The sequence below is a fragment of the Arachis stenosperma genome, chromosome 3 (genome assembly GCF_014773155.1).
Source record: "Arachis stenosperma cultivar V10309 chromosome 3, arast.V10309.gnm1.PFL2, whole genome shotgun sequence".
Lineage (NCBI taxonomy): Eukaryota > Viridiplantae > Streptophyta > Magnoliopsida > Fabales > Fabaceae > Arachis > Arachis stenosperma.
Window position 1 is genome coordinate 150,074,169 of NC_080379.1, and position 69,521 is coordinate 150,143,689.

Below are 69,521 nucleotides of genomic sequence, written 5' to 3' on the forward strand. Positions count from 1 at the left end.
TAGCCATTCTCTTCTTGGTTGTTAGGTTAGCCCAGAAGTGCAGTCGAAAACAAAAACAGATTCGACTGAACTCAAGAAAAAGGACATGTGGGCTACTAAGCCGAGCCCATACCAGTGAAAATAAATCCACCCCAAGAACCCTATGTATCGGGTCTTCACCCACTTATCTTATTAAAATCATTCTTGATCCACTTCTGTAACACCAAATCCAGGGCGGATAGTACTACTTGCCTCCTGGATATCCAAATCGCTCCAACCGTTTGAATCTAGTTGACAACCCGGTCTACCTCGAGTAAGGTTGCTTGCAATTGCATAGCTGGTGGAATTGCGAGTAGAGTAGGATTTGGATGTAAGACTACCCTTTAATAATACATGAATAATGTATGATATATGGAATTTAGAGTTGGAAAAAGAATAATAAAGATTTTACTGTTGTTCATGTTATATTAATATATTATATATTTTATAAATTTTCTATTTTTCATGTTATGATTGTGCTATTTTTAATTTTAGTATGAATTTAATTTTGTAATGATTATTATATTTATAAAATATTGAAAGACTAAATATTGTATTTAACTGAAAATAAAGTCACTCTTTTAGTTTTTTTTTTTTTTTTGGCGGATAGGATGAAATAAGATGAATAAAGTCCGGCAGATATGAGATTGGAGTGAAAAAATTTAGGCCAATTCTATGGTGTTTATCACTCGATGCTTAAATTTTGCCTAACTTTTCTTTTGTAATAAATTTTAAATTTTTAAAAATTTTTTATTTTTTATATTTTTTAAATTAAATATTAATTTTTAACTTTTTTAATAAATAAGCATCGCTTTTTAATCACTATAGCATTCACAAAAAATTTAACACCTAGCAAGAGAATAAGATAAAGAGAAAGTTATAGAATTTAAAATTTTACTCAAACTTACCTGTCCTACTCTAATTGTTACCACCCTATGCACAATGAAAGAGGGGCAGAGAAGAACAAAATGTGATTTTGTGGCTGAGACGAACCCGCGAAATACCCTCACCAATGAAATTCTCCCGAATTCTTCACGGCTCATCTTCTCCTTGCCACGTGTCCTCTTTCTATCCTCTCCTTCCATTCATCTCCTAAACACTTCCTTCTTCCACTGTTTTGTTTGTCTTCTGCTTCTGCCACTCTTCCAACTTCATTCTTCTGTCACAGCAAACTTCTCATGCTCCATGAAAGCTAGGGTTCACCCTTGATCCTTACTCTTTCTTTCTTTGTTCAAATTCTACCTTCATTCACTCACCGATCCATGGCTCTCTCTACTTTGCCCCTACCTGAGCTCAAGTTTCTTGCACCGCAAATTACTCCCAAGCGTCGAGTTACTCTCTCTAGATTCTCTTCTTGCTCTTCCGTTTCGAGGACCTCACGATATAATATTGCTCTTCGCATGCGAATTCGCGCTGTCATCGAAGAAGGTGCTTTGGCGGGAAGAGAGGCCAGTGATGCGAAGTGGAGTGGGAATGGAGCTGCTTCAAGCGTTGGTAGCGACTACGGTAGTAGCAATGGGTACTACATGAATGGCGGCGTCGGCGTGGTGGAGAATGGGAATGGAGCTGCCAGTGAAAGGTTGGTCAAGTATGTGAATGGCAATGGTGCTGTGGCGGCGGAAGCGGAGGTGACAGTGGTGTTGGAAGATTCCGGTGAAATGGAATCGAAGCGGAAGGAGGATGGGAGGAAGAAGAGGTTGGAGGAGATTGGCAAGGAAGATGCTTGGTTCAAACAAACCGGGAATGAACCGGTTGAGGTACGATTATATTTGTACTGTGTTCATTGGTTTCTTCTTATATATAGAAAACTAGAAAAGAGAATGTTGAAGTGTTTTTGCACACGTGAGATGAACATGTGAATTTTTATGGCAGGTAGCAGTTGCGCCTGGAGGTCGTTGGAGCAGGTTCAAGACTTACTCAACAATACAGAGAACGTTGGAAATTTGGGGGTTTGTTTTCACCTTCATCTTCAAGGCTTGGCTCAATAATCAGAAATTCACTTATAAAGGTTGGTCTTCTCAGCTTTTAAATTTGAATGTAGATTATGCACTAGTTGTTCTAAGCCATTGGAAACACGGGGTGTTAGTCTTATTGAGCTTGAAGCAACCTTTTCAATGTGTTAATCGTGGGAAGATGTATTTTTTTTCTCCCTCAGCAACGGTGGCTACATTTATCCGTGTAATTTAAAATTAGGTACATAATTAAGCATTCTTCCTTACTGGTTGGATTTCTGGTATTATCAACTAAGCATTTGAGTAATTGAATATTGCAATCATAAACCATCTACAAGGGATGTTAATGTATGTTTATTACGGAAGTTGACTATGAGCTGTGGAAAGTGGAAACAAATGGGAATCACTTAAGAAGGAAGTGTTGCTCATTTTGGTTATGAATGTATTGTTTTTGTCAATTTTGTCCGTTCTTCGAACCTGATCCTATTCCTATCAACCAGAAATGAACTTATTGATATATGAACTATCTAGTACTTTTTATTAAATTTTGAAGAATTCGAAAGATGCCACACGACCTTTATTTATTTGATTCAAGAACATGAATTGCAGGTGGAATGACTGAGGAAAAGAAAACCTTAAGGCGGAAAGACCTTGCCAAGTGGCTTAAGGAAAGCATTCTGAGATTAGGTCCTACATTCATCAAAATCGGCCAGCAATTCTCCACGAGGGTGGATATTCTTCCCCAAGAATATGTTGACCAGTTGTCAGAACTTCAGGTCTAATAGTTTTGAACAGCTTTTGTCATATTATGCCTTTCATAGAGATATTTTGAATTTTCTTGGTCGTATTGCCTTTCTTATCTAGTTTGTTATTAATGGTGTGAATAGCTTCATAGACAGCAAAAAAACTACTAAAGAAGTATTTCTTCGGTTCCTAAGTTTCCTTCATTGCCCCCCCCCCCCCCCCCCCCCTTCTCCTTTTTTTTTTAAATTCAGGATCAAGTTCCTCCATTCCCCTCAGAGACTGCAATAGCTATTGTTGAAGAGGAGCTTGGAGCTCCTATAAAGAGCATCTTTGATCAGTTTGACTATGAACCGATAGCTGCTGCAAGTCTTGGTAATCAATGTTTTAACTTTGCATGGAATTACTTGCACTTAGGTTGCATTTCATAGACAATATTTGCTTAGAAGTCAGAAGAAATTAAATAGGTTATTTTTCTCCCAATTCAGGTCAGGTTCATCGTGCAAGGTTAAAGGGACAGGAGGTTGTTGTTAAAGTGCAAAGGCCTGGTCTCAAGGATCTTTTTGATATTGATCTTAAAAATCTGAGGGTCAGTACTGTAATAATTTCATACAGAAGTTACACCGTCGTTGCTGTTCAAATCTTATATAACTTCTGAAGACCTCTTTACTTTCTCCTTAATATATCTCCTAACATAAGTAAACCACCTAGTCCATCATTTTACTCTCATTTTTATTTATATTTTTGAAAAAAACCTAAATTATTTTGCTTTTTCTAGCATGATGAACTTTTTAATAATAGGACTTATAGAATATGGTGGTTTTTGCCACACTGTTTAAATCACTGATACACAGGCTCTTTTTACACTATAGGTTATAGCTGAGTATCTTCAAAAAGTTGATCCTAAATCAGATGGTGCAAAGAGGGACTGGGTTGCTATTTATGACGAGTGTGCATCCGTTTTATATCAGGTGATAATATGATTAAATCCTGGAAAGTTGCTTCATGAATAAGTTAATTGAGATCAACTGAAGAATCTACATGCTATTTTTTAATTCTTTTGCAGTGAATTTAGTCGATAATATTGCATAAGAACACTGTGATAAAGAGACTGATTAGCTTCAGTATGATTGCATGTGTCTTGATGCTGTTAATGCAACATGAATTAACAATTTTCAGGAGATTGATTACACGAAGGAAGCTGCTAATGCAGAACTGTTTGCAAATAACTTTAAGAACATGGATTATGTGAAAGTCCCTACAATCATTTGGGATTATACCACACCACAGGTTTAACCTTGATTTTACATAGAAATATATCAATTGCATAACTTACATTTTACTTTTGATACTTTATTTATCTATCTATTTTTACTCTTTTTTTTTTCAACACAGATGCTTACAATGGAGTATGTTCCAGGGATTAAAATAAACAAAATACAAGCATTAGATCAGCTGGGTGTTGACCGAAAAAGGTTAATAGAATTGTTATCTTTTTACTTTCTATTTTTCTCAACAACCTATGATGGCATCTAGAATTCTAATTAAAATATAAGGATCACTTATCTTATACAGGTTAGGGCGATATGCTGTTGAGTCTTACTTGGAGCAGATTCTATCTCATGGTTTCTTCCATGCTGACCCTGTAAGTTTTGTATTCCGAGTTGCTAATCTCTGTCTTTCTGTCTCTCTCTCTCTCTCTCTCACACACACACACACACACACAAAAATCATTTTTGGTTTTTGGATTATCTAGTGGTAAGTTTTGTGATGAAGCCAACATGTCATGATTACTATATATTTGAACATGCTCTTCAATACAAAAGGAAAATAACATGCTCTTATACTGCAATACTAAAGATTCTCTCACCTGAGAGTACAAGACTTCAGCCTCCCTAGGGTTTGATGCCATGGGCGGAAAAGTATTCTTGTTCTTGTGATGATGAATATGTACTGCCAAGCATCCAAAACTATACCAGCGACTCACTAAAACTCACTAACTTGCCATGTTCTTCTCTTTAACTGTGGAATAAACTATGTGTTAAATGAGGAAGTTAGATTTGATACTTCTTCTCGTGTGTTACTAATATTTAACTTGGCCATGCAGCATCCTGGAAATATTGCAGTGGATGATGTTAATGGCGGAAGGTTGATCTTCTATGATTTTGGAATGATGGGAAGGTATGTTAGTGTCTTTTCTGTTGATTTAAATTGTGATGTGGTTTTACAACTTACAAGTCAAACATTTTAAGCTTGGTGAGATGATTGGCTTTGCAATTATGTTTTCTGTTGAACATATACAGTATCAGTCCAAATATCCGGGAAGGATTACTGGAAGCTTTCTACGGGGTTTATGAGAAGGATCCAGACAAGGTAAAGTAACATTTCTGTGGTGGTCTCCCATAACATTTCTCAAGTTACTTACTGAGTGATTGTGCATTATGTAGGTCCTTCAAGCAATGATTCAAATGGGTGTCCTTGTCCCAACTGGAGATATGACTGCTGTGAGAAGAACAGCACAGTTCTTCCTCAATAGGTAGTTTATTGGATATATTTAGTAGCAATACATCAAAAGTAGAAGTGTCCTGACTCATACCACTTAAAACCTTTTTATAGTGCCTAAATATGTAATCTGATCTTTTGATCTTTGGAAAGACATTTCTTGCACATTGATCCATGTTTCTTGCAAATAAGGGTTGGCTCAACTGGTAGGATCAAAGGAATCGGGTTTGATTCTCTTTTGGTCCTTGGTTGTAGACCATCTGTAATTAATACACTGAGATGTCATTGGGGCTCTTGGCATGCACTGGCCTAGAAGTAGAAATGATGCAACCCTTGGATCCCACTTTTCTTTTCTCCACCAAAAGGAAAGGAAGTATACTAATGTTTAGCTGTATGTTTTTTACTAGTTAAGTTTTTTAGCCTTATATCTTTTTTTACTACATATAATATTTAGGTAGAATAACTAGTTTTAGTGATGAACTTGTTTGCAATCTATTGCAAATTTGACCTTGCATTCTTCAATTTTAATTTTCTACAGTTTTGAAGAGCGTCTAGCTGCACAAAGGAGAGAGAGAGAGATGGCAACAGCTGAACTTGGATTCAAAAAGCCGTTAAGCAAGGAGGAAAAAGTAATGAAGAAGAAAGAGCGTCTGGCTGCCATTGGTAAATCATCTGATCTAATTTTATTACTCTTTAGGTGTGGATGCACACATGCAACAATTATTTTTGAGAAGCTGGTTATGCGTTAAAGATGAGAAGTAGGTGATTTCTATAATTCTATTGATGTATGTATACATGGTCTGGGTTTGAGCTATTGGCTAAAAAGTACTAGCTGGTCATTATTTGTAAGGCTAAAAAAGGTGGCATAATTACTTATGCTGGGCCTATAACACATGACTGGCTCAAAGTGGGCTGAGGAAAAGCCTATTTGATAAAAAATTCATAAATTATTGTGTATTTTCTTTATTCAATCATAACAAACTAAATATAAATGTTTAATCAAGTCATCATTGCATTCCCACTCATTCCAATTTCCATGTTATCAAAATGTATACTTCTGCAGTTCAGTAACATTATGCAACCCATGGATTTATCATTTACTCATAGCTGTCAAACTTTGAACAGGTGAAGATTTATTATCCATTGCAGCAGACCAGCCCTTCCGCTTTCCTGCTACATTCACATTTGTTGTTAGAGCCTTCTCAGGTAAATTCTAATAACTGTTTTGCTTTGCATGTCCGTCGCTTGTGATTGCGAGGTAACAAGTCATCATTGTTTCTACAGTTTTGGATGGTATTGGAAAGGGCCTTGACCCACGTTTTGATATTACCGAGATTGCCAAACCGTGAGTATTATCATCAACTTCATATAAATTGTTTTTTCCTTTTAAAATTTAAAAGTTTTAAGTTACATGTTTTGAATACCCAAGTACCTTACCTGACTAGCCTTCCTGCTCTTGTAGTTATGCCATGGAGTTGCTAAGATTCCGTGAGGCAGGAGTTGAAGTTGTCCTAAAGGTAGTCATCATAAACCTGCTCTCCAGTGTGTTTGAATTTAGTCTATTATGATTTCTTTTCTCATATTCTTCTTATGTACAGGATTTCAGAAAGAGATGGGGAAGACAATCTCAAGCATTTTACAACTTATTTAGACAGGCTGACAGGGTTGAAAGACTCGCTGAAATTATCCAAAAATTGGTCTCTACTGGATTCTTGTTGATATGATTTTTGTACTGGATTTGCAATTTTTGTTTGTTCTGGATTTTTTGGTACAGAGATCATAGCTTAAATGCACTTCAATTTTTCCACAGGAGCAAGGTGATCTAAAGCTTCGAGTTCGAGCTTTAGAATCTGAGAGGGCATTCCAACGTGTGGCCGCTGTACAGAAGACAATAGGCAATGTAAGAGAAGCTGACCCATGTCTTTGTTGAATTATAAGTTTACTTGGATTCTGTTTGCTAACCTGTAAAAATCGTTCATATATTTGTCATTTCTTTTTGGAGTTCAGCATATACTATGGGTGTGATTTTTTAATTTGACACAAGTATTAAGTGGGGAATCATGCTTCTTGTTACCTTTGTGTGTATAACAGGCGGTAGCTGCTGGGAGCCTAGTAAATCTTGCAACAATTCTGTATCTCAATGCAATTAGGGTAAGTTTTTCATTCCCACATGTTTCTACGGCAATTATCAAGTTGACTTGATAATTCCTTTCACATTATTTTTTTAGGTGCCTGCCATGATGGCATATGGCTTTTGTGCAATCTTTGCTTTCCAAGTTCTCTTTGGCATTGTGAAGATTAAGAAGTTAGATGAACGGGAACGGTTGATTACAGGGACTGCTTAAACAACTCCCAGGTGAGTGTTGCTTTATTTTTTCAAAACTTTGTTCAAGATTTAACATGTCCTGTTAAAACAATAAGCATGAATGTCAATTAGGTGGTCAGGTTATTAGGCAACATCCTATTGCTCTCCTTTTTCTTTATATTTTTTCCCATTGTGTTATATACCTGGTAGTACACATATTAACAACGCCACTGCATGCAGGTAACATTATTCACATTTTACTCCTAAAACCCACAACCGGGGGCTTAGTAGTTGGGAATTAGAGCATTAAATGGATGGATTAGGAGGTCTGAGCAATAACCAACATCTTCAAACAATTATGCTCGACGCTTCTTCTGTCAATTGATTACTTCGCTTGAAGGATTGGGACTCTTTGTTAGCTAATCGGCTAGCCACATTTTTGTCATTAATATGACACTCCCACTTCCATTAATATTTTTTTGGTGACTCCCACTTCCATTAATATGACACTCCCACTTCCATCCCCTTCAATAATATATTCTCAATGACAGTGTGTCACTGAGGTTCTTTCATATATATATTCGTACAGTAAAATTTATAGATATTAGTGTAGGGCTTATTGTAAATTTGTAATAACCATAATGTATGATGCACACGATGCAGCCTCCAACAGAGTTTGACTGTGAGAACTGAGAAGCTTTGCTTGTAACACTGAGTACATAAATTTTGTTTAACAAAGATACAAATACATGTGATCCATATATTTAGGTTTCAGTTGCCGATTCAAATAGTTTATTCAATCCGAGTGATTGGTAGAGTTTATCATCAAGAAGTCAGCATCGTGTATCAAAATATTTCTTAGATTTTACACAATGGGCTTGTTTTCATGTCTGAAAATTGCTTTCTTGTCTAGTTTTTACGATTTCAAACCAACACAAAGTGGACCGCACTGAATCCACACATTATAGTATCAAGAAAAGAGTGAATTAGTAAAAGTGGACGAGAAAGGATTTAGGGTGGACAAAAATATGCACCAAGATTTTTTTTTTTTTTTTTTTGGTCTTGTGCACCAAGATTTGTAAATATTAAAATAAGAAGAATGTTATAGGATCATTAGAATTTATTATTTTTTGTTATTAATTAGTCATCAATGTTTAAAAATGTGGATTAAAGTATGTTGTTGGATTACTAAACTAAAAGAATTGGAATGACTAAAAATAATGATAAAAAATAATAAATTCTAAATCTTCTAGTATTTCTATTAAAATATTATGTTAGGTGTATATTAAAATCAATCACTAATATTAGTTATCAGAGTAGAATACATATTAAAATATAAAATATATATTAAAATATGGTGATTGATTTTTATGACTAATTTTAGTATGCAAATAATATTTTTAATATTAAAGTATAGGGTACCAACATATTATCCGCCAACTTCTGCCAACTCTTATTTATATTTGTGTTTCTTGGAAGTGTGTTGGTAGATGTGTCTAATAATTAATATATTTTAAATACATATATAAAGAGACACATCTAGAAAATATATCTATAAAGACACTTCTATTAAACACAGTTATAAAAAAGACATTTTTATTAGACACATCCACGAACACACTTCCATAAAACACAATTATAAATAAGAGTTGGCAGATGTTGGCAGATATGCTGTTGGTAACGTAGGGGAACCGTATTAAAATACATCTCAATTTATTTTTGATAGATAAAAATATATACTAAAAATTTGTAAATATTAAATCTTTATGAACATCATGATATTTTTGTCTATTAAAAATAATTTTTGAAATAAGTTTGATATTGTATTTAAAAAGATTGGTTTTGTTTCCTTAGAATAAATAAAAAGAAATGTAAACATTAATATAGAAGTCCTTAAAGTTGAAAATTAATTTAACAAACAGATGCTTTGTTAACAAGAACCAAGAGGTCTAAAATAATTTTTAAAAAGTACAACATCAAAATTAACTAAGACAGAATCCTCCTGCCCAAAACAGCATCAACACTCGTTCAATTTAGGGCGGATGCTACCGTGCTGAAGTAAGATTCTTTCAGCACGTATTTAAAGTGACTTGGCATAAAGGGAAGTAGGACGCGTGTGTTGATTGTATTGCACGCATAGACACAACCTGAGGCACTACAGTATTGGCAGGAAGGTATTATTCTGGGAGGGCGTAATTACTTCAGCGTAATCAGCAGCTAATGTTGATTAATTATTTGGGTTTGGACTTTTTTGTTGAACAGGGGAATTTTTGGTTGCTATCGTGAGTTGGGGTTTACTGTACTGACCACATGTTATTGGTTCAATAAGTTCAGTATCTTGTTTATATTAAAATGAAGTTGGAGACAGTTAAAGATTAAAATTAGGCCTATCAAGGAATGGATATGTTGGTGTTATTATTTTTTTTCCTTTTTGTTGTCATGCATCAGATAAAATATAATATAGACAATGCATAAAAAGAGAAAATGGAAAAGCGACAGTAATAAGAATGAGAAGGAAATGAAAAAAAAATTACATGTGCTCTTATAAAAGTTGTGGTAATTAAAATTAGTGAGTGTATTAATTTCTTAATTTAAAAAACAAGTGTTTTTGTTAAATTGTGTATGGAAAAAAGGTCATTTTATTTTTAATTCAGTAATGTTAGAATAGGACATTAAATGTTTGGTTAAAAATGTTTTGTCAAAGTAAACAAAAGACTTGTTTGGATGAATTTTTATAAAATATTTTTTTTTTTCAAATGATATCTTTTAAAAAAATTTAGAGAAAAATCCAAAATAGCCCCTGACAATTACCTCGAAAGACAACGAGGCCCTTGACAAAAAAAAATTCAAATCGGCCCCTGACAATTATTTCGCAAGGACAACGAGACCCCTGTGCCAAAAAAGACAACGAGGCCCTTGACAAAAAAAACTCAAACCGTTCTCTGACAATTATCTCGCAAGGACAACGAGGCCCCTATGCAAAAAAAAATTAATATTGTTTTTTTGGGCACATGGGCTAATCAGTCCCAAAAAAATATCAGGGATCGGGTTGGGTGTTTTTTTTTCTTGGGGGCCTCGTTGTCCTTTCGAGATGATTGTCAGGGGTCGGGTGGGGTATTCACTCAAAATTTTACTAACTTGTGCCCTATTAAGCATACTATAAAAGAAAATATTTTATAAAAATTATTATAAAAATTAATTTTTTTTTATGTTTTCAATGCAATAAATACATCAAAAGTATTAAAAAAAATTTATTATTATATTTTTAAAATATGTCTTTAAGGCACAAGTTAGTTAAATCTTTTTTTAAAATATTTTATAAAAAAATAAGGCAATTTTATATTTAGTTATCTCATGTAAAATTATTTTTTTATCTATCAATTATGTTTAAGTACAATAATATAAAATTATTTATTATGTTAAAAATATTTTTGTTTAAGTGAAAAAATAAAATATATATAAATTGTAATTTCTAAATTTCTTTTTAATATTTTTATTTTTATTATTAAAATTTTTCGTAATAGTGAAGAAGAGAGGGAGACACATTACACTAAGGCCCAAGTCTAAATAAAAGACCCAATCCAAATATTAGGCCTTCACTCGACACCGACCTCCTCACAAGAAGTCGGACCCAACACAGACTTGTCCTAAGGAAGTCGGAATCGAAGATTAGCTGGCAGATAATCCTTATTCAAATAAGTAACTGCCCCTAAAATCTCTCAACTCACTTCCAGGGGTCATATCTCAACTTCCCTAAGATAAAGGGACGGTTATCCATATAAAAATGTGGAACTACTCTAACAGTGGTTATTGGTTCACCACTATAAATACACTGACACCCCTCATGTATCTCTAAGTTCCAATACTCTCTAAACCTGCCAAAACTCTTTGCTAACTTAGGCATCGGAGTATCCTTGCAGGTACCACCCTCCATTCGTTCACACACACAAGTCAGACGATAGCTCCCAGACGCAAACCTAGTCGGAGATCCTCTCTTCCAGACGTTTGGGCCAACCTTATCAGTCCAGCCTATTAATCTCCGGTTATCCATCGTAACAATGACCAAAAGACAATAAGTAAAAACGAACGAGAAATTTGAATTAAAAAAGAATTTATGATATTATCACAATTTAAGATTTAGAATTTAAAATTTATCATTACAGATTAGAATTTATTGTTTAATATTGAGGGTTTATGTTAAGGTTTAGGGTATAATTATATAAATAAAATAAAATATAAATTTTTAATTTAAAATTTAAAATTAAATTTACTTAGTTTGTGAAAATATTTAACTCACACGGAGGAATAAGTTTAAAAATATGGTATTTAAGAAAAAATTCTTTCCCCAATATTTTTAAAGGTTCAATGGTTTTGAATATAATTTTATAAAAAATAAAAAATTCAAAAATTTTTAAAAAATATGGTGAATACACTTTTTTTTTTGAGTGGTCTTCCTTAAAATATAATTGTTTTTTGAAGTAATCTTAAATCAATGAAATTATTATAAATTTTAAATTTTTTATTTAATCAATTGTTTGCTTTATATATAATCAATTGTTTGCTTTAAAGAATAAGTGACTAGTGTTATTTTTAAATTAATAATTTCAAATTAAAAAAATTACACAAACATAATGGTATTAATCTTAAAATTAAAAATTTTAAATAAAAAAAATTTACGTAGTAGCAATTTATTTTTTTCTGTCATGATCATCATTATTTTTTTTTTTTTTGGTTTCCCACGGTATCCTCCAACCCGGCAGGTCAAGGACTAATCCGTCGCGGTATTGAGCTCCATTTAAGGGTTTGCCGCTGGCCAATGGATTGTTGCATGCACAAGGCATCATTATTATTATTACTATTTCGGTAAGATAAAGGGGCAGAGCCCGAAGCCCTTTTTATTGTTGTTATTATTTTGAAATGGAGCAGCAAAAATTTTAGCCCATAACCACAATCCAGCTCATTCCAACCATGGTATACCAAAACTTCAGAACAATAAAGTCCAACTAACTGATTAGAAGATTAGGTAGCCCATAATTAGCCTCGACAATTTCTGTCCCTTCTGCAATTGTCACACAACTTACCCGAGTCAATGGGAACCAAAACTACACGCGTATCCTCTTGGAGCATCCACGACATTTCTTCAGGTGAGGAAAAAGTTTTACTTCCTCACAGTAGCATGACCCTTTTGAGAAATCCCCGAATCCTGACTAAGGCCAAGCGTTAAACCGTTAAACAACAACAAAAATAATATGGCACAAAATGGCACTTTGCAGGTGTCAATGTCAGTCACTGGTCATTTCTTTTGGTCATGGGTCACTGGTCATTTCTTAACATAACACCTCTCAAATTTTTGCAATACTGAATTGGGCTAGGCCCAATGGAGGGAAGGGCACGTTTCGCTTGCACCTGGTGAGCCCATCCCCTAACGACAGCAACGACCTCCGACTGAAGTTGCCGGGAAGAACCATCCGCCGGCCGCTAGTGCTCCTTGTTGCAGCTCCTCACTCTCATCCCATGGCCGAGCTGATAAATTTGACCCATTCTCCTGTTTGTGATTTCCATGAGGTAAAATTTCGGACTTTTTTTTGCATTATTATATTAAATTTCCTCTGCCTTGTTTGCTGAATTAATTTCTGAGTTAATCCCTACCCTCTGCACCAGCAGTAATGAGCGCAGCTGGTTCTGCTTGCAACAAGACACAGTTGCCTTCAGTTCAGTTCAGTTCTCTTGTTTTTACTCATTGCTCCAAAAGAACAAGTTCAACTTCAAAGATGAGAGATGATCCTCTATCCTGTTGCTTTTACTGTTGCACCATTCATGAATCGTTTCTCGAATTTCTCAACCCTTTCCTTCTGGAACTCCAATATAAGACAAGCTGTGAACCAAGGCCATGCACAAAAAGCCCTTCTTCTTTTCCGCCAAATGAAGCAAACTGGGGTTACACCCAATGGTTCTACCTTTCCCTTCGTTGCAAAAGCCTGTGCCAGAATCTCCCGTCTCAGGAACTCCAAAATGATCCATGCCCATGTTGCCAAATCTTGCTTTCAGTCCAATGTTTTTGTGCAAACCGCGATGGTTGATATGTACATTAAATGTGGTCATTTGGAAGATGCACACCATGTGTTTGTTGGAATGCCCACTAGGGATATTGCTTCTTGGAATGCAATGCTTGCAGGTTTTTCTCAGAGGAATCTTGTTGACAGGTTTTTCTGTCTACTGCGTGAGATGAGGCATACTGGGATTCATCCTGATTCCGTCACTGTCTTGCTCCTGATTCAATCTGTTTTGGATTTGAAAAACCCAAATTTTGTGAATGCAGTGCATTGTTTTGCGATTCGAATTGGAGTTCATATTGATGTTTCTGTCGCTAACACTTTGATTGCTGTGTATGCTAAATGTGGTGACTTGTGTTCATCAGAGATAGTATTTGATGAAATTGACAGTAGTATTAGGTCTGTTGTCTCATGGAATTCTATGATTGCAGCATATGCAAATTTTGAAAAGTATGACAAGGCTGTTGATTGTTATAAAGGGATGCTTGATTGTGGACTTTTGCCGGACATTAGTACAATCCTCAATTTGCTTTCATCATGTGTGCAACCCAAAGCACTATTTCAAGGTCTGCTGATTCATTCTCATGGAATTCAGTTAGGTTGTGATGCTGATGTGTGTGTGGTGAATACTCTTATTTCTATGTATTCCAAGTGTGGGGATGTCCATTCTGCAAGATTATTGTTTGATGGCATGTCTGTCAGAACTTGTGTTTCATGGACTGTAATGATTAGTGGGTATGCGGAGAAAGGATATATGGATGTGGCATTAAACTTGTTTAATACAATGGAAGCATCAGGCGAAAATCCAGATTTGGTTACTGTGCTTGCTTTGATTTCAGGTTGTGGTCAAACAGGATCTCTTGAACTTGGGAAATGGATTGATAATTACTCTATTAACAAAGGGTTGAAAGAAAATATTGTAGTTTGTAATGCACTAATTGACATGTATGCAAAGTGTGGAAGTTTTAGCAATGCTAAGGAGCTTTTCTATTCTATGGCTAACAAAACTATCGTCACCTGGACAATCATGATTACAGCTTGTGCTTTGAGTGGAGATGTTAAGGATGCTTTGGACCTGTTTCTTGTGATGGTGCAGATGAGAATGAAACCAAACCACATAACATTTCTTGCTGTTCTCCAAGCTTGTGCTCATGGAGGTTTACTTGAAAGAGGATTGGAGTGCTTCAGCATGATGACACAAAAGTATGGTATAAGGCCTGGTATAGACCACTATTCATGTATGGTTGATCTTCTTGGTCGTAAAGGACAACTGAGAGAAGCTTTAGAAATTATTGAATGTATGCCATTTGAACCTGATGCTGGTATATGGAGTGCATTGCTGTCTGCATGCAAACTGCATGCTAAGATGGAGATGGCCAAATATGTTTCAGAGAGGCTATTTCAGTTGGAGCCCCATGTGGCAGTTCCATATGTGGAGTTGGCTAACATATATGCATCAGCTGGGATGTGGGATGGAGTTGCAGCTATAAGAAGAAAGATGAAATATCTTCAAGTGAGAAAATGTCCTGGACAAAGCATTATCCAAGTGAGTGGCAAAACTCATATCTTTACAGTTGAATATAGACATCACCCTGAAGCCTTGTATATATATGATATACTAGATGGCTTGACTTCTCATTCTAGACAAGCCCAACTAACAAATTCAGAGGTAATTTCGAACATGGATATTATTGATTTATGATGTACATTTTGTTGAGTATATATTCTCTCTCATGGAAATAAAATTCTTAATTAAATGAATGTAGTGATTATTCATTTCTCACTTAATTTTTTTTTTAATAAATACTTTTCCTGGTCTGATCACTGAATCACATTCAAATCAATCCAATCTAACATGAAATAATATTTCACTGTTATATTTTTGCACTATGAAGCCAATAAGTAGGAATGGCTAATAGATGATTGGCCCTAGGCATTGTGTGGCCAAACTCAGTCATGTTCAATTCACTTGGCAATAAATTGTTTTTAACTTCCAATCAAAGCAATGCACAAGCTGTGCCAACACTAACCAAACCACAGTTCGGGCTAACTGCAGTCCAGGACATCCTCTTCTGCCAGACCCAAACGGTATCAGTTGGAAGTCTGAAGTCTCTCCCTCTAACATCAGTCTATCTTCCCTCAGATCTTTCTGGCCAGAATTCCTCCGGCTCAGTCCAAATTCTAGGGTCTCATAATTGTCCATGCATTTATTATGACCCTGGAATTTTTTGGTATGAAGAAATTTTCAACATTGCAATCTTTCATAGATGGTGTGGTACCAGTAATGGTGACACTGGATGGATTCTCAAGGTTTCCTTGATGAACATGTCTAAATACTTCAACTTTTCCAATTCTGATTCCTCCACCACCCTATTTATACTCACCATATATTCCAACTCCATTTAAACTTTCTTCATCACCCCTGGATTCTTTATTACTGAAAGTGCTCGCTCAATTGCTGTGGCTGAAGTGTTCATTGAACCAACCAGCACATCCTATGTAGGAATTAAAGAAAATTAAAATGCGGTAGAGAAACGTGCATAGAAGAAATATCTGTTCTTACAATAATAAGCAACAGGAAAAATGATCTTTTATTTCTCATTTGCGATTCTCTGTCACTTTTATTCTCCCCATTTTGTTGGGTCTTACCAATGAATCTTATTCAAAGAGTCCTAGTAAAGCAATTACATTTTTTTTTTGGCCTAACCCCGTTCATTGTGAAGACGATAAGAAGGAATGGCAAATAGATGATTGGCCCTAGGCATTGAGAGGCCAAACTCCTCACTCATGTCTAATTCACTTGGCAACAAGTTATTCGGTAACTTCCAATCAAAGCAATGCACAAGCTGGGCCACCACTAACCGAACAACAGTTAGGGCTAGCTGTAATCCAGGGCATCCTCTTCTGCCAGATCCAAATGGTATAAATCGGAAGTCTCTCCCTCTAAAATCAACGTCTATTTGCTCAAACCTTTCTGGCCAAAATTCTTCTGGCTTAATCCAAGCACTTGGATCTCTCATAATTGCCCATGCATTTATTATCACCCTGGATTTCTTGGGTATGAAGAAATCTCCAACATTGCAATCTTCCATGGATTGGTGTGGTATTAGTAATGGTCCCACTGGATGGATCCTAATGGTTTCCTTGATGACCATGTCCAAATACTCCAATTTGTCCAAGTCTGATTCCTCCACTACCCTCTTTATTCCCACCACAGATTCCAACTCCATTTGAAGATTCTTCATCACCCTTGGATGCTTTATTAGCTCTGAAAGTGCCCACTCTATTGCTGCAGCTGAAGTATCTGTTGAAGCCAGCATCATATCCTGTGTGAAATATAAAGGATAATCATAACTTGGAAACATGCATAAATGAGAACTACAATATATCTATTAGTAGTAATAAATAATAATCAGTGTGAGGAGCTTTTATGTCAATTAGGATTGCCCAAATTTGTATGGCAAGTGAAGTACTAAGAGTGTCCACTAAAGATAAGATCACTCTAAAAATTTCTTATATAAGAAAAAATTTTTCAAACATTTTTGAAAAATTACTGAAATGATCATGTTGGTGACAAAATTATCCATTCTTTTTGTAGATTTGTCAAAGAAATCAAGCCATTTAGATATATATATAAATTAACTTTCTATCTTCTATGAATTTTTGTTTTCAGTCAACAATTTTGGTACTTCACTATTTGTATGATTTGGAAATGCTGAATTATATATGTCATTTACCAGCAATATGGCTTTGATATCCGGGCGATCAACACGATAATCAGATTCTTCAGTGCCAAGAAATCCCAACATGACATCCACAAAGTCCTTGACCTTGTCTTCTTTCCTATCTGATTGCATGTGCTCATTAATAACTTTCTCAAAAAAGTTATCAAATATTTTCCCCGTTGCCTTCATGCCCTTAGTTAATCCTTGAAGGTTAAGTGCACCAACATACGGAATATAGTCACCTATGTTTGGAACGGCGGCTAAACGCAATGACTCTTGCATCACAGCTTTGAACCCTTTTTTATCCATGTCCTGATCCATGTATTTCTTTCCCAGAACCATTCTACAACTCATGTTAGCACTCAGTGTTGCAACCTTGGCACTAACATCAACGGCAACACCATCATTGGCTGCATCTCTCAGAAGCTTGATAAACGAGTCAATCTCCTCTTGCCTCATGCTTCTGAAAGAGTTGATCTTTGTTTGGCTTAGTAGTTCCAAGGTGCACATCTTACGCATGTTGCGCCAATAAGGACCGTATTCACCAAAGACAATGTCCCTCTGCCCCCAAAAGATGTACTTTGCAGCTTCACTGGGTGGTCTACTTGCAAAGACATGGTCATGGATCTTAAGGAACAATTCAGCAGCTTGCGGTGAAGAAACAACTATGGTGGGCACAAAACCTAGGCGCAAGTGCATGATAGATCCATATTTTTGTGCTAGCCGGTGAAGATCACGATGAGGATGTCCCCCCAAGAGGTGAAGGCTTCCCAAGATTGGCAACCCTCTTGGACCAGGAGGTAATCTCTTAGCCTTGTTGTTGCATCCCCATAGCCACAGACAAATAAGTGAAAAAAAAATTATTGCTATGAAAAACATCTAAGCAATTTTGAATTGTTGAATGTTGATATTTTAATTTGACACGGAGAGTGTCTCTCGACTTGCAATATATAGGTGAAGTTCAGATATCTGTAGACAAGATTTAAAGGTTAAAACCATGTGCAAAACGATTTGTTTGTGTAATAAGTTAAAGATTTAAGTTTTTAGTTAAAATATGTTCTAAGAACACATATTAAGAATATAAAAATAAAAAGTTTTAAATTTTTATGTATTCGATATATTAAAAATGTAAAAGTTTAGTTAAATATCTTCTTATGATAATAAATGTGAGAAAACAATAAATAGGTCCCTAACCGTTTATCTTTATCTCAAAGACAAAAAAGTTTTCGACTAATAGAAAATACAAAAATGTTCCTCATTTTCTTAAATGCGAGACATCTAAGTCTCTGGGGGGGACTTATTTGTCCTTAACTCCTTATATATTTTGGACGGAAGGACTTAGATGTCTCACATTTTAGAAAGTGAGGGATGTTTTTGTAGTTTTAATTAGTCAAGGATTTATATGTTTTCGAATTAAAAAGTCAGGTATCTATTTATCTTTTTTTCTAAATGTGTTTTTAAGGTATTGTGTTAATTAAATAACAATACTATTTGCACATCAAAATAAATCACTGTATATTTGTATATAAATACATGTGTAGTTTAAATTATTTTTAGTGTGTATTTTATATCTTAATGTATATTTTATATTATAACTGATTTTGGTATACATCTAATATGGTTAATTAAACAGATCTAAATTCTCTATTTATTATATTTTATTTCAATGGCTCAGATTTAGAAGTTAAAATTTAAGGCTTATGAGTTAGAATCTAAGATTCAGAGTTCATAATTTATGATTTAGAGTTTATGATTTAAAATTTAAGAAAATTTATGATTTAGGTTTTTAGAGAGCGCTGTACCCTTTACTTTCTTGAGAGCTCATTAACATTCTTTGTTTTTAAGACACGTTTTTAAAAGACCCTTAATTTAATTAGTAATAAAGTCTGCAAGCAATAATGCTGTAAAAGCAGCTTTTGACTTTAACAAAATAAAACAAAATAAAAAAGAAGAGTTGGTAGAAGAATTCGTAAAAGCCACAAAATCAATCTTGAAAAGGTTAAATTTCGATACAGTAAAGTGAGAGGAATTCGACACAAATATCCCTCCCAATAAAAAACCACAAATATTGCACAACATAGTCTGATTTAGACTCATCAACACCATTTTAGCTGAATATGTAATCAATAAATTCATTTTCTTTGTGTTCTTTTTTTTTTCTCCTTTGTTTTGCTTCTCTTTCCTTTTTTTGTAATCATCATCTTCATTTTTTTTCTTACTATTTTTTCGTCCATTCTTTATTTAGAAAACAAAAGCTGTCTCTTATAATAGGCTCATCAAGACCTCGCTGAATATGTAATCAATAAACTCGTTTTCTTCTTCTCTTTTTTTTTTTGCCCCTTTGTTTTGCTTCTGCCTTCTCTTTTTTCTTTTTTTCTTTTTTTTTTTTGTTTTTATCATTGTCATCATTCTTTTTTCTTACTGTTTTCTATTCATTCTTTATTTAGCTGGATAACATAAGTATGTTTTTTTTATCATAAAAAGAAGAAAAAAAATAGAGAATGCAGATGAAGATAGAGACAATTGACAAAAGTCAATAGCTGGAACCATTAAGTGAGCAATGGCAGAAAAGCGAGGAATGGAACTAGGTATCTCTTATATTCACTTACCTAACTGCTATATTGGCATACATAAGTCATGTGCATCTAACTGATTAACTAACTAAGCTAACTGTCAGCTTGTAAATGCAACTCACATACAAGTGAAATGACATTCTAATGCAAGCAATCACTGACAACAATAAAGAAAAAAAAATAGAGAAGAGAATAAATGAAGGAGAGAACTAGAAGATAGAAGAAAGAGAACATACATGATTTTCGTTTTTATTAAAACCGTGGTGATGGCTAAAAAACTGTACGGAAGTGATAATTGTTTTCTATTACTACAAAGATTGTTTTTTATTCTTCACTTTTTCTATGTATGTTTGGTCTATGTAGGATATGCTAGATGGCTTTGACTTCTCATTCTACACAAGTAACTAGCTCAGAGGTAAATTTCGAACATGAATATTATTGATATATGGTGTTTATTTTTCTGTGTTTGGTATTAGATTTTGCTAGTATATATATATATATCATAGAGATAGAATTCAAAGGAAGGAAAGTGGTAATTTATTTTCCAACAAAGCTTTTCTTCCTTTTTTTCGCCAGGTCTCTCCTATCAGCGAATCACATTCTAGTTGATCTAATGAAATATTATATAAACTTTACCATTACATTGTTTTCCTAACCACTTTCATTGTTGAGCCGATAAGTAGGAATTGCAAATAGATGATTGGCCCTAGGCATTGTAAGGCCAAACACCTCATTCATGTCCAACTCACTTGGCAACATCCCGTTTGGTAACTTCCAATCAAAGCAATGCACAAGTTGTGCCACCATTAATCGAACCACAGTTAGCCCTAAGTGTAATCCAGGACATGCTCTTCTGCCAGACCCAAATGGTATCAGTTGGAAGTGTTTCCCTCTAACATCGATGTCTCGTCCCTCAAATCTCTCTGGCCAGAATTCCTCTGGCTCAGTCCAAGCACTTGGGTCTCTCATAATTGTCCATGCATTTATTATCACCCTGGAATTTTTGGGTATGAAGAAATCTGCAACCATGCAATCTTCCATAGATTGGTGTGGTATTAGTAATGGTCCCACTGGATGAATCCTCATGGTTTCCTTGATGACCATGTCTAAATACTCCAATTTGTCCAAGTCTGACTCCTCCACCACCCTATTCAAACCCACCACAGATTCCAACTCCATTTGAACTTTCTTCATCACCCTTGGATGCTTTATTAGCTCTGAAAGTGCCCACTCAATTGCTGTAGCTGAAGTGTCCATTGAACCAACCAGCATATCCTATGTAGGAACTACGAAAATTAAAATGCTATAAAGGAACATGCATAACTGAAATCTATGACATCTACTTGTAAAAGTTAGGACTTTGAAAAAGCTCTACTATTTGTAGTTTACCAACAATATTGCTTTGATATTAGGCTGTTCAATACGATATTCAGATTCTTCAGTGCCAATAAAGCTCAACATGACATCCACAAAGTCCTTAGCTTTGTCTTTTTTGTTTTCTGATAGCATGTGCTCATGTATAACTTTGTCAAGGAAGTCATCAGAGATTTTGTGCACTTTCTTCATGCGCTTAATTAACCCTTGAAGATCAAGTGCACCGATGTAAGGAATAAAGTCACCTATGTTTGGAGTTGCTGCCAAATACAGTATCTCTTGCATCACAGCTTTGAACCCTTTCTCGTCCAAGTCCTGGTCCATGTACTTCTTGCCCAAAATCATTCTACAACTCATGTCTGCACTTAGTGCTGCAACCTTGGCACTAAGATCAACAGCAACCCCATCACTGGCGGCTTCTCTCATAAGCTTGATAAATAGGTCAACCTCCTCTTGCCTCATGCTTTTGAAGGAGTTGATTTTGGTGTGGCTCAGTAATTCCAATGTGCACATCTTACGCATGTTGCGCCAGTAAGGGCCATATTCAGCAAAAACCATATTTCTCTGCTCCCAAGAGATGTACTTTGCAGCTTCAATAGGTGGTCTGCTAGCAAAGACATGGTCATGTGTTTTGAGGAACAATTCAGCAGCTTGGGATGAAGAAACAACAATGGTTGGCACAAAACCTAGGCGCAGGTACATGATGGGTCCATGTTTTTGTGCTAGTTTGTGCAGAACGCGATGGGGGTTAGCTCCCAGCTTGTGAAGGCTCCCCAAGATTGGCAATCCTCTTGGACCAGGAGGTAATCTCTTACCCTTCTTGCTGCATCCCCATAGCCACAGACAAGTTAAAGAAACCAAGAATATTGCTATGGAAAACATCAAAACAATTTTCGGTGTGTTGAATGTTGATACTTAAGTTCAGTGTTTGTAAGGTGTTAGTGGTATTTTAGAAAGTGAATTGGTGGTTCAAAGAAAGCTGATTGTTACTTGTGATTCCAAGAGTGTTACTCAGTTTCTTCCTAAAGCCAAAAACTGCAGAAATAGTGAGGATAAGATGGTGAAAACGGTTCTTAGGTAATGGGAAGTCACAATCCAACATTCATTGAGACAAAGCAGCCGTTGTTCTTGGCGGACCACTCTCCGGTAGATATTTTACATTACAACCAAAAAAGAAAGAAAAGACAGGTAGCTGCTTAGATTCAATGTTGAGTGAATCAGTTGTCGTTTTCTCTTATTATCTTGCAACTACCTACAACAATCTGTATGTATACTCTTTATTTCTTGTTCTTTTTCAAACTACGTAGGACACCACCATCGGTCCCTCCTCCAACCAGACTTGCTCTTCAGTTTAGATTTTATTTGATAGGAAAATATCTTTATGGATTGGAGAAATATCAAATGTCTTCTCTTACAATTATGAGCACTCGTCAAGGTAAATGATAATTAATTTCTCACTGGGATTATTTTTTCTCTCATTTTACTCTCTTGATTTTGTTGCATTTGATCAATGAATCTTATTCAAATGGAACAAATAAAACATAAAAACATGATTACATTATATTTTTTTGCTTAATCACTTTCATTATGAAACCTGTAAGTTGGGATAGCAAATAGATGATTAGCTCTACACATCGAGAGGCTAAACACCTCAGTCATGTCCAATTCACTTGGCAACAAGTTATTTGGTAACTTCCATCAAAGCAATGCACAAGCTGTTGCCACCACTAAACTACTGTTAGACCTAACTGGGATCCGGGACATCCTCTTCTGCCAAATCCAAATGGTATTAGTTGGAAATCTCTCCCTCTAACATCAATGTCTCTTCCCTCAAATCTTGCCGGTGAGAGCTTCTCTGGCTCACTCCAAGCAATTGGGTCCCTCATAATTGCCCCTGTATTTATTACAACTCTGGATTTCTTTGGTACGAAGAAATCTCCAACCATGCAATCTTTCATAGATTGGTGTGGTAATATTAATGGTGCAACTGGATGGGTCCTTATGAATTTCTTGATGACCATGTCCGAATACTCCAACTTGTCCAAGTCTGACTCCTCCACCATTCTCTTCATACCAACCACAGATTCAAACTCCATTTGAAGTTTCTTCATCACTCTTGGATGCTTTATTAGCTCTGAAAGTGCCCACTCTATTGCCGCTGCTGATGTATCCACTGAACCTGCCAGCATAAGAAACGCAAATTTGTAAATAAGCTAGAAATTACCTATAGTCTTTCAGTTCTTTTTATTTTCTACACTTTTTTGTGAAATGCATAGTACTGCAGTAATGTTGGATCATTGTTTTGATTTTAGGATCAGCAGTGAAATGATATTTAACAAATATAAATGCCACCAAAAAGTGAAATTGCAAAGAAGTTAAATAAAGTTCGATAGAAAATAAAGTGATCACAACCATAATTTAATTGCCATAATATTACAAGTTATAAAGAAAGTATTTTCAATATAGACATTTTAGAACAAAGTACTAGTAGCCATCCTCGTTAAGTCCCAAAAGATCAAATATTCTAAGACAAGTGTAATAACCACAAAAAAAAAATTAAATTAAAAGATAAATAAATAAATAAAACCTATAGGATCCACTTCACTTCATTTTTTTTTTTTCTTTCTTTTATCTATCCACAACACACTCTTACCCCATCCGTTCAAGTTTCATTTTCTTCTCCCAATAGAGCACACACACATAATCCCTCTCCTTCTACTTTCACTTTCTCTCCTTTCTTTCTAACAAATCTGTACTATGTTAATTTTGTTTTTCCCTTTCTTGTCATATTTCTAACACAATGTATCTACATCCTATGTACTCATATTACTCATTTCTTTTCTCACAACTCCACTAAAGAAGTTCCATCTTAGCGGGTGAAGGAAACAGTAATAATTTCGAGTTTCAGTGATTATTGAGACTTAAAGAAAATTCTTTGGCTCAATAATTACTCATTGTATCAACCGGTGGTTTAGTAATTAGTAATGCATTCAAAATTGTCTGCAGAGTTGATCTTGGTTTATTGGCACCAAGTTGTGAGTATGCTTTATATCTATGATTGTTTTGTGTACTCTATAATTATTTCTAATTTCGTTTATGAAATTAGTATTTGAAGAATTTGATTTGATTATAATATTTGACTTATTTTAATTAAATGATTACTTTATAAAGATTATATTTTTAGAAAATACACATGAGACTATATATTTGTTAAATGAAATTTTTGTAAATGTAGAGTTGCGTTTGTTTGCATTTTCATTTTCTGTTTTTATTTTCAATATTTTCTATTTTCTGAATTTTGTGAAGAAAAAAGTAAAATAGAAAACAGGATTTTATTGTTTTTACTGTTTTCACTTTTTCCTTCACAAGATGTAGAAAAAAAAAACACTGAAAATAAAAATGCAAACTAAACATACCCTAGAATATTTAATTTTACCAAATTATAATCGTATTTTGGAAAATTTAAAATATTTTTGGTTTATTATTTATCTATATGTTCTTAACTTATGAAATATGTTAAAATTTCTTATGATTTGGGATGAAATTATTTGATACATTATTTGATTTGATTTTATTTGATTTAATGATCTGTATTGGAAGAATTAAATATCTTGCCTTACTTGAAATTAATATGATTTGAATTGGTTTGGGAGACTCAAACTAGAAAACCATAGTTAACGACGGTTATGACATTAACCTAGATGCATTTGGCTCAGGCCTCAGCTAGCAAGAACGTTGCTAGCCTAACGTGTAGGCCACATGTTAGATCTGTTATATTGTAAGGGTACATAAAAGAAAATGACTATCCTTAAAGGTGGAGCCGCTCAAGTGTGTATTATTTGATTTGATTTGATTCGACTTCTGGATTGAGTATTCCCTTATCGATTCACTTCATTCTGTTATTTATAATACGTTGTAAATAAAAATATACTTTTGATAATATTATTTATATAGTCTCATGAATAGATATATTGTCTATTCATTGAGTTACAAAACTCACCTTATCAATTTCTCTTGTTTTTCAGTCACAGATATCAATCCTAGTACGATATGCCAAATTTCTTGGCAAGCAACTTGAAGATAGCGAGTCCTTTTGTCAAATTCTTAGATGCTTATGTTCCACATTTCACATGTAGGATCCAGTCATATTAGACTATTTTATGTCTTGTCAAAATAATGTGTAACTTATTTTTCTTAAATTGCTTTTCATACTTCTAAGGTTTTAAAAACAGTTGTAAATTCAATGTTTAATTTGGATAAGACTTGTTAGGCTTGCTTAGGGATAATTTCCTTGAGGACCAGTCATGACTCATTTTGGGTCGTGCCAAGAAGAATATTTTACTCCTGCATATTATGATAATATATTTTTCCTGATCTTATGTAGCTTAGTATATGTAAAACCTGTTTGATAACGTGTCCAAAAGAAATTATACAAGGCATTAGATGAGTTTATAATAATATGAGAATAACTCTATCTATTTAAAAGAGTTACAAATCTAGCAAGCAGTTGCAAGCATAAATCCCAACTTACTCTTTTAGTTCTTGCTGATGATAAGGATAGGTATGTTACAATATGTTACCAAAATTCAGATAGCATGCTGGGCACTGATATATCACTGTATACAAACAAAACAAGGAAGAAATAGTTACTGTTAGTAAACAATAATTTGATCCTTTTATTGTGGAACCTTATACACCTCATGCTGATTCCTTTTACCATGAATCTTCTAACATGGTAGCTAACTCTTTGATTTAAAAAAAAAGGGGGGTTAGAAACAAGTACATTTTCAAGCTATCATTTTTTTTCCCCTCTGCAAAACAGCATAATGTTGCTTTTAAAAAAAGGAAATGACAAACATGAGAGACTAGAAAATTACCTACTCAGAAATCTCTATTGAGAAACTGTTCGACTTGAATGGTGGGGATGTGGGAAATTTTGGGCCAGATTAGTTGATGCTTGTTCCTGCAGTGTTCTCCCAGCAAATCACAGCTATAAATTTGAAGTAGCAAGAGAGAGGGAGGCAACTTTTCTCCTTCCATATTCTCCAGATTTGGACAGCAATAAATGTGTAGTTGTTGGAGGGAGGTGAGGTGGAGAAGCTCGTTGCACTCCAATGTCTCCAGATTATTGAACAACCATATCTCAAGAGTGGCAAGGGAGGGAAGGTGAGGCAACGAACCCACCTCTGGGTATGACTTTATGTTCTCGCACTTATAACCTGAAATTTTAAGATGAGTGAGGGCGTCCAAGTTGCCCATCCATGATAGATCCCTCATTTGTTGCTCGCAAATTCCCACAGCAAGTGATTTCAAGTTAGGCGGCAAACCACCCTCTGGCAACCTCCAAGTGTCTGAGCAACCATATATGTCGAGAGACTGTAAACTTGGGAGTAGACTATTCATGTCATGTGGTAATGCCTCCAAAATGCTGCAGTATCTCCAAATCATACTTCTGCTGCTGTTGCTCGGGGAATTCTAGTTTTCTACACCTCCAGATTTGCAGCTTTTGCAAAGATTTGGGAAAACAATTGCTCGGTAAGAATACATAAGAGGAATACCCTGCGATGTGTATTTCTTGGAGGCAACTTAGATGGTTGGTGCTGATCATTGCCTTAAATGCAGACTCCTTCACAGATTCACATCCCCTTATTGTTAAAGTATCCCCACCAAGAAACATGTCCCCAATGCCTTCTCCTATAAAATAGTCGTCTATACGTAATTCGCGAACTTTGGAAACATCCGACAAAGAAGAAATGATTCTCAAGAATACCTCATGAAGTATCTCTTCCTTCAACATAGGACACTCTGATATTCGAAGGATCTTAAGCTGAGGAAAAGCTTCTGAGTCAGGTAAGTTCCACTCCTCCCAACATGCCATATCAAAAAATTCCAAACTCTGCAGTGAAGGAAACGGTGGAATATGCGAAGAATGATGATCTTCTTCATTCTTGTAAAACTCATTGCCAATACTCCTCAGCTGATCGAAACCTTCAATTAGCAGGGACTTAAGAGATGACAGCTGTCCAAGTGAAGGCAGCATGCAGCAATTCTTGCAACACACCAGAGACACACGTGTCATGTTTTGGTAAGAGGAATGCCCAACCCAATTTGAAACTAAATCATGCAAGAGATCGTGCATCACAAAATAATCATGAGCAATTTGAAGCTTTGTGAAAAATAATCTGGAAGTTAGTTCATCAAAACACTCGCAACCAACTTCTTCTAAACTCTCTCCTCTCTTTGGTGGTGGTAAAAGATCTTCTGCCATCCACAAAAGGATTAGTTCGTCCTTTTTAAATTTATAATCCTTGGGATATAAAGCACAATAAACAAAACAACGCTTTAAATGTGGAGGAAGATGGAAGTAACTTATCAGCAATGCTGGAATAATCTTACTCTTCTCCACAGAAAATTCCCAAATATCACTCATTAGTATCTTGTTCCATTCCTCAGGTTATATACAATCAAATTTATTAATTCTTATTGAACTAAACCTTAATTGTCGAGCATGACACAACAGAAACTAAACTAAACCTGCAAAGTGAGAGAAATGTTGGCAACAACAGAAGGAAAACAACACATTGTAATGTCCTCCCCATCCCACAATTGTGGCAACTGTCAACTGCTTAACCACTTTCATTCTGAAGCCTATAAGTAGGTATCGCAAATAAATGATTGGCCCTTGGCATAGTGAGACCAAACTCCTCAGTCATGTCCAATTCAGATGCCAACATCTTATTTGGTAACTTCCAATCAAAGCAATGCACAAGTTGTGCCACCACCAACCGAACCACTGTTAGACCTAACTGCAATCCAGGGCATCCTCTTCTCCCAGACCCAAATGGTATAAAATGGAAATCTCTACCTTTGATGTCAATCTCCCTTCCCTCAAATCTCTCCGGCCAGAACTTCTCTGGCTCACTCCAAGCACTTGGGTCCCTCATGATTGCCCATGCATTTATTATGACTCTTGATTTCTTGGGTATGAAGAAATCTCCAACCATGCAATCTTCCATAGATTGGTGTGGTATTAGTAACGGTGCCACTGGATGGATCCTCATGGTTTCCTTGATGACCATGTCCAAATATTCCAACTTGTCTAAGTCTGACTCCTCCACCATTCTCTTCATACCAACCACAGATTCTAACTCCATTTGAAGTTTCTTCATCACTCTTGGATGCTTTATTAGCTCTGAAAGTGCCCACTCTATTGCCGTTGCTGATGTGTCCACTGAACCTGCCAGCATATCCTGTGCATAAAATATATACAAGGTGTTATCTACAGTGCCAAAAATTAGTTGCCTAAGATACATATATACTGATGGATCTCACATTCACAGCTTTTTCCAAAACCATATATCAAGACCAAATTTGGCAAATTTCGGCATAATTTTAAAAATTGGTCATACAACAAGTCACACATACATGCATAACTTAAAGGCGAGTGTCCAAAAATAATTAGGTAAAGTATTATAAGATGTGATTCCATTTACCAGCAATATGGCTTTGATATTAGGGCGTTCAAGACGGTATTCAGATTCCTCAGTGCCTAGAAAGCCCAACATGACATCCACAAAGTCCTTAACTTTATCTTCTCTGTTCTCAGATGATTGCAAGTGGTCATCAATAACTTTCTCAAAAAACTCATCAAATTTTTTCCCCACAGCCTTCATGCGCCTAGTTAAGCCTTGAAGATCAAGTTTACCAATATAAGGAATATAATCACCTATGTTTGGAGTTGCCGCTAATTGCATCCCTTCTTGTATAACACTCTTGAAACCCTTCTCATCCAAGTCTTTGTCATCATATTTCTTCCCAAAAACCATTCTACAACTCATGTCAGCACTTGCTGTTGAAACCTTAGCACTGACATCCACAGCAACTCCATCATTTGCTGCTTCTCTAAGAACGTGGATCAATGATTCAACCTCCTCTTGCCTCATGCGTCTGAATGAGTTGATCTTTGTTTGGCTTAGTAGTTCCAAGGTGCACATCTTTCGCATGTTGCGCCAATAAGGACCATATTCACCAAAACTCATGTTCCTCTGCTCCCATGAAATGTACTTTGCAGCTTCATTGGGTGGTCTACTTGCAAAAACAAGGTCATGGATTTTAAGAAAGAGTTCAGCAGCTTGTGGAGAAGAGACAACAATGGTTGGCACCAAACCTAGGCGCAGGTACATGATTGGTCCATGTTTTTGTGATAGTTTGTGAAGATCAAGATGAGGATTATCTCCCAACTTATGAAGGCTACCCAAAATTGGTAACCCTCTTGGACCAGGAGGTAATTTCTTGTTCTTGTTGGTGAATCCCCATAGCCAGAGACAAGCAAGAGAGACTAGAAATATTGCTATACAAATCATCTTTAATTAGGGAATCGTGTTCAAATTGCTATGAGGAGTAATGTATATAATTACTAGGCGTATATAATGTATAAGACATAGTGAAGGGAACCTTGGTGTTGTAAGCGAAACTATACAATCCTGTAAGTTGTGACGTTTGAAACTTTGAATTATAGTGACTAGTGAGTTGAAATTTCAAAAGAACACAAGAATACAAAAAAGCATTCATTGATAAGTGTTTACCATTGTCGTTGCTACTTGCTAGCCTCAGAATAATATATGCCAGCTCTGATGTAGGTCGCAACTTCCGTCATTTTGTATGTAAAAATATAAACGTGATTAGGACCACGATTTTGTAGATTTTGTTTCTTTTGTCACGGTATGTGCATGATGTATTGGTGTGGACCAGGTGGTAATTTCTTGTTCTTTTAGAATTTTCGTATCTTTCGCAATGTCATTGTCAATTGATTTAAAATAAAATGTTTTGAGACAAATCACAAATGACCTCAGTTGAAGTAATTTTAAGATCTGCGGGAACTAATTTTTTACTGGAGAGAATCTACTTCCTAAACAGTTGAACTCATCGAAACTGATTAATGTGATTTTGTACCATATTATAATAGTGTTGAAGAGTCAAGACTTTATCCAAGAGAAGTGTAACATGTTTTATACTTGCCAGCACATCATCCAGGTGCAGAGCATGCAGATTGGGATTAAGTTTCTCTAAAATAAAAAATTTGATAAAATAAAAGTATAAATTAACTTTAAATTAAGATAATAAAAATTATAAATTTAATAATAATTTTTACTTTATTATTTTATAAATATGTTCATTCTAGATATTTTTTTTTTCCAGCAGATTGTATCATAGGTTGTCCTCCAAAAAGTGGGCAATTGAGTCATTCCACTCGCAAATAAATAAAAACCTCACGAAAGAGAGAAATGCTGTATGACTAGTTGACTACTCAAACAATTGTAAAACAAAGCCCGAACAGATAAAGGGTAATAACCCATGCCCAAAAAAAAAAGCCCAAAAAGTAAACTGAATGAAACGTTAATACGTTATCCGAGTCTCTGCAACTCCACTCAGCTAAGCTTCCATGTCTGTTCTTTCTTCTTCATTTGCCAAATACAGGACAAGTACAAACCATCCAAGCTTGACTATACCACCCGTTCGGATCTTATGCGGCCCGGTTCCGACCCGGAGGAAGAATAACACCGACCAATCGGAAGAGAGACGAGAGCTGGTTCGTTTACTGACCGGGAAAATAACCGCCGAGAGAGAGCCTCTCCTGAAGACACTGAACAAGCACGTGAAGCACCTGAGAACCGAGCATTGCTTCTTGCTCTTCGAAGAGCTTGGTAAACAAGATAGCTGGCTACAATGCATTGAGGTGAGGTCCCTCTCTCTTTCCCTTTTACAATTGTAACAAACCCTAATTGTTCCGCTCTTTAATTTCTTGAATGCTTATATTAACTATTAAGTACTCAATTTGGCGTTCAGGTTTTCAGGTGGATGCAGAAACAACGGTGGTATATTGCTGACAATGGAGTTTACTCGAAGCTCATATCAGTGATGGGAAAGAAAGGCCAAACCAGGATGGCTATGTGGCTCTTCTCGGAGATGCGTAATTCCGGTTGCCGCCCGGATACTTCTGTGTATAATGCTCTTATCACGGCTCACCTTCATTCCCGGGACAAGGAAAAGGCATTAGCCAAAGCTCTTGGCTACTTTGACAAGATGAAGGGAATGGAGCGTTGTAAGCCCAACATTGTTACTTATAACATTCTCTTGAGGGCTTTTGCGCAGGCGCGCAATTCAGATCAAGTGAATTCTTTGTTCAGGGATCTTGATGAGACTGTCATTTCTCCTGATATATACACGTTTAATGGTGTCATGGATGCTTTTGGAAAGAATGGAATGATCCGCGAAATGGAATCTGTGCTTGCTCGAATGAAAAGCCATAAGTGTAAGCCTGACTTGATTACTTTTAATTTGCTCATCGATGCATACGGGAAGAAGCAGGAATTCGATAAGATGGAACAAGTATTCAAGAGTTTGTTGAGGTCCAAGCAGAAACCAACACTGCCTACGTTTAATTCCATGATCCTGAACTATGGCAAGGCACGACTAAAGGAGAAAGCAGAAAATGTTTTCAGAAAAATGACTGACATGGGTTATAAACCAAGCTTTGTCACTCACGAGAGTCTCATCTACATGTATGGATACTGTGATTGCATTTCCAAAGCTAGAGATTTATTTGAAGGGCTAATTGAGTCAAAGGCTCAGATAAAACCATCAACCTTAAATGCTATGCTTGATGTTTACTGCATAAATGGTTTACCATTGGAAGCAGATTCTCTGTTGGAGAGGGCAATTAGCTTACAAGTGTTTCCTGATGCTTCAACATATAAGCTTCTTTATAGGGCTTACACTAAAGCCAACTTGAAGGAGCTTTTGGATACATTGCTGAAGCATATGGATAGAGATGGTATTATCCCTAACAAGAAGTTCTTCCTAGATGCTTTGGGATCTTCACGAGACAAGTCAAAATCTGCTACTACTGTTGTAACTCATTCAAATAGCTCCCAAAATTTTGCAGAACCTCAGCTGAAAAATTAGTTGGTAATTCACATCAATATTTGACTTGCTTACTAGTTACTAGCAGATCAGTTCACATATGAGGTGGTATGTTATGTGACTTTGCCATCATTATTTAAATATTCAAGTTTTGATTTAGTGAATCTGTTATTCTTTGTTTATCCTTTTTGTTCTTATAAATAATATTGCTGAATTCTGTTTTTTATTTTTCTGGTTTAATTCATTTGGATTTAGTGTAGTGCATTTGGCAAAGTGGATGGTGCTGGAAAGCAACAAGTAAATCAAAGAGTTACAGATGCAGTTTTGATTATGACATTATTGACAATTTTGAAACAAAGACTACAAGTATGATTTGTAACATTCTTCACAGAATTAAAAACTCAATGAATTAATAAAGACGATTTGTTGAGAATATATATGATGTTAACAAGAAACAACAATCATGAACTGTAATATTGTTTGTGCACTTTCAACTTGATTCTATGAATTTTGTTGGACTCAAGATAAACAATTCGCAATTATTAAGAAAGAAAAGATAAGATGTAAATAAAAATGGAGATGCGGGGTATCGATCCCCGTACCTCTCGCATGCTAAGCGAGCGCTCTACCATCTGAGCTACATCCCCATTGTTGTATTGTTAGCTAGTGTTTAAAAACTATTACTTTATTGCATATCCACACGTAGTCACGTAGATTTCCATTGCTTTCCGTTAAAATCCTTAAGATTTACTTTTAAATTTTAATTTTACTGAATTTATATTTTTGAAGTGTATTTAAACCGAAAAATAATAAAATTAAAACAAAAATTTAAATTTTTAATTTTAGTTTTATTTAGTTTATATTTTAGATGTGTATTTAATTTTAAAAAGATATTAAATTTATTTAAATATATTTGTTTTATTTTTTAATTATTATAATAAAAGACTTAATATTATACCATTTTTAAAAAGATACCTAATTAAATGGTATTTTTTATACCTTAAAGGATAAGATCTGCTGATCCAAAAGTTATTCGTACAATCATACTCAATCCATCTTTATCGAATAAAAGAAATTATTAGTTAGTATTACGTACCTAACAAGCACTATCATTTATAAGTATTGGTAGAGTAGAGTGATAATTTACCTAATTAACAAATAATGCAATAATTCATAGTGAAAAAAAATATATAAAAAGAGAAGATTTTTTTAATTAATATTATAAAATATGATCTCTTATTATATATTTTTATATAATAAAAAATTATATTTGATAACTAATTAAAAAATTAAGATCATCCATTTAAAAAGGCTTGGCCTCATCTAATTGAAGACAGCTTGATCCCACCTCAGTGATCATCACAACAACAATTGTTTTGCCATTGACATTTGTCACCTTCTTCCACTTTGTTAGTTTGTTTTGTTGGCTACATGTGAACTCGAGGAATTAATTAATTTTTGAAAAATGTGAGAATTGTCAAATTTTATTATTTTTTTGTTATTATTTATCTATCAATTCGATTTTTTGAAATTTTTTTTTTTTGAAATTTTTACATGCATTTACACTGATGCACACACATGTTACATGTACCTAACCATCTATTAATTTTCCTTTAAAATAGGTTTGATTTCGAGAATCGCATCAATTAATGTCCACCTTCGCTAAGATCATTAATCAATGAGGGAGGGACTGAGGGTGGGTCTGGTGATTTCAGGCCACGTCAGCATATTGCGAAGCTGAGATCCCCATTTTACTGAGTAGTAACACTACTTAAATAACACAGTAACACACGCTCGTCTTCTTCTTCTTCTTCTTCTCACTTCTCAGTTCCGATGGCAACGATGCGAGCGTTACTCAAGAAAACCGTCGCAATAGCCAAGCCTAGCAATTCGCGACCTTACGCTTCTTCCATTGGAACTTACGCCGCAGCCACCGCAAACGCTGTTGAGCCGCCACAACTTCCGCCCTTCGATTACCAGCCCCGGCCCTACCATGGACCTTCCGCCGATGAAGTCTTGGCCAAGCGCAAAAAATACCTCGGTCCTTCCTTGTTCTACTACTATCAGAAACCTGTGAGTTAGTTACTTTCTCCACACACCTCTTTTATGAACATCGATGCTATTGCGATGAAGCTTTGTTGGATGTAAATATGAGGTGTGATGGATAATTAACGATTGGTGTTGGTTTTGTGCAGCTGAATATTGTGGAGGGGAAAATGCAGTATCTTTTTGACGATAGTGGAAGGCGTTATCTTGATGCTTTTGCTGGCATAGTTACTGTTTCTTGCGGACACTGCCATCCTCAAGTTTTAAATGCTATCACAGAGCAGAACAAGCTTCTGCAACATGCTACTACCATATATCTACACCATGCAATTGCTGATTTTGCTGAGGCCTTGGCCCAAAAGATGCCTGGAAACCTTAAGGTCAATCTTCTCTTTATTGCTTATTGCTTAGCTTCTTTGTTTTCGTGTTTCTTCTTTTAATGATTGTTATTTTTATTGCAGGTTGTTTATTTTGTAAATTCCGGCTCAGAAGCAAACGAATTGGCAATGATGATGGCTCGTTTATACACTGGTAATCTTGGTATGATTTCTTTGAGGAATGCATATCATGGGGGAAGTTCTAGTACAATTGGCCTGACTGCTCTCAACACCTGGAAGTACCCTATTCCAGAGGTTTGTCTGAATATTTGGTTTGTTGGCATTTTTAAAGTTCAATCTGAATTATTAGTTGCATTATTTATCTCCAGATATGGACATATGAATTATGACCAATCAGGCCTTTTCTTTATGAAAAATAGTTTCTCACTTTTTCCTTTTCAACTTGCAACCTATACTCTTTCTAGTAGAATAATGCTTAGTTGATGTTGTTGGACAATCACCAAGAAAATGATCATAAATATTATAATTTTTCCCTCTGAACAGATTTATAAAAAATTAAGTTGCAAAGCTTTAAAATCAGTCACTAATATACTGTTACCATTGATTTCCTTTTTTTCTGCTTTCCAATGTATGAAGAGAAAATCCGAATAAGTTAATAGAACTTCCAAGTTTCAATTACTACCCCAAACCAATCTAGTTGTAATTATAGCATCATGAAAGTTGTATATTTTATATTAAAGATAGTGAAATACTAATTATTCTTAATATTTTTAAATTTAAGGGTGAAATTCATCATGTTATGAATCCGGATCCATACCGTGGAATCTTTGGCCCTGATGCTAAGAGTTATGCCAAAGATGTTCAAGATCATATTGACTATGGAACTTCAGGAAGAGTTGCTGGATTTATTGCTGAAACAATTCAGGTACGTACATCATGTCTAATAATGGAAATGTTACTTAGAAGGTAGAACACCATGTCAGTGTACTTCTCTATTTAATTTTTTCCCTCATGACTTGGACTAGGGAGTTGGAGGAGCAGTTGAACTAGCACCTGGATACTTAAATCTTGTCTATGACATTGTACGGAAGTCTGGTGGTGTCTGCATTGCTGATGAAGTGCAAACTGGGTTTGGTCGTACAGGAAGCCACTATTGGGGATTTGAGACACAAGGTGTCATTCCTGACATAGTTACCATGGCAAAGGTCCATATCTCTAATTCCTGAAACTTGGCAAGTTTGTCATGCATTCTGAAGTTTAACTTGGTTTTTCTTATACAAGATTCACTATTTTGTGTTTTGGAACAATATGTTTTGTTCCGGTTTTTTCTTCTTGTAGGACTGATTTTGGTGAATTGTAACTTCCAATTCTTCTGCAGTCATTTCACTAAATCTCACGTTAATATGTATCAGGGTATTGGCAATGGTTTGCCGCTTGGAGCTGTAGTTACAACTCCAGAAATAGCAAGTGTGATGAATCAAAAGATTCAGTTTAACACTTTTGGTGGGAACCCTGTCTGTTCTGCTGGCGGACTTGCAGTTCTCAGGGTTCTTGATCAGGAGAAGCGTCAGGCTCATTGTGCTGATGTTGGTTCTCACATGCTTGAGCGTTTGAGATCGCTTATGCAAAAACATGAAAGTATGTCTTCTTGAATCTTGCATCCTCAAAACATTGTTTTGTTACTGCATTGTAGTTCAACTGCATAACTATATATCTAGCATCCATATATATGCTTGATTAGATAGAAACATAATCTTTGGGTTGACATTATTAAACTTCTCATGTTGCTGCAATTTGTTTTTATTATATATGGTGTTTAGTCATTGGAGATGTGAGGGGAAGAGGTTTAATGGTTGGGGTAGAGTTGGTTACTGATCGAAAAGAGAAGACACCTGCAAAGTCTGAAACTGCTGTATTATTCGAAAAACTTAGAGGTAAGATGAGAATCGCCAAATCACTCAATGCATACAAAGCTCGCATTTGTTTTCCAATGTCCTAAAAGACTTCTAACCATTTACTTGCAATGAATTGAAGAGCTTGGTGTTCTAGTTGGGAAAGGAGGACTGCATGGAAATGTCTTTAGAATTAAGCCACCAATGTGTTTCACCAAAGATGATGCAGGTATATGTTTTGGGTGTTATCTTTAATTAAAATGCAAGATCTAGATTCTTTCTCCAAACCTTCTAGCAAAGTGTAATTTGGCTGATTTCTCTCCCAAATGTGCAGATTTTGTTGTGGATGCCATGGACTATGCTATATCCAAGTTGTAAGGTTCAACCAGAAATCAAGAATGTAATGCAGACCATGACTACGGAGCCATATTGCTGCAACGAAGCTACAGTTGACAAGTTTTTATTTATTTCACACCCTTATCATTAGAATGCACTGTTCAGTGTTCACTGGACAAGTTAGTACAAAACCAGTGTTCACCTATTGCTAAGGGAGTTTTATTTTCTTAAACCTGTACATTATAAACTGAATGTGGAACTGTGCATGTATATTTTGGATTCAATATCATCTAAATGCTCCATTCAATCTAAATAGTAATGTCAATTCCTACAGGAAAGAACGAATAAATATGCGAACAGAAGTTCGATTTCGATTTGCATGTTAAGTGAATGAACATGTTTTCAAAGGAAGAGCCAAAACTTTTTCTATTACTGTAATTGAAACACACGAGGAATCATGTGAATTAACTGTGGTTTTTCAGTTGTATCACTAATGAATGACCTATGAATAAATACAGAGGATTATTATACGTTAGTTATTACTTATTAGAAATCAATTATTTTTGTGATTAATCGAGAGAATATCACACCCTCTGTTATCTTACCTCAGCTATATTTACACGTTCAATCCCTGAATGCCTAAAAATCTAAAATGATACCTAACCTAATCTGTATCATGTTCAAAACAAGCTTCTTGTTTAGAAGGACACAACTTTACACATTCTTTCTTACATGACCAACTCCCATATAGAATAGTTACAAACTTCTTTTCGTAAAATGGGCATCTGCATTTACAAACCAAGTAACAGAAGACTAACAGAAAAATAGGAGCAACCTAGGCACAAATCCATGAGTCATGGCTCTGGTGTGTGTTATATGTAATCTCCATTTCTCAAGCCAGTAAGCTGGCTCAATCCCATCTAACATTGAATGAGTTATAAGGCGCAAATCAACTGGGTTTGACAACACATTCAAATATTCAATAGTAGGTGAGAGTGAATCAGCTCGGTGTATGAAAAACAATGAGTAAGAAAAACAATTGTGTTGCTGATTTTAGTGAAATCTTGGTTACAGGTTGCCTCAGTATTTTTCGAAGGCTAAGGTATTAAGCACTCAGCAGGTTTGGGAGGACGATTAGCCCAGAAAGAGCTCAAAGCTTGCAGGCGTTGAAAATATTCCCCCAAGGCAAGAAGCCACCTCGCTGCCTGCCGTTTTGTAAGTATTCGAGACATTTGCAGCAATGTTTCCTGTCGCAGATGATCAGCCTGTCAAGTTTCAAACATAATAAAGCTTCCTTCAATTTTCTATTGCTCAATCTTCAAGTTAGTGAATGAAGATGTTTCATTTCTTTCTTTTGTTTCTTTTCTTTTCCTTTAAGTAACATGAGTTGGAACAACACTATATTGTTTCTTGGTTTCATCACTTCTAAAACAAATTTGTTGAAATCAAATTGGGTTATTCTTTATTGCAGAATTATGTTCAATCATCCACAGCGGTAAAATAATAAACCGGTGGAAGTTAAATTGAATATAACTAACGGCTTTTCATTCAAGAAAGTGAAGTAAATTTCTTACTTGGTTCACAAAGCTCACTAGAGCTGCCAATCTCTCCATTGCAGTAGACATGTTTGGAGTGTTAGTTTGTTCTTCAAGTTGTCCTGCTGCTACAGATTCTGAAACCATTTGTTGAAGTTTGTCCATGCCTTGTGAAAGAGCATCTTCTGCTTGCTGACAAGATTTTCCAAGGTTGCTTATGTCTGACCTTTGTTGCTCTGTCATGGTTTCAATCCTAGGGACCAGAATCTGCAATCAAAACAGTTTTTTATTTTAATTATTAATAATGCATCATATCACCATTTACATGCTAAGCTGGTGCTCTCATTCACAATGAGGAAGCTTTCTCAACATCTTTTATTTAACTAGATAGTAAGCATCACCTTTAGAATTTCTGAGGGGCGAAAGCCTCCAATCCAGAAGAAAAATCGTTCGGCTGATGATTTCCACATGCCGGACATAACGTAGAAAGCATCAGCTTTTGCAGCAGCAGATTTCATGCCAAAGAGCTTAAAATAGTGGTTCATTGTGCCATCTACAAGTTCTCCGAGTTCTACGTCACCCATATGAGAACTTAAAGCATTTCTAAGTGCCAAGGTATGTCTATTCCGCTCTTCTAGCCAACGTCCATACTCCATCTCGAAGTTTGTTATTCCTGCAAATTAGATGTTTTTAGAAAGAGCTTAAAAGTAGTAGCAGCAAAGCTTATTGAGAACTTTCTGAACAGAGTTGCAGTTAATTCCCTAATATTAATCCGAGGCATATTCAGTTTAGAGGTATATTCAGCATGAAAATGACATAGAAACAGTTCAAATACTGATTTCACCAACATATTGTGCAACCTCAGTAACAGAAAAAACTCAAGATCAGTGACAAATCAATATATAGCACTAGCGGCATGATAACAAACAAACCTGAATTTAAAGAGGCAGCAAAACCCAAACTATTAGAACCCAATCCAGTACCACCAATATGTAATCCCTGCAGTTTTGTTGCCCCAAGAAATTGAAAAGAGAGCCGAGAAAAAACAAGTATATATTGAACAAATATGAAGTGATCCACAGCAGGAACTGGAGTGAATCAAACTCAGCTTCATGCCTTTCACTTCACCTGTTGTTTTGCATGATCAACCTCTTGCTCTAACTGCATTAGCTTCACACGACATGATTCTAGTTGCTGTACATAGGCCTGCATAGAAATATCACAAATCACATGAACAATTAGTATATCTAAGCATTTGCTGCACATCTAACATGTTTTTCAATGTATAACCTTTCAAACCTTTTTGCGCAAACGACTCTTACGAGCAGCCTCTCGATTTTGTGCAAGGCGTCTCTGTATCTGCATGTTTCAGCTTGTTAATTCCTTTTTTCTTTATAACCCTAAAATGAGTATGAATACATGACAAGCATAAAAACTTGGGAACCATAAGACCTCTGAATTTGTTGGTGGGTGTGGGTCTAAATTGCTTTTGAAGGATCAAGCGCTTAGCATTATGCTAAGTTATACAGCTGATTACGCCATAATTCTTATGGTTTAAACCCATTTAACCATAACCAAGCACCATGATCTGTTTCAAAATTTCTACATACAGCAAAAGATGGAGGCAGAATAGAATACTAAAAGGGTGCAACTTCCTATGGCAGAGCGTTACTAAAGATTCAGTTATGATGATTTCAAAACAACACCCTCTAGAATGAGGTTGCCAAAATGATAATTATAGCTAAGAATATCACTTAGTACACAAATTTACTAGCAAAGGTAACATCTTCTGATGACCAAACATAAAAGTATCTACAGAAGTAGAAACATAAAGTTCAAACTTCAAACTGAATATCACACATTTACGAAATATATAGCTAATGGTTTCTGCATAGAGTAGAAAGTAGAAACCAGTTCATATTAGTCAGGTATAACCAAACATGGTCTTACCTTATCAGCAAGTCTGTTAGCTTCTTGGTCATATTGTTTAGATGTTCCTGGTATTCCATGAGAAGCATATTCTGACTATGTATTTAGCAGCCCAAAATGACATGATTAGCAAGTGAAATTGGTGTGTATTATTGTTTGTGGGAGAGAAAAAAAGAATTAATTGCAAACTTGCACCTGATTGTCAAACTTAATCTCCGCGTCATCAATTAAGAGCGTTGATGCACTTAAACTAACATTACTTCTGAAATTCTCTTCCCACATACTAATCTGGTGGATTGGATCATATACTCCCATCCTTCTTGGGGGAACAAAGTGTGAAGTTGGAGAATTCATGCTCTATGGATTGAGAATGACCAGTGCAGTTGACTTAATCAGCTCCAAACACATATGAGCGTACAGAATCCACTGTTTTTTTATTTCAAGATAGAAAATGCATTAAAGAAGCATTTCTTGATAACATCATAAGTAAGCAAAAGTCCAATACACTGTATAAGTAACCGGAATTTCACTGAAATGTGATCAATTTTGTGTTTGGCAAGGGGGAAAAAGAAGAGAACATTACAGTTTTATTTTACACTGTTAGAGTTGCATACTCTCTAGAATTTAATCTTCTTAATCAAGTATTAAAAAATGAAAAACAAAAGATTAATCAGGGTCCAAGAATCAAGGGGAGAAAAATGGATCATGAGGGAAATTGATAAATGAAAAGAATTTCATATTTCTTTGTTAAACTTAAATAAGCTTTTGATTCCAGGAAAACTCAGATTATTACAGCAACTAAGTACAAATTAAAAGTAGAGATTTGTATATTAACCAAGGCTTTTGAGTTTGTCCCTCTACCTCAGCAGCAGACAAAGGTACAAACGTGTTACGCAACAGAATCTAGGAACTAGGATACTGTACTAGTTTGTTTTCAACCAGATAAGGTAACAACCAAAATCGTACTAGTTTGGGTACGCACGTTTCGGGAAACCAAAACCAAAGTCACTTTTTCAACAAAAAAACAAAATCATCAAAACCATGTAAGAGTACCCTGGAAACTGATGATGATGATCATCATCACACAAGCAATGAAAAAACACCTTGGTGTGTTTATTACCTCTTACTATGTTATTTTCTTCCTCGTTTTCCTCGGCAGTTAAATCTTTCAAATTAGAAAGGAGAAAAAAGGAAAAGCCGAAAAGGGAAGAATAAAAACTATACTCTGAAAAACAAAAACAGAAAAACGAACCTTAGAAAGCTACTTTGAGAAATGGAATTGGAAGCTTTTTTATTTTCCCGCTTAAATATTGATATATATGCCACCCAAAAAATTATCACGGAACCAAATTCCCAACGCAATCCGTTACCCTTACCCAATCCAATCTCTTCCAAATGTAAAAAACCTTAACCCCCCCCCCCCCTTTTCTCCCCCCAAAACTCTAATAAACTTAACATCCCATCATGAAATCATAAGCTAGAACTATAATAAAAAAAATAAAGGCCACATATATTTTTTAAAATATTGGACTTTAAGTTATTAACTTATTATCATGAATATTCATATAATTTATAATAAAAGAGGTAGACTTTGGTGTATATAGCGTAACGAGAGAGAGAGAGAGAGAGAGAGAGAGAGAATTATAATTTATGATTGCAATTGTTGTGGTATGTATGGGTTGCGCTACAGAGAGTCAAAGGATTCACACGAATGAGCTCAGCATCATTAATAATGCTCCATGCTTGATGTTTCCACTTTCCACTATCGTTAATACCTGTGCGCGCCACGTAGATTCGGATTGGGTGATGACGTCATTTTCCGGTTGCCAACGTTGGCCGGCCGGAGAATATTTGTTTGTTGCATGCACACGACAACACAACAGCGTCTTCCACTCACCACTCTTGCGAGTTGCGAGTGCTGAGTTGTGATTATATTTAATATTCTGAATTTTGATGACGATAGAAATGGCCCCAAATATTGCTTCCATTCTGGATTTTCTGACGTGGTTGTCATTTGTGACAACACATATATATCTTTGCTCGTAGTTTTGGAGAATGAACATTGAGGAATCATCCTTTCCTCCATCAACATATATTATTTTCAACAACCATGTTAGATGTCGACTGACTTTTTTTTATATTGGAACAAATGGTGTGATGTGCCCCAATATTTGAGTGTATGTGAGTTTTATTTTTGTATGGGATTATTTTTTTGTAAAAACTCAGGTGAAAAGACTCGTTAGATGATTTGATTGATTTGATTAAATTTTCATCTAACAACTCTTAAATATCAACTTCACATGAAGTCGACTTCACCTGAGTTTTCACTTAATTTTATACGTTTTAAAAGATATAAAATGTCACTAACGTTTTGTATATAAAAAATTTTTTAAATTGGGAATAGGAAGACGTCATTGACATTTTGATGTTTTTATTTTTTTAATTAAAAAAGATTGAAAATGACGATGACGTTTTGTATATTCCCACAACGACCTTAAATATAATTTTTTAGACATTTTGATGGATTACTCCAATACAGACCCAATATTTTAAAAAAAGTTCTTAGATATCATCAAACTCAATTATTAATAAATAATAGAAAAATACTAGAGGATAGTAAAAATTTATTATTTTTATATTCGTCATTAATATTTAAAAGTATAGGATAAAATATATTAAATTATTAAATTAAAAGAATTAAACTAAAAAAATTTAGTTAATAATTAAATGATGGTAAAAAAAATAAATTTTAATATATAAAATATATATTAAAATAGAAACTATATTTTAAAAATAAATTAAATTGTGTATATATTTAAATACAAATATATGGTGATTAATGTTAGAATACAAAAAATAATTTTATATTTTTACTAATACATTGTTACATAATTAAATATATGTATAAAATTATTTTATACTAACAGTCATATCAAAATTAGATTCATATTATATTTTAAAAAATATTATGTGTAATAAAAAAATTAACTACTAAATCAATCATTATATATCTTTATATAAATATATTATTTTATTTATTTTTAATATATATTTTATAAGAATAGTTAATTTAACAACTGAATTTTTGTATACATCATGATTATATTTTATATATAGACATTTATTGCATATATTTTAATTAATCTAAAATTAATTCATTCCCTATATTTTTATATGGCCATTTATTGCATAAACCCTCCACAAAATATATCATCAAAACTGATGAAATTAACATAAATTCTTCATAAAAGTGGGTATCTTAAATCAGATAAAAAAAAGACAATACAACTAGTAAATTATATCCTAATATTCATCTTTACACTAGGAATAACATACTAAAATTTCATAAAAAATAGAGTAAATTTACCGGTTTAATCGGATCAAAATAACATGCCCTTTTCCTTCAATTTTTCTTTTTCTCTTCTTCGAAGTAAAGAGTTTCGTTTTCTTTCTTTCAAAAAGAATGAAAGATTCAAATCTCTCTCTCCCTCTCACCGTGGCCTAAAAGCCACTTGCTTTGTTTATTTTATTTTATTTTTTTTGTTTTAAAATTGTGTAGACCCCACTTAAGGTTGGAGATTCACCAACAAATTTCTCCCTCATCAACTTAAGTGGGGATAGACTGCTCCATTAAATCCGCCTTTTTTTTTTACAGGAATCAAACTTCACTGCAAGTAAGTTTTTGGTCATCATATCTGAACCATTATTATCAGTATGGATCTTCTCAAGTGCATATGACTTCATCTCAAACGTTTGACATATTCAATGATACCTCACTTCTATGTGCTTTGATTTAGAATAAAACTTCAGATTCTTACTGAGATAGGTAGCACTTTGGCTATCACAATTCACAAAATAACATAAACTTCTCTTGATTGATAGCTAACTCTTGTAGAAATTTCTTTATCCATAAGAGTTCCTTAGAAACTTCAACAACAGCAACGTATTATATCTATGCAGTGGACAAAGCAACACATTTTTAAAGTCGAGATTGTCACAACATAGCTTCCCCTGCAAAAGTCATCATATAATCAAAAGTAGATTTTCTTGAATCAAGATTCCCAGCTATATCCACATCTATGTAACCATCCAACATAGGTTGGCCACTCCCAAAGTATAAACAAACTCTGAAAGTACTATTAAGGTATCTGAGATTCCACTTCACTGCTTGCTAGTGTTCCTTGCCAAGATTAGAGAAAAATCGACTAACAACTCCAACGGCATGAGCAATATCTGGCCTGGTGCAAACCATAGCATATATCAAACTACCAACTGCAGATGCATATGGAATCTTCTTCATTTCTTCTTTCTCTTTCTCACTTGTAGGACATTGCCGCGAACTTAACTTGAAATGACTAGCAAGTGGAATACTAACATGTTTAGAATTACTCAGGCTAAACCTCTCTAAAACCTTCTCAATATACTTCTGCTACGATAACCACAGTTTTCCATTCTTCCTGTCACGAGTGATACTCATGCCAAGAATTTTCTTTGTAGGACCCAAATCCTTCATAGCAAAAGATTTGTTCAAGTCTTTCTTAAGACTTTCAATCTTCTTAGTGTCATGACCAACAATCAACATGTCATCAACATATATAAAGCAAGAGAATTATAAAATCACCATCAGAAAATTTCTTAATATACACACAATGATAAGAAGAAGTCTTACTATACCCATGACCTTCCATGAAGGAATCAAACTTCGTGTACTACTGCCTTAGCGCTTGCTTCAACTCATATAAGCTCTTCTTCAACTTACATATAAGGTGTTCCCTTCCTTTAACCTCGAAACCCTCTGGTTGCTCCATATAAATTTCTTTATCTACGTCATCGTGAAGGAATGCAGTCTTCATCCACTTTCAATTTGAACACCTATTTATTCTTGAATGCTCTCTTACCCTTCAGTAGCATCACCAATTCAAACGTATGATTCTCATGCAATGATTTTATTTCTTCTTGCACGACCTTCAATCAATCTTCCTTATGATCATTAGACATAACTTCCTGGTAGCTCTCTGTCTCCCTAGTCTCAATGTTCATCACATACTCATGAGAAGAGTATTTCTGAGAAGGATGACGCTCTCTAGTAGATCTTCTCAATTCAAGCTCAACTGATGGTTCATGTGAAATTTTAACATCTGGTGGAACTTCTGTATCTGGCACCTTAGGTTGAGGTGTAGGTTCATCATTATCAACTTGTACATCTCCCTCATCAACAAGAGGTTAGTCTAACAGTTATTGTTAGCTTATCTGTCTTCTCAAGATCTTCAATAGTTTGGTCTTCAAGAAAAATCATATCTCAGATTTTAATTCTTTTTTTGCTCACCAGATTTTATAGTCTGTAACCAAAGTTTTCGTGACCATAACTCATGAAAATACACTGTCTTGACTTTTCATCAAATTTGGACCTTTCATCTCTTGGAATGTGAATAAAAACTCTGCATCTGAACACTCGCAAGTGACTATAGGAGACATCTTTTTCTCTCCAAACTTTCTCTGAAACATCACCATTTAGTGAAACTGAAGAAGAAAGGTTGATCAAATCTACCGCAGTCCTCATTACTTCACTCGAAAAGGATTTAGGCAACTTTGCATGAGAGAGCATACACCTGACTCTATCATTGATAGTACGATTCATTCTCTTTGCAACTCCATTATGTTGAGGAGTCTTAGGAACTGCCTTCTCAAGCTTGATTCCATGTCCTTTACAATATTCTTCAAACGGACCCCTGTATTCACCACCATTATCTGCTCGAACACATTTCAATTTCCTTCTTATTTTTCTTTCAACACTTGCATGAAAGTATTTGAAGATACCGAGCACCTGGTCTTTCAATTTAAAAACAAAAGCCCATACTTTTCGAGAATATTGATCAATAAAAGTAACAAAGTATGATGTACCACCTAGTATCTTATCATCCATAGTACAAACATCAATGTAAACTAAATCTAGAACATGTGATCTCCTATGAGGTTTAAAACTATGAAATGATACTTTAGCTAACAAAACAATAAGTACAAGTCTTTAAAGTTGTACCTTTCACGAAAAGTTAGTGCTTCTTGGTTAAGACGCTTAGTTCTTTCTCACTCAAGTGATCAAGACGCATATCCCACAAATCAGAAGAGGAATCATCAGCTACATTTACCTCTTCTTTGCACAACTTTGCTTGCAACCGGAGAGAGTAGTGAGACTATTGTCTTCTTTAGCAACAATGAGAGCCCCTTTGGTAATCTTGCATTTTTCACTATCAAAGAAAGTGCAATACCCCTCTTGATCCAATGCCTTTTCTGAAATAAGATTAAACCGCATATCCGGCGCATGCTTAACATTCTTCAACTGCAACTTGCATCTCATATTGATTTGAAGCCACATATCACCCATATCAAGGATATCACACACTCCTTTATCTCCCAATTTGATCTTGCCAAAATTTTCAATAGTATAGGAAGTGAAAAATTCACGCCTCGGAGTGACATGACATGAAGCACCAAAGTTCATAATTCAAGTGGAATCATCACAGACAAGATTCATATAATTTTCATCATATGTAATAAGAATATCTTCATAAATAATGGCAGCAGTTTCTTTATTACTATCTTTACTTTTGTCTTCATTTTTTCCCCTTAATTATTCTCTTTTTAAGAACATATAATACCTCTTGATATGCTCCGACTTGCCACAATGGTGGCAAATGAACTTCTTTCTTGACTTGTACTTTCCTCTTGATTTGCTTCGAATCTCTCACCTGTCAGAAATGTGAGGTTTTCTACTTTGACTTCTCCTCCGTAACTTTAAAACAAGTGCTTCTGATTGAGAGGAGGCATTAATCAAATCTCGCTCTCTTCTTCTGGCTTATTCATTTAGCATGCTCTCTTTAACCATTGCTAACGTTAACTTTTCATTTGGAGCTGAATTAGTCAGTGTCACAACCAGGACTTTCTAACTATCAGGCAAAAAATTAAAAATTAACAAGACTTGCAACTCATCATTCAAAGTGATTTCATTATTTGTTAGTTGGTTCACCTTCTCTTGAAAAATGCTGAAATGTTCTGGCATTGATTTACCTTCAATATACTTCATATTGACAAGCTCCCTAATCAAGAATGCTTTGTTTTGCACATTCTTCTTCTCATATAATTCTTTCAATTTCTTCCACATCTTCTCTGCATTCGTTCAGTGTCAACATGTGGATACATGTTAAGATCGAGCCATTGCCTAATCAAAGCAACTTCAACTTCTTCCATTCAGTATCGGATTTGGTATCTTCGGATTTATGATATATATAAAAATTTAGAATTTAAAATATAGTGAATTTAAAATTTAGAATTTAAAATTTAAGATAGTTAATGGTGGTGGGTTAGGTGAGGGAAATTATAGAATTTGAAAAAAAGGGAGAAAGAGTGAGAATGTGCATGAGTGAAATAATAATTTTCAAAAGATACTGAAAGAGAAATTTATTTTAATTGTGATCCAACAATTATTTATTGACTGAAATTAGCTGTATTTTGTTGGCTTCTTAATTTGCTTTTTTTTTTATCCACTATCTCTTTCTTCTCTTTATGGGTTCTCATAAAGGATTTAAATATCAACATTGATCCTAACTTGAAAATGTCTTCAAAATTTATTGCCACAGTCCTAAATTAAACATGTGAAACCTTAAATTACAGGAAACCAAGAACAAACATGCGTTGAAGGACCAATTTAACGTTCAATGATATTTATTTGAACGTTTTAAAAGTTTTCACTCTAGATTTTACACTACTACAAATTGTAACCTTATCTTACACGTTATCAATATAAAGATTTATAATACTATTCAGTTATTATATATAGAAGTTTAAATAATAATTAAATTAAAAAAGTGAATATATACTTTCAATTATATTACAAAATATAATTATATAACAATATATCTATACTACATCTTACTCTTATAGTGGGTAATCCTTGTTAGGCGAAGGAATTCGAATAATGTAAAATTCCAAATGCATAATCTTTTTAGTAAGGCTCAGAAATTCGATGCATTATTCTCCACTTTAATTTTAACCATTTAACCTCCACTATAAACACACACTATATGCAATTAACTAAATAAAAGATTAATCATTCTACTACTAGATATCATTAACAAGTAATTATTAACTTTACTAAGATTCTTTTTTAAAAGAAAAATTGTTATATGCTACAAGAAAATTGGCACGTGTATATATATATATATATATATATATATATATATATATATATAACTGATACATATTGATGGTTAAGGTGGCCATAATGTATGAATCAATGTGGGAAGGACATGTGTGACGTTTGAACATAAAGAGTGGACATTAACTCTTCTAATGACACAGTAACTCCACTAATTAAATGCAGTAAATCATTTCGCGCATAAAGTTAGAGTAATTAACATGAAAAAAATCAATCACCAAAAAAAACATGAAAAAAATCGATAATGCAATTTCGTGGGAAAATTAGTAAAGATTGGTTCTAGGTATAGTGATCGGAGAACTAGGGTTCCTGTTAAAATTGGGGATTTAGTATCGGAGGGCTAGGTCCCGGCGTGCGGTTAATGAAGGTGTCAGTGAGAGGAGAAATAAACAACTAATTAGTGTATTGAGAGAACTGTTTAGGAGATAGTAAAAGAGTTATAAATAGGTGTAAGGAATGCAGATTTGGGTTCTGATTAGAGTGCTTTTTATTTTACATTTTCAATAGAATTCATTGTTTCATTTTTTTCAAGAAACCTTTTCTATTCTAGAATTCTCTTCTTCTCAATTTCTTTCTGTTTTGAGTTCACTGCAGAGGAGTTTTCTAGGGTTTTCAATTCCTCTTTTATGGTATCCAAAGCCTATAATCTTGCTCATCTCAGTCATGGAGATTATCCTCTCTGACTCTTCCAAGAAAACCTTCTCACCTATCTCAGACAAACTCACTCAAGACAATTATAGCACATGGAGACACACGGCTATGTTAATAATTCAGTGCCTCTCCATGGAAGATCATCTATACAGCTCCAAGATTCCGCCGCAGTTCGTGACTGATGAAGCGACCAAAACAACTTCTGAATCGGTGAAGTACAAGACATGGAAATTACAAGATTTAACTCTCACTACTTGGCTTGTAGAATCGATGACTACCAGCATCAAGAACAAGGTAATTCATCTTTCACAATTTTATGAAGTTTGGGAAAGAATTGAAAAATACTTTGAAGATGCTTCCGCTTCACGAATTCAGAGTTTGAAATCCCAACTCAAATCATGTAAGAAAAATGGAACTGTTTCTGATTTTCTGAACAAGATTCGGAATGTGGTCGACGCCCTTTTTGCTCTCGGCTATGAGGTACCTGACTCAGATCACATACAAGCGATAATCGATGGTCTTAATGAAGATTACACTGTATACATTGGTTCGGTAATGTCAAGGCTTAGAACCTTCAAGGTTGCAGAGGCTGAATCTTATCTACTTGCGTTTGATGATATGTTGGACAGGTTCAAGAAACCTGATGTAGTTATGCCTGTAGCTCATTATGCTCAATCCTCCTCATCATTTGAATATCAAAGAGGTGGAGGCTTTCGAAGAGGCCGTGGTGGCCGCAGTAATCGTGGAGGACGTTTTGGATACACCCAAAATCGTCCTCAATGCCAATTATGTGGAAGGCAAGGACATGTTGTGTGGAACTGCTTCCATCGTTTTGATACTGCCTTTCAACCTAATTCCACAATCAACTCTACCCCAATGCAAATTCCATATAGTAATACACAACCACCCCCTCCATCCTCCAATTTCCATCAACCTAGGGCATATCTTACCCATTCCTCTTTAGTAAGTGAAGCTTCTTGGCTACCAGACACAGGAGCGAGTCATCATGTCACTTCAGATCCAGGAAATCTCCTCACAGTATCACCAAATCCTTCAGATAATGATCAGCTCTTTGTAGGTAATGGGTCAGGTATTCCAATTACTCATTCTGGTTCTTCAATTCTTTTTTATTCCTCCTCAAATATTGCTTTTCGTTTAAAGAACTTACTTCTTGTACCACAAATTACTCAAAATCTATTGAGTGTTTCTAAATTCGCAGCTGATAACCATGTCTACTTTGAATTTTGGCCTGATTATTGTGCTATTCATGATCAAGATACCAGAGAACTTCTCCTACAAGGCATGTCTAGAAATGACACTTACTCTTTTGATAACTTTCGAGTACCAAAAAATTTGTCTAATACCTCAGTACAGATCCCTAATAACCTGTCTAGTTCTAGATCTCAGTATTCTAGTGCTTATACTACTACTACACAGCTAGCTAATCAGTCTTTAGATTCTAGTGCATATCTTGTTTCCAAATGTAATCAGAATAACACTGTGGATTTATGGCATAAACGATTGGGCCATAGTTCTCTTAAAACTGTAATGGATGTTATGAATAAAATTTCTTTGCATTTTAGTTCTCATTCTGCTGCTAATCATGTATGTGAAACCTGTCGTTTAGCTAAGATGCATAGGTTACATTTTTCTTTAAATGATACTGTGTATATGACACCTTTAGAACTTGTTTTTGTGGATATCTGGGGGCCTGCTCCTGTAATATCAAGAAGTGGATTTAGATATTATATTTCTTTGTTGATGCACATTCTAAATATACATGCATTTTCTTACTCACAAATAAGTCTCAGTCTTTAGTAGCTTTTCAGAATTATAAAGCATTTATAGAAAATCAAACTGGACAGAAAATAAAGGCTTTACAAACGGATTTGGGAATGGAATTTATGTCACATGCTTTCACTGATTTTCTTGCAAATGAAGGTATACATCATAGAAAATCATGCCCCTATACTCATCATCAACAAGGAAGTGTTGAGAGGAAGCATAGGCATATTACAGAAGTGGGTCTCTCCCTCTTAGCTACAGCTTCTTTGCCTATGCAATTTTGGAAAGATGCCTTTTTGAGTTCTGTTTATATTATTAATCGACTCCCTACCCCAGTGCTTGATAACAAAAGTCCTTTTGAGGTTCTTTTTAAGCATCAACCAGATTATACTTTCTTTAAAATTTTTGGATGTATGTGTTTTTCTTTCTTAAGGCCTTATAGTAAAACTAAATTTAATTACAAATCTGAACCATGTTTATTTTTAGGATATGATTCAAATTTTAAAGGCTATAAGTGTATGGCACAAAATGGTAAAATTTATATGGCTCGAAATGTGTTGTTTCATGAGTATACTTTTCCATATCAAAAATTGTTTTCTAACACCTTGGGCAGAGATGATTCTTCCAAGAATAATCCAGAGGGTGGTAGCCAGCTTAAGGCCCCTGCATTTACCATCATTGATTCAACTCCACCATCAATGTCCTCATCTAATCAAGCTACGAAGTCTTTGAGTATACATTCAGATACTGGATTACAAATTACAAGTGAATCATTGCACGATACATCATCTCCTTCTCACTCAGGCTTGGACACTCATGACACTACTTCTAGTCATGAGAATGAGGAGAGCAGAATTTCAAAATGTCACCTACCTTCAGCATCTCCTACCAATTCTTCTCCGGACAGGATTCCTATTAGTGATATTGAAACTAGCCTTCCTTCCATTTCTTCAACAAATGCTCATTCCATGACAACAAGATCAAAATCTGGAGTGTTCAAACCAAAAGCCTTGACTGTTCAACAAACTGATCTACTATACAATACTCCAAGGACTGTGGCTGAAGCGTTACAATGTTCTCACTGGAGAGAGGCAATGGATAAAGAGTTTGCTGCTCTTCAGAAGTGCAAAACATGGGAATTAACAGAACCACCAGCTAATACCACAATTATTGGAAGTAAGTGGGTGTTTGCTATCAAGAAAAATGCTAAAGGTGATATTCTGAGGTATAAGACAAGACTTGTTGGATAGGGTTTTCATCAAGTGGAAGGTATAGACTATGATCAAATTTATAGTCCAGTGGTAAGGCCTTCCACCATTAGAGTTATCTTAACTATTGCTGTTTCATTAAATTGGCCATTGAGACAATTTGATTTTGATAATGCCTTTCTCAATGGCACCTTAAATGAGACTGTATACATGATGCAACCTCCGAGATACTCTACAAAGGGTGAACAACTAGTGTGCAAGCTAAACAAGGCCATTTATGGTCTAAAACAAACACCGAGGGCCTGGTATAAAACATTATCTACTACTCTTCAACAATTTGGATTTAAAGAAACCAGATTTGATGTGTCTTTGTTTGTTAGATTTTTTGATTCTAATGTGATTTACTTGTTAGTTTATGTAGATGATATAATTGTTACCGGTAATAATGCTGCAGAATTAGATAAAATAATTTACCAATTGAACAATATTTTTCCGTTAAAGGATATGGGGAAGTTTAGTTATTTTTTGGGCTTGGAAGCTTCATATTTGTCTACAGGTAGTGTTCATATTTCACAAACCAAATATATGCATCTGAATTACTTAAGAGAGCTGGAATGGAGACTGCGAATTCGATGCCTATCCCAATGATGTCCAACACAAAGCTTTCAGCTCATTACTCGGAACCTTTTCATGATCTCAAACTGTACAGATCAATAGTTGGTGCACTTCAATATCTCACAATGACAAGACCAGATATTGCCTTTGCTGTTAACAGAGTATCTCAGTTTATGCATCAACCAACATTGCTGCATTGGAAGAGTGTAAAAAGAATTCTGAGATATGTGAAAGGTACAGTAGATCATGGATTATTATTTTCTAAATCTACTGATTTTAGGTTGTTGGCTTTTTCAGATGCTGATTGGGGTGGAGATTTAGATGATAGAAAATTAATCACTGGATTTTGTGTTTATCTTGGATGCAATCTGATCTCATGGAAGAGTAACAAGCAGACAAAGGTGAGCAGGAGCAGTACTGAAGCAGAATATAGGGCAATGTGTGCTGCACAAACTGAGCTAATGTCCATACAGCAACTTTTGGAAGAGCTTCGAATCCCACAACCTATGTCACCAACCATCTTTTGTGACAATCAGAGTGCCTGTTTATTGGCTGCAAATCCAGTTTTGCATAGTAGATGTAAACATCTTGAGCTGGATTTGCATTTTTTAAGGGATTTAGTAAATCAAAAATCTCTCTATGTTGTTAATATACCTTCTCAAGATCAGGTGGCCGATTCTTTAACTAAACCATTGTCCCTAAGTTTGTTTCAGAAATACAGGTTCAAACTGTGACTTCGAGACAAATCGTGCCTCAGTTTGAGGGGGAGTATTGAGAGAACTGTTTAGGAGATAGTAAAAGAGTTATAAATAGGTGTAAGGAATGCAGATTTGGGTTCTGATTAGAGTGCTTTTCATTTTACATTTTCAATAGAATTCATTGTTTCATTTTTCTCAAGAAACCTTTTCTATTCTAGAATTCTCTTCTTCTCAATTTCTTTCTGTTTTGGGTTCACTGCAGAAGAGTTTTCTAGGGTTTTCAATTCATCTTTTATAGTGAAAGAAACAACTAATAGCCCGGTATTTTTAATTTTTTTTCCTTCGTAGTAGTTTACGTATTTTAACTTACTAGATTTAAAGAAAACGAAAAAACATGTTTTGAGGTCATATATAGGAATAATTTTATTAATTCTCTCCCTTTCATCTCACTTAATGGTTCATAATCCTAATCAAGATAACCAAGAATACTTCTTCTTAGTGAGGTGCTCCCTCTACCAATAACAGTGGCCGCTGCTGGATGACAGAATAGAGTAGAACGCTGGTGAGCCATTGAACGGCTGCTGCCATGGAAACGGGTTGCTCTTCGCCTATATCAATACTTCCTTTCCCGTTCTTCTCTATTGATTGGAGGAGAGAATGCTAGATTGCTTACTCTAGGTCTCACCGTTGGATGATTTTGCCTTTTTTTAGTTTTCTGTTAGATGATTCTGCCTTTCTCCTGGTGCTTGAAGTTTCACCGAAGTAGTATGCCTCTGCTTTCAATTGGCACCAATACTCTTCTCATCAATCTCTATGCTATTTAGATACTTCACAAACCCAGACATAATAGTAGCCAATGAACTAAAAAAAATTGTTTTCACGTTTTTTTATTTTTATTTTTTTTATTTCTCAGAGACCCATCTTACGTTGACATGGTTTTTATCCATGCAATTTAAAGCCCACATGAAATAATCAATTTTTCGAACTCAAAATGACTATATTGTCAATGCAGTAAAACTTAGCAAGTTACCGTACTTAGCTACGTTTAATCTTCTTCAATGTTGACATTAAAGCCTTCTAATGCTTAAATGGATATGCCACATGTCATTCACCAATTTATCAGTCAAAGCATGGCTACATTTAACCATGACAATCCTGGCCACCACAGAACTCACCATATATGTATATATATATATATATATATATATATATATATATATATATATATATATATATATATATATATATATATATCAAATTACTTAAATGAATTAAGTATCTTTTGTTAAATTTGGATCTTATATTATTTTTATGCAAAAATTCGTTAAATGAAGTTCCAGCAGTACAAATTAAATTTAAACATAATTTGTGAAATTCTGAAAAGGTTTATGTGCTGTTAGAAACTATGGATCCCTCCATAGATTATGCGATTTTGAGATTTAGTAATCCGTCTTAACCTATCGAGGTTTATGTTGGAGGCAAAATCATTGGAAATAACTGCGGTTTATGTTGAAATGACTTTATGTTCGTGTGACCTAGCAATGGATTATTCAATTTCGATCCATCCTCTTCCAACTAGAGTGTTTCCAAAGAATACGATATGAGTATCATACGAAAGTGGGGCCACGAACAAAGTAAATCGTCTTTACCAATTAGAATGCATTGACCATGTTGCTGAAAACATCAATGACAAGATTATATTAATACAATAATTTCTACCTGATTTAAGAGATTTCTTATTAGATTATAAATGATTGTGTTATTGTTTATTTGACATAGATTTAGAATGGTAGTGATATTGTTGCTAGTAATGATGTTAGATTAGAAATGCTAGTGATTGTTAAACATGCTAATGTTATTGTTTATTAGTTAGTATTGGTGAATACAATTTGAAGTAGAATAGTAGTGGTAATGATGATTAGAGTTAGATAAGAATAAAAGAGGATATGTGGTGGACATTGAACTAAGATAAAGTTTAGGATAGTGATTTTTTTGATGAGTTATTTGGATATAAAAGATAAAATTTGGATCGCATTAACTTGTTTCAATTTATAAAAATTGAAATTTATTAGTTAATTATTATTTTTAAAATTTTTATTATTGTATTTTTGTTTTTCATGCCATTATTATAGTATATTTTTTGGTCTGGATTTTTAATTATTCCAAGTATATGTTTATTGAATATTTTTTAAAGTAGTCATTTTTTTTTTGTGGTACAACTGATTCATTGTATTGCCAGTGTTAGGAGACAAGAAAATATGCCTCTACATGAATGGGTTATTCCATACTTAGAGGTTGCTAGTTTACACCACCTCGCTAGGCTGAATAACTATTAGTTTAAGCTAGAAAAGTCTCTTATCAGCGCATTTATTGAGAGGAAGTGCTTGAAAATGCACACCTTTCATATATTATTCGAAAAGTACACCGTCATACTACAGGACATGGGTTGCCAGTTGGATTTGCCTATTGATGATGAGGCGGTTATTGGGTGTCTTGTAAATTGTTCACAATTCATTCTAGATGGGAAGCCAGTGTGGAAATAGTTCGAGAAGCTATTGGATGAGCTTTTCACCAGTGAGATGCATCAAGTAGATGACAATGACCTTTATCTAGGTTCCATGACATATTCAAGGTGCTCCCAGTAAATGTGAGTCAGAAAATAGTCTATAGATACGTTTGGGCCTATATTATAATGTTACTCTCCACTCAACTATTTGGTTACAAGATTGGAGAACAAGTTCACCTTCGGTGGTTGTTGTTTATGACCAAGCTAGACGAGCTGAAAAAATATAGTTAACGATCAGCCGTTCTTTCATAATTTTACAAATGCATATATCGGGTGGCTAATAGAAATGTGATTTGGCCTTACTAGCCCACTGCAACTACTATAGTTATTGATATTCTAGCAATTTTTCACTCTGAGGTCATATGGCTTCAACAGATATTCATGGTCATTGGCATCTAGGTATGATTGGGTATTTTATGTTAGTGATATTTATATAATTGCTTTAGTGTTCCTATATTATAGTGTAAAACTAATCATAAAATTGCAAGTGGATGAGATACCTGCCTACTTCAAATGAGAAAGAGCCTAAGATCATTCAAATGAGGTTACTGTTGGATAGATTGCAGTCTTAAGAGGTGATTTGTTTCCCTTTTAAATCACATTACATATTATATTTATGGTTCGTAATCATTTTGTTGTTTAATAATGATTTTCTTTTCCAAATTTGTGTGGGATCATACTCGCACTAGAAGTGGTGGGTGTGGTTCACCCATAGATACTTGTTGAGGAGCATATGAGACTCTGAAGGTCAGTGACATATTTGATAATAATATTTTTTTTTCAGATTTAATGTCTGGCTGTTGTGCAATCGCCTCCATATTTAGGTAAAAAAGTGCGACGAGTATGGCTGTATTATGAAACTTATAAACCCTGTTATGCAGCTAGGTTATTCCTTATGTCATCATCGTTGTCCCCACCTATCATGATAGGGTCTTCGTATGAATCATTACATCTTCAATCTGATATGCTTCTCTGTCTTCTATAACAGCAGGAATCATATGAGGAGAATCTGGCATTGTGGCTGCAAACTTGCCAACCAAACGATCATCTCCCATAACACAAACACTCCCATCGTCACGGTTTAAATTAGTTGTAAAAAATTATAGAGATGCACCAATGCTAGCACCGATGGAACTATAGGCATCGAACTCGAAGCTTGCCTAAACCAACATATTATGGATTCGAAACTGATCTCCCAAAACTGGCAACAAAATTCTCAAGTTTTGTATACAACTTATGGGTTCTCACTTTTACAAGTTTTCTCCTACAAAGAAACAAAACTTGCAGATTTTCATTGCATCATATTACAAACTAATCATACTTCACAGAGTCAAATACTACAGAAATCGGAATCTTGTAGAATAATTTTTCTATCTACTTGTTCATACACTTTAAGTTTCTGTAATATACTAGTTTGAAGATCAACTAAACTACTTGACTCACTGACAACACTCACAGGATCCTTGTCGATAAACTTTATATATACTTTCTCTTTCGCTTTTCTTAATCATCCCTTTATGGTGTACAAAAATTAAAAATATTTTATCACTAGACATTATATTTGACTACTCTACATCATACTTACATTCAAATAGTATTTATATACAGTATTCATTTATAATTCATTGCACGTTACAATAGATTACCTGTATAATAAAAAAAAATAAATTATCTTTTTTTATAAACTACTACAACTTAGAGTCGATTATGTTTCTCTTATACATTTTCATAAATAGCTGAGGATCTTCGATTTATGTTGTGGTTCTAACAATACGTAAATCGCTTCAAGATCCCACGAATTATGTTTAAGTTAGTACTAAAATCTCAAACAGATCATACATAAATAATACAGGATATATGGGTTCTTCAAAAATGATAAAAAATAAAAATTATATTTTTTAGAATAAAATAATAATAATAAAGTATCATGTGCAATAAACACTTTTCTACAAAATTAACTATAATTTTTATTATTCACCAAAAGGATTTCTGATAATATATATTTTCTCATATAAAGTGGTGATGAATAAATTCAAAATACATATAAAAAGAATTCGATTGTAGTAAACGTTACAGCAAATAAAAGCAGTGTCAAGCAATTTAGATGGATTAAATGCATAAAAATATCTCTCGGATTGAATCATATTGGAAAAGAATAAACAACTGGCCAGGAAAAAAGAGGATGCAATTTCAATTCTAATAATTTATTTTTTTCAATAAATAAATAAATGCACCGAAGTGTACTTGTGAGCGACATCTTCAATTCATAGATTCCAATAGTTCCACCTTTTTTTATACATTGACCAGCTCTTATTGATTGCATCCTAACCGTAGAAGTGTAATTAAATAAGCAACAAGAAAAATTGTACCTAAAATGAAAAAAAAAAAAAAAGCACAATTGTCATGGATATAATTGTTGACATGGAAGGAATTTAAGAAATAATTTCGGATGCCATGATAAGTTTAAATTATTTGTATTGACAATATGGTATTGGATTGGATGACGTACGTGCATAGCTATAATTATAAAGCTACAATAATGTTGGTGGTGGCTGCATTTGAAAATGGTTGGCCAACCTATTCTTGTGATTTTTTTTAATTTTTCATATTAATATTCTGAGCGTTAGTGTGTGTATTATCGCTTTGAATAATAATTAATAATACAGTGAAATGTAACGTCACGCAAACACACACTGGCCTTCTCCTATTTGTGCTTTTTAGTTTTTACTCCCAATTCTCGATTCCAATCCAAACTCCAAAGTGCTTTGAACAGTTGCCAGAGAGGGATTACATGCTCATATAATAAGTTCAGTGCTTGAGATTTTCCTTTTTCTTCTTTTCATTTGTTCCATGTAGTAATAGATATTTTACTCGATTTTCTTATATTTTAAAAACGACGAATATTGCCGATTGCACGTACTTAAAAAACAAAATGGAATGATGGCAGAATTAAACTTCAGCTAACAATCGTAATGTTTGAATAATAATTGTTATTGAATAATATTGTGATAATAGAAGATATAATATTATGCTTCGAATTGAATAAGGTTTTGGGACGAGATTTTTTTTTGGTGACTAGTTTTGGGACGAGATTGTGATCATTTCTTTTCTTTTTTTTTAAAGAAAAATGAAAAAACAGAGGAAAAAGTTAATTCACTATATAATTCACATGAATTATTTTTTTCTAAAATCATAAAATTGGAAAAATAAAAAAAAGAATCTAATCATTTTTAAATTAAGACAATAGAACTTACATATAATTAAATTACAATTAACTCCTTATTTTATTATTTTATAATTTTTTAAATTTTAGAAGAACTTTTTTTTATTTACATAACTACATTTTTTTTTGTTTTATATTCCACTCCTGGAATTTAAATTTTGGTGGCTTGATGAGAGGTCTACAGATTCTCCATGTCTGACATAACTACGTTGTAATATTTTTGTCAATAGCAACCAGGTATTTTTGGAAGGAAAAATTATTTTTACTTACTGACCCTGTTGAGGCCCAAAGTTAAAGAGGAAAATTCATTAGAACTTTAAGCTTAAAGTCCAAAAAATTAAAAAATGATGTCCATTTATCCAAAAGTTATGGGCAAATGTTTTGGCCCAATATGGTAGCAAGATCAGTAAAGCGCCCAAAATTCGTCTTATCAGCAACAGAATTAATCTCGTCCAAAAACACTATTCCACACCCGAAAACTATAATTTTTTTTAAAAGAAAGTTTAATTTGAAAATTGTGCACCTCAAGCTTAGTTCAAGTGGCAATCATATGGCCTCTTAATATGAGGGTATAGAGTACGGCGTGTGGATTGTAATATTGTAATGCCTAAAATTAGATCACTAATGAGAATAAAATTCATAACCTATTACTTTATTTATAGAAGATTTTTTGGATTTTCCTCCGTTTTCTGGCAGTTCATATCAATCTTTTTTGGTGTATTTTAGGAGATTTTAATGCTCATCTTCATGATTATGAAAGACAAGGGGATATTCGTAGTGCTAATTTTTTTTTTAAAACAAAGTAGCTTAACACACCAAGTGGAGCGTTTGAAGAATAACAACTAGGATTAGCAACTATGAAAACAAAAACTAGGTAATACAAGAACGATAAATTTTATCCTTTGTCATCTCCGCCATTGCCATCAACAATAAAAAGGATCTACACCTAGCCATTCCTTGTAGTTTGTACAGCACAAATGAGAAACCTCCTCAACCCTTTTTCCTTTATGCTTGAAAATTCGTGCATTTCTTTCAAGCCAGATATTCCAAATAATCACACAGAAACACACCATCCAATTCTTACGCACCTCCTTGCTATGGGATATCTTTGTCCAACTTAGGAAATGCTCCTTCAATGTCCCTAGGCACGTCCATTGCCTACCAACAAATGATAGCCAAGTACACCAAACCTGCCAAGAAAAATCACATCCAAGAAACAAATGGTAATCATTTTCCACTCCTTTGTTACACAACACGCAAGCAACATCTTCCTGGTTGATAACCCCAAACCGACTCAATCTCTCCTTAGTGTTGACCTTCCCAGTCAATACAAACCAGACAAAAAGTTCAATTCTCGGCGGCACTAGCCCTTTCCAAATTGTCCTGATAAAGCTGTAGCTTGTTATACCCTCCGGATTTATTTTCGCCTGCAAAACTTGAACAAACGAGTTAGTAGAATATATTCCTTGTTTATCAAACTTCCACACAACTCGATCCTCTCTGCCATTAGCAAGTTTGACCAGTCGAAGTGTATCATGTAGCTGGTTCACTAAATCCAACTCCCACTAGAATAACTCTCGCCTCCACTGGAAGTTCCAGATCCACTCAACCCCATCCCAAAACCCACAGTCCCATATAACGGATCCCTTTTGGTTTGAAACTGAGAAGAGTCTTGGAAATTGTTCTTTCAGGGAACCACCACGCAACCAGGCATCCTCCCAAAAACGAGTCCCTCTCCCATCACCAACCTCCATTGACAGCCCAGTAATCATCTTCTGTCTTATTTGCTGATCCTTGAACTGTATCTGGCATATATCCTTCCAAGGGCCTCCCCGCACAGGTAAAACTTGAGAAGACAACATCACATTGGGGTCCAAGTTGTTACAAGAGCAGACGACCTTCTTCCACAGCGGGCACTCCTCCTTCGAAAATCGCCATCACCACTTAAATAAGAGGGCTGTATTACGCACCATGGCATCCCCAACACCTAGACCACCAAGTTTTTTCGGAGCCTGCACCATCTCCCACCTGACCAAGGCCATACCATTTTTACCGTCTTCCTTTCTCCACAAGAATCGTGCTGTAAGGAAATCAGTTTCTCCGCAACAGCCTTTGGCATCTTATATAGACTCAGATAATAAACAGGGAGACTGTTTAACACTGATTTGATGAGCACTAACTTACCAGCCTTATTGAGGACTTTGGCTTTCCATATGCTCAGTTTATCCTCCACTTTATCTAAAATTGGCTTCCAGGTCTTTACCAATCTCGGGTTAGCCCCTAGGGAGATCCCTAAGTATTTAACTGGGAGAGAGGCTTCCTGGCATCCCAGTACACTACACATACGATGTACCCAGCGATCATCACAGTTCATTGGAATCAAACTTGATTTGTTAAAGTTAATACTTAAACCCGACATCAGTTCAAAGCAACGGAGTATCCTCCTATAGTTTTTAACAGTCTCTTCCTCAGGAGGACAGAACAAAATCGTATCATCCGTAAACTATAGGTGCGACAGCTCAATATGATCTCTACCAACCAAAAGCGGAGATATGCGTCCATTTCTAACTCGTAGTGCTAATTCTAGAGCTTGTTCAAACTTTTAAAATTACGTTTCTGATTGCGGATTGGTGGATTTAGGTTATATGGGCTGGCCTTTCACTTGGAGAAGGGGTGATTTAATCGAGAGATTGGATCGTGGTCTGTGTAATCTTGACTGACAGCTGGCCTTTTCCGAAGTTAACCTTAAGCATTTACCTAATTTCAAGTCTGATCACACGGCCATCTGCCTCAAACTATTTACTAAAGCCTCTTACAATAGACACAGAAGACCTTTTTGTTTTGTTGCTGCTTAGATTTCTCACCTTGATTTTTACAGAATGGTTGAGAATTCTTGGAATGTGTAAGATTCTTAGTCTGATGGTATAATAAGCTTCAAAATTTCTCTAAAAAATTAGAATTATGATGTTTTTGGGGATATTTTTAAAAGAAAAAGAACTCTTCTCAAACGACTGAATGGTATAACTTCAAGCCTTTCTCAAGGCAGTAGTAAATTTCTTGAGAAGCTCCAAATTGATCTCTAGAAGGAATATGAAAATGTGCTCAATCAGGAGGAACTTCTCTGATACCAGAAATCCAAGTGTAAATAGATTGAATTCGGAGATCGCAACACAAAGTTCTTTCATGGGACAACTATGATTAAACGTCAAAAAAACAAGGTGACATCTCTCCTTGACTCTAATAGTAGTCTTATAACTGATAATAACGCTCTAGAAAATATGGTTTTTTCTTTTTATGCTGATCTATATAATGATTCTATTCCCGACCACCCTTTTGTCCTTAATAATGCCTTTCATAAGCTTAATGCAGAGGATTTATATAGTGTTGGCAGAAACATTTTTGAGCTGGATATTAAGGAAGCTATCTTTCATATTGGGAATTTTAAGGCTCCGGGTAGGGATGGTCTCCAGGCTATCTTCTACCAAAGCCAGTGGAATCGTGTTGGTCTTGACCTGTGCTCTTTAGTGAACCAAATTTTTGCTAATTCCAAAAAAATTGAGGAATTAAATGAGACTCTTATTACTCTTATTCCAAAAACGAAGCAGGTGACGAGCCTCAAGCAAATGCGCCCTATTAGCCTTTGCAATGTATCCTACAAAGTTGTTACCAAAATTCTTGCTAATCTGCTAAGAAAAGTCATGAAAAAATTAGTTGCTCTCACTCAGTGCAGTTTTGTACCTAGGAGGCACAGTACGGATAATATCTTTATTACTCAGGAGATTATTCATTCTATGAGAAGCAAAAAGGGGTCGAAAGGGTGGATGGCTACCAAAATTGACCTTGAAAAAGCCTATGATAGACTCAAGTGGAGTTTTATCTACGATACTCTCTCCGACATTGGGTTACCTCAGCATATTATTCATTTGATTTACTGCTGTATTTCCTTTGCTAAGATGAGAGTTTTATGGAATGGAGAAGAACTAGACGAATTCACACCCACTAGAGGAATTCGGCAAGGCGATCCCATTTCCCTATATATCTTTGTTTTATGCATTGAGCGCTTGTCTCAGCTCATCGGCGCAGCTGTTCAGCATGGGTTTTGGAAACCCATCTGTCTTAAAAGAGATGCTTCTAATATTTCTCATCTCTGCTTCGCTGATGACCTCATTCTATTTGCATAAGCGAATTTGGAGCAAGCCGATATTATCAATAGGTTCTTGGAAGCTTTTTGTGTCAGCTCCGGTCAAAAAATCAGCCAAGAGAAAACTAGAATTTTCTTATCTAGAAATGTGGGTTATAATGTCAGATCTGAAATCAGTAACTTTCTTCATTTTTCAAGAACTGATAACTTTGGAAAGTATTTGGGTGTCCCTCTCCTTCACTCAAAAATATCTAATAATACATATGGTGATATTATCAACAAGATCAACTTCAGACTAAATTGCTGGAAAGCTTCTTCTCTTTCCCTGGCAGGGAGATGTACCCTGGTGAAATCTGTTCTATCTTCTATTCCTTATTATACTATGCAATCTGCTTTACTTACTTCATCTACTTGTAATTTGATTGATCGTAAATGCAGGAACTTTCTTTGGGGGAACTCAAAAAATTCCAGGAAAATCTATCTTATTAATTGGGACAAAGTCTGCTCCCCAAAAAAAATTGGGAGGAATCGGGATTCGCCACTCAAAAGAATGAATTATGCCTTCATGACTAAAGTTGGATGGGGTTTTATTGATAAAAGAGATTATCTGTGGGCTAAAATTCTTCGCTCTAAATATGGTTGTGGTACCGATATTATTCCTAAGGTGGAAAGGAGGAGGAATGAATCAAATCTTTGGAAGGGCATACGCAAGTCTTGGGATAATGTCCAGCAAAATTACATTTGTCGTATTGGGGATGGTTCCAAAATTAATTTTTGGAACGATAATTGGGTGCCAAATATTGGCTCTCTTGCGCTATATGCTAATTAGGTTTGTATGCCTATTAATTTGGAAGACAAACTTATGGATTTTTTAACTATTTCAGGTAGCTGGAATTATGATAGGCTCGCTACTTGGCTGCCTGATGAGATTAACCAGAAGATTGTGCCTATTTTCCCGCCCTCCCCTTGGAAGCAAGAAGACCAAATTGCTTGGAACCCTTCGTCTAACGGCTCTTTTGATCTTAAATCAGCATACCAAAAGCTGAATGGAGAAGAAGGAATCGCTAGCAAATTACACAGCGTGATCTGGCACTGGAAAGGACCATAACGCATTCGGATCTTTCTCTGGCTAGTGTCTCACAATGCTATCCTCACCAACGTGGAAAGAAGGAAAAGACATCTCACCCTTCAGGCAACTTGTCCAAGATGCTCATGTACCAATGAGACTACTCTACACATCTTTCGAGACTGTCCATTCGCTGTGGGCATCTGGCTCCTGTTCATCCGTACAGCTGGCATAAACAACTTCTTTCTTCTTGATCTGCATGATTGGCTTCTCTAGAACCTTACATCGAATGATGAGTAGTGCTACCTCTTTGGTGTTACCATCTCCTCCATTTGGTTCTTCAGAAACAAATTCATCTTCGAGGGCGACATGACATCTGCCCGTGTAAGAAGGAATCAAGTTAAAGCTTGGTTTGATGAGATTATCAAAGTCTCGAGTTCTAACCTTTTCAACTGTGCAACTCGGATCACTGAAGAACGTCTTATTACTTGGCAACCTCCGTTGGAAAATGTTACCAAACTCAACGTGGATGGATCTTGCCTTTCTCAGAGTAGTAGTGCGGCTTGTGGAGGTATTTTCAGGAATCATCTTGGTCACTTTATTAAAGGTTTTATTTGTAATCTGGGAAGCTGTTCAATTATGCACGCTGAGCTATGGGGCATTGTTCGTGGTCTACAAATTGCTGTGGCCAACAATATCAGTTCCCTAGTTGTTGAGTCTGATTCTATTGCTGCTGTTAACTTCATTAAAAAAGGACATAATTCATCCCACCCGTGTGCTCCGCTTCTTGATGACATTGTTGTCCTTGCCAGCCGTGTGCCATATATTTCTTGGTCTCACTGTTTTCGAGAAGCAAATTTTGCTGCCGACAACCTTGCCAAGAAGGGCCATGATCTTTCCTTTGGCCTTCATCTCTTTGAAGCTGCTCCCCCAGATACAGCTATGATGATTATGCGTGATTTATCTGGTTCTCTCATTTTAAGGGGTTCTAGTTAGTTTTTTTTTTTGGGTATTTGCCTTTCTTGTCATCTAAAAAAAAAAAAATGTATTAGCATTTATTATATTTTAGTCATAAATATATTTTTTATAAATTTAAATTTATTGAAAATTATTTTTTCAAACATAGTTTTTTTTGTTACTTTTATTTTTTGAAGAGTGTCTAGAACTATTAAGCAAGACTTTTTTAAACTTTTGATTTTGGCTGAAGTAAGTCCCTTTTTCTTTGTATGTTTTTAAAGCATTACCTAATAAAGGCAGCTTCTTCATAAATTCCCATAATGTTGCTTGAACTTTTTGCTCGCAGCATTTCTTAATTCTTATCCTTTTCCGCTACCTTTTGTTGTGATTGGATAAAGAAGTTTTATCACTCAAATATAAAATAGGAAAAAGCCAATTGCTGGAATTTATCACCACCACCATTATTGATCCCCATCCAACCACCAACAAAACCTTGAGCCCCATAATCATAATAAACCCAACCCAGTTGGCATAATTTTTTACTCTCTTAGATTTTTGGACGGAAGTCTTAAATTTTGGTTTGATTCTCTTTATTTTCAAATTTCGATTTTCGATTCTTTACCCAAAAAAGAAAAGTCAATTTTCGATTTCATTTATTAACAAAGAATCAAAGCCCAATTGCAATTTTTTTAAGTTTGCAAGAATTTTTTATACATTTCAAATATTCGTGATACGAATAGTTCAAATATTATTTAAAAATTATTAATTTATATTTTTAAAATATTTAATTTAATTTGATATATTTTAATTTTGTTTATTTAATTATTTAATTGAGCTTTATGTTTATGAGTTTTCTTTATTTTAACTTAATAAGAGGTTTTAAATACCTCATAAATTATTGTAGTCATTATATTGAGCGATTAAAGGTATAAAAATCTTTTTTTTTTGGATTTCGTGATAAAATCATATCTGTGGACAAGTGAGGTTGAATAAGGCTCTCTCTTATTGCATCTGAAAATTGAGTAGAAGGTTGAGTTAATTCCCAAACTATGGTGTGGACAAGTTATGTTAAGAAATCTCTTTCTTGTTATATCAAACAATTGGTTAAAAAGTTCAGTAATTCTATTTGTATTCAATTTCAATCTATCTATCTTATTTTTTATTTCAATTTCAATGTATCTAGGGGCGGAGCTACATGGAGAGAAAGGGGAGCAATGGTCCTCCTAATTTTAATTTTTTACATGTAAATTATATATAAATTTCAGTTTAGCCGCCCTTAAAATTTTATTTTAATCTTATTTTATTGTGTAAATATTTTTTGTCTCTTCTAATATTTCATCTAACTCCACCTCTGAATGTATCTTTTTTATTCGATTTTACTTGTCTTTTTGTTTACTCTTTTTTTTTTATCATTTGATGATACAAAAAAAGAGATAAACAAAAACAGAACATTAAAATTGAATAAAAATGTATATTAAAATTTTCAAAAAGATAAGAATTAAAATAAAAAAAGATGAATTGAAATTGAAAATAAAAAACAAAAAACAAAAGAATGTGTTAAAAGTGAGTACAAAGATAATTACTTTATTTTTTATCTAATTTCTTGATACAATAAAAAAGAGACTTCTCAATCTAACTTATCCACACCATAGTTTGAAAATTGAATTAAAGGAACTCATTCAACTTTTTACCCATTTCTCTGATGCAATAATAGATGGACTCACTTAATCTTGCTTGTCCATATTATAGTTTCATCATAAAACCAAAAAAGGAGGGGTTTACACCTCTAATCATAATATGATAACTACAATAATTTATGAGGTATTTATAACCTCTTAATTATAACGGTAAGGCTAGAGAGACAAAAAAAAAAGCTAGAATTTGTCTTATTTTAATATTTATTAATTGTTGTTAGAATTAATGAATATTAAATAAGGCAAGTTCTAGTTATTTTTTACTAATTTTTTTTGTTATCAAATATTTTCATAAGGCTAAAATAAAGAAAAATTCTAAGCCCATAAAAATAAAGCCAAATTTAGTTACTAAATAAATAAAACTAAAATACATCAAACTAAATTGAACAGTCTAAAATATAAACTATTAACTTCTAAATAATATTTGAACTTTTCATATCACGAACATTTGAAACACGTATTATTCTTCTCCTCTTAAAAAAAATTCATCATCAAATCTTGTAGTTAAAAAAATAGTATATAAAAAAATAAATACAAGATAATTTTTGTTTTTTCTTTTTTGAACTGTATGCTTTATTTTTTTTAAATAATGAAATTAATAAGAACAGTAAAACAATAATGAAACATAAATACGAAAGATAAGGACATAAAGAAGGATGCGAGCGATACTAAAAGTCCTTTTTAGGGCACAAAAAGAACAAATATAGATTAATAAAAATTAATCTAATATCTAATACCAACTGATACAAAAAAAAAAGATAAACAAGAACACATCATTGAAATTGATTAAAAAACATATATTGAAATTTTTAAGATAAAAATTGAAATAGAAAAAGATGAATTGAAATTGAAAATAGAAAATAGAAAATAGAAAATAAAAGGATATGTTGAAATTAAATACAAAGAAAATCACTTTATTTTCTATCTAATTTCTTGATGCAACAAGAAAGAAACTTCTCAACCTAACTTGTCCATACCATAATTTGAGAATTGAATCAAAGGGACTTACTCAATCTTCTACCCAATTTTTTGACAGCTCAACCTCACTTGTCCACATCATGATTTTATCACGAAAACAAAAAAATGGGTGTTCATACCTTGACCTACAACCTAGAAAGACTCAAAAGGGGTAAAACCCAATCAACACTCTACAAGTATTGTTTAGGCTTATACGACCTCATGGTGGTCGGGCACGACGACATGGGCTCAGCTCTACTTATCCAAATAAGTAACAAAGTCCTATTATCTCCCATATTCTTCTAGAAAGGAGATCTAAATAATCTCCCTACCAAAAGGGAGTAACCAACCACCATCAAAGGTAGGACTACTCAAAAGGTGGTTATTGACCTCACCTCTACGTTTATAAATATTCTGACACTCTCAGACATTCTTCGAATTCTAATCTACTAAAAACCTGTCTAAAACCCTTGCTAACTTAAGCATCGAAATTCCTTGTAGGTACCACCTTCCAACTCCTCACGAGGAACTCGGACAGCTTCATCCCTGCAGGAGAAGACATCAGATCTTTCACTTAAAGGCGTCTAGATCTCACTTTTTGGCCCAAATCACCCTGGTTCTAGGTAAGCGTCAGAACATTGGCATCGCTGTCGGGGACATGGTAATCAACAACGAATGATGACAGACGATATTCCAAAAGATGAACACACGACTTTTGATTCTGAAGTCCGAGAAGAAGAGCAGTATAATGATGAACAAGCGTTAGTTATACCTCCCCGAGTTGATAAAGGATAAGCTGTTGCTAGAGATCCACATCATTCAAACTCGGAAGGACACATGATAAGTTTAGAAATTCATCGATCTAAAGGATCAGGACAAGAGAACCTACAAAAATTATTGGACTTGTCCACAGACATCAAGGTCGGCTAAAACAATTTGAGCAGGAGCCAGAGCGATAACGCGAATTTGAACGAGCCCTAAGAAGGGAGGGTATAATGACAAAGGGAATTAGAAGAACAACTCTCGAAAATAGAATCTGACCTTAGGGGTAGGAGACCCCACATTTATTAGGAAGAAATACCTTTAGGAAGTGAAGATCCATTTATAGAGGAAATCATATGGGATAGAGTTCCCAAAAACTTTAAAAATCTAGACATGGGCCTCTACGACGGAAGAACTAACCCGAGACATCATTTAAGTAATTTTAAAAGTCGAATATACTTGGCTGACACGTTAGATGCAACTCGTTATAAAACTTTTTCGAAAATATTGACCAAGACTGCAATGAAGTGGTTCGACAGTCTACCACCAATATCGATAACCTGCTTCGACGACCGTGCAAAAGGTTTTCTCAACCAATTTTCCATCCAAAAAGATAAGGTTAAACATGTGCCAAGTCTCTTGGGAGTAAAACAAGAAGTCAGAAAATCTCTACGAGCCTATATGAAAGATTTAACAAGGCGTACTTAGAGATTTAGAGCCTACCTATTGAAGTTATCATGGGAC

General features: G+C 34.7%; 8 protein-coding genes and 1 non-coding gene across 21 annotated transcripts; 4 read left to right on the plus strand and 5 right to left on the minus strand.

The window, feature by feature from the left end:
* Positions 1–1,120: 1,120 nt before the first annotated feature.
* Positions 1,121–8,318, plus strand: LOC130969458 (protein ACTIVITY OF BC1 COMPLEX KINASE 8, chloroplastic). The gene is made up of 21 exons (XM_057895189.1): positions 1,121–1,775; positions 1,891–2,026; positions 2,580–2,746; positions 2,966–3,086; positions 3,200–3,300; positions 3,584–3,682; positions 3,891–4,001; positions 4,107–4,186; positions 4,287–4,356; positions 4,819–4,892; positions 5,015–5,084; positions 5,159–5,247; positions 5,752–5,876; positions 6,339–6,419; positions 6,498–6,558; positions 6,676–6,730; positions 6,812–6,910; positions 7,024–7,113; positions 7,305–7,364; positions 7,442–7,569; positions 7,759–8,318. Exons 1-20 carry the CDS (start codon positions 1,281–1,283, stop codon positions 7,556–7,558), a joined length of 2,301 nt encoding a protein of 766 aa, XP_057751172.1. The 5' UTR covers positions 1,121–1,280; the 3' UTR covers positions 7,559–7,569; positions 7,759–8,318.
* Positions 8,319–12,766: 4,448 nt separating this feature from the next.
* LOC130968187 (pentatricopeptide repeat-containing protein At4g19191, mitochondrial-like) lies at positions 12,767–25,645 on the plus strand. Of its 5 annotated transcripts, none has more exons than XR_009081546.1 (6): positions 12,767–13,083; positions 13,180–15,117; positions 17,312–18,096; positions 19,781–19,884; positions 20,233–20,284; positions 25,269–25,645. XR_009081546.1 is itself a non-coding variant. In XM_057893343.1 (3 exons), exons 2-3 carry the CDS (start codon positions 13,297–13,299, stop codon positions 17,420–17,422), a joined length of 1,932 nt encoding a protein of 643 aa, XP_057749326.1. In that variant the 5' UTR covers positions 12,767–13,083; positions 13,183–13,296; the 3' UTR covers positions 17,423–18,197. The 5 variants fall into 5 exon arrangements, 1 of the variants encoding a protein (XP_057749326.1); XR_009081545.1 differs by having other exon boundaries at positions 13,183–15,117; positions 25,269–25,644; XR_009081547.1 differs by lacking the exons at positions 12,767–13,083; positions 13,180–15,117; positions 17,312–18,096 and adding an exon at positions 19,469–19,591 and having other exon boundaries at positions 25,269–25,620.
* Positions 17,436–17,995, minus strand: LOC130966893 (cytochrome P450 71AU50-like). The gene is made up of 2 exons (XM_057891716.1): positions 17,526–17,995; positions 17,436–17,442 (listed from the first exon to the last, which is right to left on the minus strand). The coding sequence occupies exons 1-2, from the start codon at positions 17,993–17,995 to the stop codon at positions 17,436–17,438; spliced, it is 477 nt and encodes a 158-aa protein (XP_057747699.1).
* On the minus strand, positions 20,475–22,125 carry LOC130968189 (cytochrome P450 71AU50-like). The gene is made up of 2 exons (XM_057893345.1): positions 21,259–22,125; positions 20,475–21,144 (listed from the first exon to the last, which is right to left on the minus strand). The coding sequence occupies exons 1-2, from the start codon at positions 22,123–22,125 to the stop codon at positions 20,521–20,523; spliced, it is 1,491 nt and encodes a 496-aa protein (XP_057749328.1). The 3' UTR covers positions 20,475–20,520.
* Positions 22,679–29,729, minus strand: LOC130968188 (cytochrome P450 71AU50-like). 4 transcript variants are annotated; one of them, XR_009081550.1, is made up of 4 exons: positions 28,737–29,729; positions 26,121–28,493; positions 25,775–25,859; positions 22,679–23,422 (listed from the first exon to the last, which is right to left on the minus strand). XR_009081550.1 is itself a non-coding variant. In XM_057893344.1 (2 exons), the coding sequence occupies exons 1-2, from the start codon at positions 29,604–29,606 to the stop codon at positions 27,870–27,872; spliced, it is 1,494 nt and encodes a 497-aa protein (XP_057749327.1). In that variant the 5' UTR covers positions 29,607–29,729; the 3' UTR covers positions 25,898–27,869. The 4 variants fall into 4 exon arrangements, 1 of the variants encoding a protein (XP_057749327.1); XR_009081552.1 differs by lacking the exon at positions 22,679–23,422 and having other exon boundaries at positions 25,642–25,859; positions 28,737–29,610; XR_009081551.1 differs by lacking the exon at positions 22,679–23,422 and having other exon boundaries at positions 25,673–25,859; positions 26,125–28,493.
* An 822-nt stretch (positions 29,730–30,551) lies between these two features.
* LOC130967621 (pentatricopeptide repeat-containing protein At4g39620, chloroplastic-like) lies at positions 30,552–32,557 on the plus strand. Of its 3 annotated transcripts, none has more exons than XR_009081398.1 (3): positions 30,552–30,979; positions 31,090–32,274; positions 32,422–32,557. XR_009081398.1 is itself a non-coding variant. In XM_057892567.1 (2 exons), exons 1-2 carry the CDS (start codon positions 30,686–30,688, stop codon positions 32,206–32,208), a joined length of 1,413 nt encoding a protein of 470 aa, XP_057748550.1. In that variant the 5' UTR covers positions 30,552–30,685; the 3' UTR covers positions 32,209–32,386. The 3 variants fall into 3 exon arrangements, 1 of the variants encoding a protein (XP_057748550.1); XR_009081399.1 differs by having other exon boundaries at positions 32,427–32,445; XM_057892567.1 differs by lacking the exon at positions 32,422–32,557 and having other exon boundaries at positions 31,090–32,386.
* Positions 32,558–32,740: 183 nt separating this feature from the next.
* Positions 32,741–32,813, minus strand: TRNAA-AGC (transfer RNA alanine (anticodon AGC)). Its single transcript has one exon. It is a non-coding gene; the product is annotated as a tRNA-Ala (tRNA).
* A 1,019-nt stretch (positions 32,814–33,832) lies between these two features.
* LOC130967538 (alanine--glyoxylate aminotransferase 2 homolog 1, mitochondrial) lies at positions 33,833–37,152 on the plus strand. Its single transcript, XM_057892438.1, has 9 exons — positions 33,833–34,239; positions 34,362–34,592; positions 34,674–34,844; positions 35,332–35,475; positions 35,576–35,755; positions 35,963–36,188; positions 36,371–36,484; positions 36,585–36,671; positions 36,777–37,152. Exons 1-9 carry the CDS (start codon positions 34,000–34,002, stop codon positions 36,818–36,820), a joined length of 1,437 nt encoding a protein of 478 aa, XP_057748421.1. The 5' UTR covers positions 33,833–33,999; the 3' UTR covers positions 36,821–37,152.
* Positions 37,153–37,277: 125 nt separating this feature from the next.
* On the minus strand, positions 37,278–41,648 carry LOC130967539 (transcription factor TGA1-like). Of its 4 annotated transcripts, none has more exons than XM_057892443.1 (9): positions 41,363–41,635; positions 40,438–40,668; positions 40,264–40,338; positions 39,613–39,672; positions 39,442–39,519; positions 39,246–39,312; positions 38,715–38,986; positions 38,353–38,580; positions 37,278–38,025 (listed from the first exon to the last, which is right to left on the minus strand). In XM_057892443.1, exons 2-9 carry the CDS (start codon positions 40,594–40,596, stop codon positions 37,876–37,878), a joined length of 1,089 nt encoding a protein of 362 aa, XP_057748426.1. In that variant the 5' UTR covers positions 40,597–40,668; positions 41,363–41,635; the 3' UTR covers positions 37,278–37,875. The 4 variants fall into 4 exon arrangements, with proteins under 4 accessions (XP_057748426.1, XP_057748422.1, XP_057748425.1 ...); XM_057892439.1 differs by having other exon boundaries at positions 37,297–38,043; positions 41,363–41,632; XM_057892442.1 differs by having other exon boundaries at positions 37,297–38,043; positions 41,296–41,460.
* Between the last annotated feature and the right edge of the window lie 27,873 nt (positions 41,649–69,521).

What these genes read in the sequence shown, in the direction of transcription:
- LOC130967538 (XM_057892438.1), top strand. Translation starts at nt 34,000, where the DNA reads ATGGCAACGATGCGAGCGTTACTCAAGAAAACCGTCGCAATAGCCAAG. An exon ending in TCTACTACTATCAGAAACCT is followed by an intron (nt 34,240 to 34,361) that starts GTGAGTTAGTTA and finishes GGTTTTGTGCAG; the next exon opens with CTGAATATTGTGGAGGGGAA. An exon ending in AGATGCCTGGAAACCTTAAG is followed by an intron (nt 34,593 to 34,673) that starts GTCAATCTTCTC and finishes TTTTTATTGCAG; the next exon opens with GTTGTTTATTTTGTAAATTC.
- LOC130968187 (XM_057893343.1), top strand. Translation starts at nt 13,297, where the DNA reads ATGATCCTCTATCCTGTTGCTTTTACTGTTGCACCATTCATGAATCGT. An exon ending in CTGGACAAAGCATTATCCAA is followed by an intron (nt 15,118 to 17,311) that starts GTGAGTGGCAAA and finishes GTCATTTACCAG; the next exon opens with CAATATGGCTTTGATATCCG.
- LOC130968189 (XM_057893345.1), bottom strand. Translation starts at nt 22,125, where the DNA reads ATGTTTTCCATAGCAATATTCTTGGTTTCTTTAACTTGTCTGTGGCTA. An exon ending in ATATCAAAGCAATATTGTTG is followed by an intron (nt 21,145 to 21,258) that starts GTAAACTACAAA and finishes GTTCCTACATAG; the next exon opens with GATATGCTGGTTGGTTCAAT.
- LOC130968188 (XM_057893344.1), bottom strand. Translation starts at nt 29,606, where the DNA reads ATGATTTGTATAGCAATATTTCTAGTCTCTCTTGCTTGTCTCTGGCTA. An exon ending in ATATCAAAGCCATATTGCTG is followed by an intron (nt 28,494 to 28,736) that starts GTAAATGGAATC and finishes TTTTATGCACAG; the next exon opens with GATATGCTGGCAGGTTCAGT.
- LOC130967621 (XM_057892567.1), top strand. Translation starts at nt 30,686, where the DNA reads ATGTCTGTTCTTTCTTCTTCATTTGCCAAATACAGGACAAGTACAAAC. An exon ending in GCTGGCTACAATGCATTGAG is followed by an intron (nt 30,980 to 31,089) that starts GTGAGGTCCCTC and finishes TTTGGCGTTCAG; the next exon opens with GTTTTCAGGTGGATGCAGAA.
- LOC130969458 (XM_057895189.1), top strand. Translation starts at nt 1,281, where the DNA reads ATGGCTCTCTCTACTTTGCCCCTACCTGAGCTCAAGTTTCTTGCACCG. An exon ending in GATTTTGGAATGATGGGAAG is followed by an intron (nt 4,893 to 5,014) that starts GTATGTTAGTGT and finishes GAACATATACAG; the next exon opens with TATCAGTCCAAATATCCGGG. An exon ending in TGTTGTTAGAGCCTTCTCAG is followed by an intron (nt 6,420 to 6,497) that starts GTAAATTCTAAT and finishes TTGTTTCTACAG; the next exon opens with TTTTGGATGGTATTGGAAAG.
- LOC130967539 (XM_057892439.1), bottom strand. Translation starts at nt 40,596, where the DNA reads ATGAATTCTCCAACTTCACACTTTGTTCCCCCAAGAAGGATGGGAGTA. An exon ending in TGCTGCCTCTTTAAATTCAG is followed by an intron (nt 38,987 to 39,245) that starts GTTTGTTTGTTA and finishes TCTAATTTGCAG; the next exon opens with GAATAACAAACTTCGAGATG. An exon ending in TAGTGAGCTTTGTGAACCAA is followed by an intron (nt 38,044 to 38,352) that starts GTAAGAAATTTA and finishes GAAACTTGACAG; the next exon opens with GCTGATCATCTGCGACAGGA.
- LOC130966893 (XM_057891716.1), bottom strand. Translation starts at nt 17,995, where the DNA reads ATGCACTTGCGCCTAGGTTTTGTGCCCACCATAGTTGTTTCTTCACCG.